The following is a 71,488-nucleotide window of genomic DNA, read 5'->3' as shown; positions in this document are numbered from 1 at the left end:
AAGAAACTAATACAACCTGTGATTGGAAAACATAAAGCTAAATCCAATGGGAATCAGCAAGGGAGTGGCGTATACTCTGCATCAGCACTCACTGAGCAGGTCACATATGGTTCCAAAAAAATATTTGTATCTTACAACAGCTGACTCGAAGTGCTGAACTATGATGGGTGATGGGTCTGTTACTTTGACATTTTTCTTATGACGCTCTTCCACATCATGGAGAGGTAGTATCAGAAGTGGTTTTCAGAGATCTGGAGATACAGTAGCTTCAACACTAGCACTGACTGAATGTGTAATTAAACTCCATTCTGATTTAGACTGCCATTATTAAAAGACAATGGGAGACAGACGCTTCTCCTGTCTTTTTAACAGAGCAAAGATGATGTCGCTGTCCCTTGAACCCACGCTCAAGAGCTCATTACTCAGGAGCTGATCAAGCAAGCAGTCAGAGTTATTCAACTGCTGTTCAGGTGCAGGAAAAGACACTCTCCATTCTTTAACCAGTGAATGGTTAATTAATTGCAGAATAATCTGTATGGTAATTGTTTAGCTATAGTGAAAGCTCTGCTCAGTGTAAACTCAAAATTAATGTCAGGGTGAAGCTTTTATAACTGTATCTACTGAAGTGTAGCTACAGTGCATACTGAAGATATTAGATAACAATAGTAATTTTTCCTTGTGGGAAAACTAGTTCACAGAACACCAGCTTTGAGGCATATTAGAAAAAAATATGTGGAATAAAAACAATAAATTTGAAGACAACACTTGACAGATATATTGGACTCTGATTTGCATTTTGTTAAATATGCCTTTTTGATTGCATGATAGAAAAGATACCATTCATTGGCAATTTGTTTCCACTAGTCGTTTTTCTTTTTTATATCCCAGTAACTTATTAAACACACGTTGTAGAGAATTAGGAAGTCTGAGGCTGCGATTATGAGCTTCAACTCCATTTTGTTTAGTGTGCATTCACTGTGCTTCAGTTTTGTCTTGCCCGGCTGTTGCTCGCACTGCATAAGTGGATATTTGCATAAAGTTGAACCTTTTGAGCGTGTTGAGCTCAGTGGGGGGTTGGGGATGGGGGCGTGCAGGGCTGCAAAACCACGTCTTGTTCACAATGAATATAGTGTATTTTGTATATTAAATTATTAGATTATTAGTCACAGTGTTGGAATGAAAACTGCCCTAATATTTGTGTAGCCTGCTCCGTGCATACAGATACAAATGCTTCAGAGTATCAGCTAGCTGCAAAACAATTACAGTGGCCACAACAAAATCATGCTGACTTAGGCAGACTCAGACAGTTACCCAAAGTGATCAATCACTTTCTCAACACACATGCACTCTCTCTCTCTCTTTCACTCTCCCTCTCTCTCTCTCACTCCCTCACTCTCTCTCTCCCTGGCTCATCGTTTGACGTCTGGCAGATTATCTGAGTGAGCATGTTTCTCTCCATCTGGTGTGTGTGAGCCAGGTCACTGTCTGGCTGAGCTACGAGCTCCTTGGGGAACAACGAAGGAACAGGCTTCTCAGTAGTCAGAGCACAGAGCCTCCACTCTGGGGACGTAAACAAGTTCTTGGGTCTGGGCCTGAATGTGCCGTGGGGCATCTCGGTATGCAGGAACACAAACAAACATATGGAACCCCCCAGAGACTGGCCTTACACTGACTGGTTGATGTCACCTTAATCGAAAAACAGGTGTCCATCTTTGATACTGCAGTAGGACATGGAAGGTTGTTAGATGCTTGGTATTATCAGTGCAAGGAGGATCCAGAGAAAAAACTGAGTAAAAACTAAAAATTATTTCGGATTTATAGATTTTTCATCCTTTTTTCAATTTCTTAATTTTGTCCATCTTAACTTGAAAACATTTTTTTTCTGGCTAAAAAGGAAATGTGACACAGTGAGAGAAAGATGTGACAGTGAATTATTTTTTCTGGCAGACTTTTGTTTTCCTCCTGTGGCTTCAAGATGACTGACATGATCACAAAGGATGTCAGCATTTGTTGAAAGGGTTTGCGCCTATCCTGTTACACTGTGACAGATACATCCTCTAGCCCCTCTCATTCATTCTGTTAGAGAGACTGAAATGTTTTCTGATCAGTGACAGGTTTATCAATGTGCAAACAGAACAACTGAGACACCGAGAACAATGGGCGTCACTCTCCAACCATTCACCAGAAATTCCTCCTTAAAACCCACTTACGCACCTTTTACGAAGATTCTGACAATCACCAATGTTTTCTTATTTGGGATTTGTTCTTAGGTAAGAACAGAATCTACATATACTCTTCAGCACATTTGAGTGCTGACATGTTTGAGCAAAATAAGTGGTAATTGCGTTTTCCTTGGTTCTACAGTTATATAATGGGCCTATTATATTATTGAAATTGGCATTCATCAATCTAAGAACACAGGTGCGCACAATTCTGCTGTTTAAAAACACATTCATGAATCTATCGTAGAGTTTTTTTAAGAACTTTCTTAAGAACGACTTTAAGAAAATACTTAAGAAGATATTGGTGAATTAGGCCCAATCAGCTTGGCCACAGTTTACCAACAGCATAACACAGACACTTTGACAAAACCAAATTAGGCTTTCAGTTTACTGGATAGATAATGTAGCTCAGTCGCCATACCTGCCCTGAATCTCAAAGATAAACCACAGAAACGTTCTGCACAGTATTAACAGAAACGTCTCTGCAACAAAACAGAGATTGTGAAGATCACTGCATATTTGTTGCATGATAGGAAAGAAACAAGTGCCACAGCTATATTTTAAATCAATATTTTATGTACTAGTCAACTGAATCGCACTTATGCCGTGACAAGATCATCAGGACAGTGTCTCCAATCTTTTCTCTCCGCTGTGCTCGAACTTAATCACCATTTGAAGATGACAGTCTCCTTAGAGGCCTGTTTAATGCTGTTGACGATAAAATTCAGGCATCTTCGTGCAGAAAAGCTGTCCACTTCAGTTACACACTCGCACGTATCTGAAGAGGAGCCTGGTCCCCTCATGCTGTAATGCTATTCAAGGAGATTCTCCTTTGTGACTCCTATGATGGGTTGCATAAGCAGTGTATAAAATATAACCAGGACACCAAAGCACTAAACAATTCATTACTCATCATGAATCCGAGGAAAAATACAGTATACTCACTCTGAGATGAAGTTATGTTCTATCATGTATCCCATTTTTATAGGAGTACATGGAAGTACAATATGTCATTTAGTCCAGATGACGGCACCAGTGAAAGATTCGATTGGTTGCGGATGCTTCAATTTTAGGAAAGAGTAGTAAATTGTTTTCATTTTACTTTATGTCTGTATAAGAAAATCATTTTCTACCTGCAGCCAGAGAGATCCATCCACTCACATTTACTGTTTTGTCATCTCCAGTTGAGTTGACATATTTAAATGCTTCTGAGATCATATGTCTCTTACACACACAAACACACACACACACACACACACACACACACACACACACACACACACACGAAATACTGATGATCACTGTGTGATTTATTTGTCTTTGTGTGTGTGGGCAATTACTGGCATGCTGCGAAAATGAATAGATTACAAATAATCATTTGTCAAATCAATGACATCAATAGATTGGGTGGGGCCCGATTATTATCATCACAACAACAGATGTGATAGCCTTTAGCTGGCCACAGAGGACAACACTGTCTTCCATCACCGCTGGAGCGAAGCAAAATAGAGGATCCAATCAGTTTTAGGACAAGATGTGACAAAGCAGCATCCTGGTAATTATAAACATGAAACTCACAGAAACGACTTCAGGGTCCTGAGCAGGATGATTCAGTAACATAAGGATCATTAGAGTTCAGCAGAAGCTGCTCTAGTCAGCTCTTCGATCAAAAGTACAGATAACTCCAACTTCATCCTATCCCAACCCAAGAACAATAATATGGCCTTTGCTTGACCTCAGAGACAGACTGTATCTTTACAAACAGCCCAGCTGGCTATGATACAATTTAATCACAGCAATGATGAACTACTATGGTAAGTAAGTGGCATGGCATCTAAAGTCACATCATAAACTGGGTTAAATGGTGTGTAAAACCTTTTATGACACAGTTAAACTCAATAAAACACTTGAGCTGGAACATCTGTTGTTTAGGTTCAGGTAACCCTGGAATGAAGACTGTCTGCCTTTACAGCAGGAGGGAAAGTAAATGCAGCCCCTGCTACAAAATCTGTTACACCCTCTTAAGACATCAAGTAACACCAATGTTTAAAAAAGTATAACCACTAAACATTGGTGTCCGTTCATGAAATGAATGTCTCGAAATAAAAAGGTAACACTAATAGAGCAGATGAGAGGGAGACAGGAGCGGGATCAAGCCAAAATCAAATAAATACAAGCAAAAGGGAGCTGAGCACTGAATGTTCAAGAAATATCTTATTTGCATCCTAAAATGTCAAAGAACTGCAGCATGACTTGATCCTGAAACTGTCTCTGTGTCACTGTGACCTGAGGGGAACTTCAGCCAGGAGATGTTCTTCTCCCTCATTCTGTCTTTCACTCTACCCATCTCCAAATACAAACGCAGTGTGTGAATGTTTCTCTTACAAATGAAAGCCGATCCGAAATGTGCATCAAATCTAAATTTTAGTAACTTAACTCAGAAACAGAGGGACGTAGAGTGCATGCAGCAGTTGCATAAGCCTCAATTCCAAAAATAAGGAGTGCATAGGTAGCAGCGCTTCTGTTCTCATAAAATGTGACTGTGGAATAATAAAAATGCAGGAGTGTTTGGAAGAGAAGAAACGGAATAAAAGCTGTGAGCAGAGGACGAAAGCAATGTGTATCTGTAGTATCTACACACATCACTCTTAACCACTCACAGAGCGTACGATCACAATCCAAACACTCAGGGTAAAATAGATGCACGATTTGTCCTTCATTACCTACAGTATAATATTCACACGGGCTCGCTCTGCTGCTGTGCACAGTCTGTCTTACTCCCCTTGAACATATAACAGTGGGCTGAAAGAGAGACAACAGCAGCTCCACCGCGTGGTGGCTGCCTGACCGCACCTCGTGCGTTCAACGTGTCCCTTATTGCAGAATGACAAGCGCATCACCGAAAACTTTTCAATAATCGGTGCCATAGCGAAAACTATACTCTGTATAACAAGTATAGGCTAAATGATTGTAATGGTGTATTGCAGCTCATTAGTCGGAATTATATTGATTGATTTCACAGTGAAAATTGTGGCACCGATTATTGAAAAAAACGGCAACTCTGTGGTTGTCAGTCACGGATTTGCAATTGAAGAGTAGACAATCGGCAGACAGCGGATTCAAAACATCCCGAAAACCAAGAAAACTTCACCTACCTCCTCCACTGTGAGAGGCATGCAGATGCGGTACTCCTTCATCAACATAGTCCTCGCACAAAGATGATGGCAACACAGAGGAAGATGTAGTAGGCTTTCGGACTTCAGTCTTGGGTGCGAGCCTGCAAATCAGTCATTTAAATTAAATCATCTGTTAAGTGAAACGGGATCCTCACTTCTGCATCAGCAACACCTCCTGCAGCGGCTCCGCTATGCCTACGACAGTCTCAACACACACCAAGTCCGAAGTAGGCTACAAGAGAGTCTCCCCGGGGCAAAAATAATCCTTCAGTTTTCTAAACTACTCCAACAGCCGGAGTTTTGCCTCTGGATAACGTCTGCAGTGTAGAAAGTGTAAAGAAATGACACCAAACTCCAAAATAAGTCGCTTTCAACAACAAGCCGCTCGCGTCCCGGACACGGACTGAACCTTTAGTCGTTCCCCTGGCTCCTCAGACATAAACACTCTTCGTTCAAACCGTTTTCACTTGAAAGCAGTATATCAGCGTTTCTCCTGCGCCTTTGAGTTTTCTTGACAGCTCTGACCAGGGATGCGCAGCCGTGTGAAGCCACTGCCTCTAATGCGTGAAAGAAAGGCAGCATTGCACAGGAAATAAGAGGATTTCACCGTCGTCTTAGAAGCATCACTATAAAACATCACGCAAGTAGTGATCTTCTGTATAACAAGTATAGGCTAAATAATGGTAATGGTGTATTACAGCTCATTAGTCGGAATCATATTGATTCATTTGATTCAGTATTAGCGTTTGCACCAAACACTCATCTTATTTTTTTAAAACATAACCGGAAGTCCTGCGTGTGTTTTTTTTTTTTGTTCTGGTTATTTAAGACAAGCTTGCTCCACACAGGCAGCGTTAGACAAACTGCTTTAGGGTCTCAAGGATTTCAAAACAGAAGCTGGACCACAACCAACGTGAAAACAGAAACGTTAAGCGACTTTTAACATGTGGGATAATGTAGCACCTATGTCACAAAACATTGGTAGGAGAAAGCTGATGAAATGTGACAACGCTGTGCAGCATTGCGTAACTGTGTTTCATAATTACGCACCTGAAGCTTTTTGTTTTTGTTCCCCTCTGTTTATTATTAACATATTATCATTTAAACAGAACCTTTTATTTGACTTATGAGAAACTACGGATGTTTCTACAAAATAGGCTATATGTATTATAGATAATACAGAAGATCTTTATACAGTTTAACATATAGGCTAGGTCTATACGACATCGTGAAGTCTTTTGCCACGTTGTGCTCGTAGCGCCGCGGTTGTGACCTAGGACTGATCACAGCTGTAGATCTGACCTTGGTGCTGAATTGGAGCTGACCGTGGTTCTGAAATTCAGCCAAGATTTAAAGTTTCTCCTGCTTGAATAAAAATTCGTTCACTGCTAGAAATATAATTTTAAAACAAAACCGAAGTTAATGAATTGTTTACATATTCTTTATAGATTAGCGATATGCCACTGACAAGAGCTCTCAGGTTGCCAGGTTGGGAAAGTACTGAGTCATTAGTATACTTTGGTAAAGTCATCAATAACGGCTTTCATTTTCTAATAAGTCTGTTGTTTGATTTGAGTTATCAGAAAGTTGTTGTCATTACTGTAAGTCATTAATAAAGGGTGATGAACATTGAGTCTGCAGTTATATGTCAACAAGGCATTAATAAAATGTCATTAGTTTCTCACTTTCTAATGAGGCAGCAGCAAATGTTAGAAAGCCATATGTAATTGCAAATGTCAATAACTTATTAAAAAATGTTTTTGATAATAATCTGATTCTGCAGTTATATATTTTAAGGCGTTGTATTTAACATTCTGATCCATATGCTCTGCAGCTCTTTTCCAGAAGGTCAGAGGTCAAACTCTTCAGTTTTGTTAGGAGGAGGATAAACACAAGAAGCAACCTGGCAACCCAAAAGTTGTTCTTAACAAATAATTTAGAAACAGTGACAAAGCAGTTAGCTGCAGCTTATAAAAATATTATAAAGGCTTCCCATGCATGTTTAGCTCTTTAGTCAGCTAATTCACTGCTATTTGCCTAATGAGCTACAATTTTTACTCCTCTGGGTTAATTATCATTAACGTAGCGTAGCTGTCAATGCTAGTAGTTAGCGAGCTAACATGCCAATATATTCTTGATTCTGTCGGAGCTGTGTGGGGCACATACCAGGAGGTGTATAGTTTTTCCTTTTAATCTTCACTTTATCTTCACTTTTTATTGTTTCTTTTAGTCTTAGCAGGCTCAACTGTTTAGTGCGTTACCTAGCAACCTGTCACCATGCAGACACTGTTTAAACTGCGGCCTGTCTGCTTTAGTCAAATTTGTTACTAATAAGTTAATTTGATAGCCTACAATTTCATTAACTAAACTACTTTAATGTTTTAGATAGTATTATTGAGCAGGCATTTGTCTTTGTTATTGTTTCAGAGGAAAATGATTCCTCTGAATCATTATGCTCCTACGGACCTGCAGTTTGTGACTGAGTAAGACGTACAGATTTATGGCGGTAGATGCAACAGTCATATTTCTTATTAAACTTTTATTATTGTGTTTTGTTCGTCTCAGGGCATTTGTAAACAGAGCATAAAATATCATATGCAGTACTGGTTTCAGATGGTAGATGTCACCAGAGATCTTTATTTCATTGAGAAGAGGCAGGGCAGACAAGTGTTTGTATCACATAAATTATGTGTTTAATTTATTTTAAGGAGATTACACATATCAAGGGTGAATCTCAAATTTTTTAGCCCTCTTCAGACTGAGAAATTAGCACTTTTCATTTTCACACAAGATAAGGCTTTCTGATTCTTAGACAATTGACTGCACAATACAATAAATAGTAACATTAGTTAGTTTATAAGGTCTACATTACATTCTGCTTTGCATTAATATTATGTTATGTTGTTTTTTTGCAGTTAAAAACAATATTTTTCTCTGTGAAAATAAAGATTAATTTTCCCGTCTTGGTATGACATGGGTATATTTAATGCTAGTATATCTAATGGCCTCTGAGTATATTTTGACACCTATTATTTTTAGTGTAATTTGGACTGTATCAGCCGAAAATGATTTAAAATCTATAGGAAGTCTCTGCACAATACTAAGATCTTGAAAAGAGATGTGCAATGTTACTATACATGTACAGTAAAGACAGTGAAACAATCAAATAATGAAATCAATTAATCAGATTAATAGCTGTTTAACCAAAATAGACAATTTTATCCTAATAACAGAAGACTTTTGAAAGTTTTTTTTCTTCCTAAAATAATGAACAAAATGACAGGGAGTTTGATTTTCACACCAGTAGCTTGAATATTGCCTGTTCCTGCTATCAGCTCATGAAAACTAAATTGAAAATAATTCAAGTTACCTCTCATAATTTTTTTGCATAAATTAGACCAGTGGACTGACCTTTCCCTCTGTGTTGTGAAGGAAGGAAAAAGAAGATATGGTGTCTCAACTGAAGAGGGTGCAATTCACCTGCATGTGTTGTGTATCTGAAATACATTTCTTGCACTATTAGTGTATAATGTGCACAGTATATAAACATTCAAGAATACTCACAAACACAAATGTGATGGTCTGTATGTGCCAACATTAATGAAAGCACAAATGCAAACATGACAGCAAACAACCTCACTCACATACAGTTGCGATACCTTTCGCTTAGCCATAAGAGGAGAGGAGAAAGGCACAACTGAGCTCTTAGCTGCTGTCAGGAACTTTCATAATCTTTTCACAGTAAGTTTGATGTCAACAAAGATGATTTGATGGTGTAAGTTCTCTGGACTGAGCAGCTGAATGCAATTAATGACTTGTATGCACTTGTATGTAAAAGTTGGGGCACCCCTGGGCAAACAAAATATTTTGTTGATATTTTAAATGAAAGTTAGTGAATCGTTAACAATATAATTTAGCCTTTTTTCAAATATGAATGCACTGTCAATTTTTATCTCATGAACATGTATACAGTTTGTGCTCAGTACTGAGTAACCCCACCTTTAGCAGAATTGGCAAGTTCTGAGATATTTTTAGGTTGTCTTGAATGTACAGCGTGTTTAAGATATGTTCAAGTCGAGGGCCATTCCCGAACCTTCAGCTTGTGCTTCTTGAAGTAGTTCATGGTGGATTTTGATGTATGCTTTGGATGATTGTGTATGTGTGTGTGTGTGTGTGTGTGTGTGTGTGTGTGTGTGTGTGTGTGTGTGTGTGTGTGTGTGTGTGTGTGTGTGTTTTTCACTGTTGGGTTTGGTTGATGTGTGCAAACAGTGGGGTTTTACGAATGGGTTTGTGTGGTTTCAGTGGTGCCTGTGCCTTATTTCACTGGTGTTCACACGGTTTCATTGGTCTGTGTGTATGTATGCATGGTTTCAGTTGCATGTGTGGTGAGAGTGTGATGCTACACGCACACGCACACATGCACAGAAACCAGCCAGTGATTTTCAGGTCTGACTTGCTGCAAGTTGACTACAGAAATCATATGTAATTGATATTGAATTTAAAGGAAAATATGACATTATGCTAAGATATTTGTCCTGTCAAACTGATGACGCCTGCTACAGTTAGGCAGACACACATATCTGCTCGCACAGACACTCAAACACACATGGCAAAATCTGTTTATTATAGCCAGTACCAGTGTCGGCAGAGAGGAGAAACTGTTGCTAAGAAACCTGGCTTGTTCGCCTCTTGCCGTTCAACATCATTAGCTGGCCTTTACTGTCACTTTCCTAACCCCTCAGTTCAGTCAGTCCACTGTTACTGTGGAGGAGCTTGTTTCTCAGCTTGTTCAATAGTGGGGGTTGTGCTGGAGCCAAAATTAATAAACAGTTTACCGGAGCCATCGGCCAGGCAAAGGAAACACTGGTGTTAGATGAGTGTCACAGGCCAGTTTAATGATTGCATTACATCCCGGTGAGTAGGTAGGGAGAGGAGAGGATCTCTTTTAGGCTTCCTTTGTGTGAATTTCTTACCGCTCTAGTAGAGCATGATTTAATCCATGTAAAGTCCATCGTCGAAAATTGGATTGTTCAGTGTGGACACCAAGGGTTTAGGTTTAGTTAACTCAAAAGTGTGACACCCTTGATCCTCCTGTTACTTGGTGTAAAGTTTGTCTGTGGGTTGTCTTGCTTTTCATCTTATTTTTCTCTCACTGAGAAAAATACTGTGAAAAGAGTTGCTATTACACATTTAAAGGTTCTGAGACACATTTTTTTTGATCAACTTGTTTGCTTATATTATCGGGCTTTAATTATTGACCCCATATGGACACACAATCGCTTTCAGATTTTTTATGATCAATCTTGTTTGATAGAGTCTGGAAAAAAACATGTCTGCAGCAGAAATTGAATGCTTAATCTTTGCTTATTACCTATTGTACATTACTTGACCAATGAAACCTCCACAATTTCTAAAATCTGTTGCTGGAAAAAAATGTTTTTAAGCACTCACAACCAAACATGTTCTTCATGATTATGGCACTCTGACATTTTTTTGTTGTTGTTTGAAATCCACAATGAAATTCTGAATCAGCATAGCTGGAGTACTATCTTTGTGTGTGTGTGTGTGTGTGTGTGTGTGTGTGTGTGTGTGTGTGTGTGTGTGTGTGTGTGTGTGTGGTGCGTGCGTGCGTGCATGTGCGTGTAGTCCTATACGATTATAGTTTGGATGTCTCTTGTGTTGACAACACACGATCAATAGTGTTTGTTGCCATGTCATTTATGAAGCAGGCATTCGGCACCATGAATGCCTGACTCTGGCCTGTGCAGAGCAGTGAATGGAGGCCAGTTCATTAGTGAGAGGAGAGGAGTGATGAACTGGCTGGAGAGTGTGAGCTGATTATGTCATACAGTATCATTTGGACATCATGGAGGGTGCTGTTCTCAGCTGTGTGTGTTTTCAACACAGGGATTCACACATAGAGAGGAGTGCTGCTCATCAGCATATGATATGTTCATGGACACACATATACACACATATCCCACGCTGTATGTAGTCTGAGACACTCTCTCACACACACACACACACACAAACAAACAAACTACCACTAACTTGTGTACATGTATTCCTCTCTCTAAGGCTGTCAAATGCACACAGTGAGGTGGCAATTGAGATTTGAGAGATGACATTAACGGTGACACTGACAGCAATCTGAAGACGGAACACCTTTGAGGGATTTTATGAGGTGAGGTGACAAAGTTTGTCTGCAGATAAATTGCTGTGTCTGTCTCTGTTGCTGTGTTGGGACTGTCAAAACAGCACCTTCCGCAATAGCACCTGTTCCTTGCTCCCTGAGGCCTGATGTTGTCAGAAATCTGAAGGGACTTTGATTGGTATTTGAAAGTATTCACATTCTAATTAATATAGAGATTAAGGGATGTCTAATCAAAAGCACAAGAAGCAGATTCTTATGATGACTGCAGCTGGATAATTGTCTGTTTTTCCCTAGTGCAGCTGATTATAAAATCAAGGGATTTATAAATTAATATAACATCAACTGCACTTGGAAAATTGAAAAGTTTTCTGAAGGGTGGCTGTGTTGATTTACCATGAATACTTTACATAAGGAGCAGAAGAACACAACAAGAAGAAAAAACAAGACGCATGAGAAGGCAGGATCAAGTAGCAATACCCTTTATCACTTTCAAATGTGGATCATTTGCAAATTGAAGGAGAGATTTTAACACATTGCTCACAAATGTCCCTCTTCTGTCGCCACATCTGCACTCATCCTTTATCAATCATGCAGATGCAACCTTTTAGAGCGGTGATTGACGCTTCCATGTCAAGACTGTTTCCATGGAGACACTGAGATCCAATACATTTCTAGGCTTTCCCTATCACTGGTCTAAAACACAAACACTAGGGAGTGGTGGTTCTTCGGGACCAGCAAATGTACCAATCCCATAAACGAGGTACCGTAATGTGTCTTTTTATCCAGGTAATTTCAGACTTCCCATTTCCCAATCTAGTGGGTCAGACAGCCATCTAGGTGTCATGCACATTTCATTTAGAGCAGAAGATTGTCTGATGCATAATGTATAATGAAATCTCAACTTATTGCCAGTGGAGAGATATCACTGTGAGAGATTTGGCATCTTTTTTCATCTCTGGGCTCAGCTTGCATTTCTCCTCGAAGATTAAATGACAACCGCTCAATATCACAGCTATTAGGGTGTGATGTATGAAGGGAGAAGACTGCTGTGAAACGTGTACATATGTGCATATGCGGCTGTCTCCTGTGCACGTGTGTGTTCTTGTGAGTATGTGCACATGTTATATGTGTTTGTGACTGTGTGTGCTAGAATTTTTTTACAGACGTGATGGTTTTTTGCTTCGTCACAGTGACCGCAGCGCATTTTAGGCCTGCTGATCATCCCCTGCTCACAGCCAAGCTGCTGCCTCCATGTCACTATGGAGACACTGCTGTTGCTATACATCAGCCAATCACTGCAGAGTAGGAGATGTTAAAAAGTTGTCGGTTTAAAGATCCTCTGTGTTATTTGGTGTGTGCTCAGGAAGTCAGACTGTTTCTGTCACTTTGTGTCTTTGCCTTTTCCTCTCCATTGATGGGGTTTCCATCCACTTTTTTTTTCTTGTAATATTAAAATGTATAGAAATAAAAGAAGCAGAATGGAAATGGCAAAATTCAATACAATGTTATCATTATCATGAAATAGTTTTCACCGTCCCTTGATGTGGAAAAGTTGGTTTGGAACCGTTCAAAAAAAGTGCAACATGTCACAATCTGTTGAATAAACAAAGACTTACTCGACACATTTAGTTAAGGAAGAAGTTCAAATTCACCTGAAGGTTTGATGAAAGCTTATGTTGTCTTTCTAGTTTTGTGTCATCCCTGTTTACACATCCTTTGGTACATTTCATGCATTCTGAACTCAGTCTGAAGGACAGGTCGAGACAAGTGGTCGAATAGCCATAAGGACAACAAAGACATCCTGACATGAGATAAAGAAGGTGAGGTGTGCTAACATCTCAGAGCTGAGTTGAATTTTTGTGGACCTTCAAAGTGCCTTTTACTTAAATATGCATTTCACTGCATTGGCAGTATGACGTTGTAGTTTAACTTTGACCTTCTGTAGAACGGTCAAAAATACAAATGTAAGACCCACAAACATATTTTCTTAAACGCAGCACATCAGTCAGCTAGTGTGTGAACTAGTAGCAGGCTACTCCAAATATATTGCAGATAATACACTGACTATGCATGACTACCTCACACAACCCTACATCAAACAACCACAACTATCACTTTAAGTGACCATTATTGTAGTTGCTTTTTAAATGGCAGTGAGAATAAAAATGACAAGACAACAGGAAGCAGCTGAATGAAAAAGAAAAGAGAAAGAACTGAGGGAGAGAATAGGGATGAGAAGCCAGTAGTGGGAAGAGTTCAAACAAGTCAGGTTAGAGAGAGAAAGAAATGGGAAAGGTGAGTTAATGATCCTTTAGATGGAGGCTAATGAGATCATATGAGGTGCTCTAAGGTGCTGTCTAGACTGTGATCACACACACACACACACACACACACACACACACACACACACACACACACACCTACACACACACCTCCCCACCCCCCTCCCTCTCACCTGTGGAGTGGGAACAAAGACACACCATGAATTGATGAGCTCCTTCCTCCAGTATTACTGTTGTTAACAGCTTGCCTGTAGCTGCTCAGGCTCAGGCTCAGACAGCTCCTGCTTCTTGTTAAGAGAACTTATGAACGCTTAGGCTACATCCACACTACTATGTTTTAGTTTTAAAACGCATCTCTTTTGCTACGTTTACGCCTCCGGAGTTTTCGAGCACCTAAAACAGAGACTTTTGGAAACAGTGCTGGCCCCGTTTTAGTTGTATTTGCGTGACATTTGGAAACGATGACGTACACACACACCGTCGCTCCATGATTGGGTCATATCATCCTTGACAACCAGTGGTGAAAGCAACATGGATAATGAAACACAAACATTACTGACCTTGTTGTCTCTGTTGGCAGCTGTTGTGCAGTTAAATTATACCTTTTAATGCTACAACTGCCTTTGTAGTTTATCGTTTGCAGTATTTTCTGCAACTGATCAACTGCACAGTAGACAATCTGCTTCCTGTTTATACTGGCTCGCACATGACCAGTGTACATGAATGGTCATGTATATGTATGAGTTTTCAGGTGTGTTAGCATGGATAGATATCGTTTTTGATACGGAGCTAAAATGCTCGTCTGGACAGAGATTGAATTCCTGTTTGTCAGGACGTAGTGTTGAAGTTTAAAACTCAGGTACAGCAAGAACCCTTTTGTTATTGTTGATGTAACTGTTGTCACTAGGACAAAATAAATATGAATTCAGCTTCATATTGTGTGCTTTGCTGCCCCTCTTTCATCTTCCTTTTCAATCTTTGCTCTGTGACTGTGTGAATGCACCTCAATTGCTTTGCATTTTACCTGAACCTCAATTACCTCGTCTTGAGTAAATTTTCACTTTGTGATTGATTTGCAATTAAACCCAGAGATGATGAAATATTAAGTCTTACAAGTAACAGATTTTCAAATGAGGAAATACGTGTATGTGTGTATATATATGTGTGTGTGTGTGTGTGTGTGTGTGTGTGTGTATGTGTGTATTGATGATACGCACTATTGATCTTTCCTCTGCTCTCCAAATTGCCTCCAAAATTACATTTGCTCATATGGAATTGAGGTGGCAGAGAGGCAGTGATGGTGGTGGTGGGTTGCACTGCAGCCATCTCCTCATTGTAAACGGTTTGTTGTCTTTGATAGCCAGGCTCACTCACCTGCATCAGCCCTAAATGCAGTGGATTAATAATGTAGGTGCCTCGCTCCCGTGAGGAACACCACTGATTGGATGGAAATCATCCAGTCACTTCATGTGCTCCGCCTCTGCTGTGCCACTCCAATTAAACATATTGTATACACACACACACAGACACACACACAGACATGCAGGTGATCATACATGCCTGTCACATTTGGAAACATGTACTTAGAGATTTGTGACACACACACTCATACACACACAGCAGCCCAGACACAGGCAAATGTGACTGTCACTGCCTGTTACATGTGTCTGTTTCTTCATCCTTTGTGTAATTCCATGCAGTACAAATAATGGGCTGAAAAATTACACATCTCTATGCATCACCCAACAACTGATTAGAAATTTCCACCGCCACAAGTATAGTGGAACAGAAAAGGTCTAATTTGTTACAGAACGCCAGCTTGCCCCGTCTCCGAGTAGGACACAAAACGATCCTTTAATTTGATTATGTAGAAGGTAATGAGAGTGGGTGATAGATGACAGTGCAAAGACATTCAGCAGATGTGTGTGTTTGTACTGTAGCTGCATACGTCTGCCTGTATCTGCGTCAGTCTCAGTTTGGCTGTTTTGGTGCACTTTGTGTCATTTCATGTAAACGGTGGAAGCAAGTGAGGGTGAGGTGACGTTAGTGTGATGCTCAACACTGTCGTCAGGTATGAAGTGGACCCCTCTGGCCTGCGTGGAGTTGCAGTTGCTGTTTCTGAATAATCTTAACTATGTGTGAGCAGTGTCAAAAATTCAGTTGCTAACAATATCTCACAAAACCAATCCTAATAATTATGAATGTGTAACACAAAGCTTGAAATTGTTGAGCTCTAGTTTCTAAATGGAAGTGGTCCATTGAGCATCCACAATTGTAAAGCTCTACAATTTTAAAGTGTGATGGATTCAAACATCATCAAAGTCATTCCTTGCAATTGTAGTATACCTGCAGCGGTGGAACAAATACTCAAAAACTTTACAGTTCTTAAAAATACAAAAATGTAAAAATACTCCATCACAAATAAAAGTCCTGCGTTCAAAAGTGTACTTAAGTAAACATGCTACTTAATGTATCAAAGATTGTAGTCCTTGGCCCTTCTGACTAGTAAATTATCATGTATATTAGACTGTTAATACTAAGATGTCAGATGAATAGTTAATGGTAAAAAGCACAATATTTCTCTCTGAAATAGCAGTGTAGAAGTATAAATTGGCATAAAATGGAAGTAAGTAAGTAAAGTACAAGGACCTCAAATTCATATGTAAACACAGTACTTGTTTAGATGTACTTTCCATCACCATATACTTCTGTCTAGCTGATGTTCTTAGCTAAATGTATAATTCAGCTTGGTACATGTAGTATAAATGCCATAATTCAGTAAATAGAAAGGCCATTTGTAGAGTCAAATGGAATTAAATTCATGTAAAATAAGCAGCTGGACACACACACACACACATACACACACACACAGAACTGATAGCTATGACGCACAAATTTGATGCAAATAAATACAAAGTAAAAATAGAACCGGTGCCAAACCAGCATTGATCATAGGTGGATGGACAGCCTAGCAGAATGGAGCAACATGATGGAACAGTGAGACAGTATTAGTCCCATTCACATTTTTTTATTCGACATCATACAGGTAACAACTTTTGTCATCCCTGAAATAGTTACGCCTGTTTTGGAGGAAATGCCCTTTGGCCATGGTTTCCATACCCCGTTGGTGGTAAGACAGGAAGCTTTGGGACACGTGATGGAGGTTGGGGGGGGGGGCATGTCAAGCTGAATCAGTACAGAGCAATAAGTGACTGGCAGTGTCAGTTCCAGCAACACACAAGCTCTGATCAGCTGAGGGCACAGAGAAGACGCTGTGTCGTGTTTAACCCTGTTTTACCCTTTTGTGTAAAACCGGAGGTGAGCACCTATGTGAGAGGGAGAAATATCTCTCCTACTCTCTCCTTCTGTTCATTGGCTCAAATGCAAATGGATGATGCTCAATATTCTGAAAGTTCAGCAGGCATTACATTCTTCTGCACACAGACCAGCAACTTGAGACATCCTCTTGAGGGAAACCAGGAGTCGCTCAGCTACCATGAAAGGCCTTTGTGCCCTTTTCTCCCTGAAACAAAACAGCGTGATCTTTCCCTCCCTCTTTCTCTCTCTCTCTCTCTCTCTGATTCTGTCTCTCACTCACTCGTTCTTGCAGTCTCCATGGTGACTATGAAGCTCATACCAAGGAGCAAGTATATACTGTATAATGAGAAAAATTAAAATTAAGATTGAGAAAACTTTGGCTGTACTTATGTGCTCTCCTCCCACGTTGCCCATGAGTGAGTCACAGGCCTGCATGATGGAGATGAGAGCTTTTACCAAGCAAGTGAGAAAATGGTTGTTCTGCCAGAGTCATTCAAAGATACAATTAGCCCATAAGCTGTGCGGCACTGCACATTTTTTCTAATCTAAACGGAGTAAGTGGTGAGAATGCAGTGTGTTTCTTTTGCTTTTTTGGAACATCTTGGTTATGTCTCATATATTTTTTTACCCCCATGAGAACAAATGCCAGAATGGCCCATAAGCTCAGCCTCCCTTAACTATCAAAACAAAATGCAGATGAAGCAGTTTACAGGGACATTTTCTGTGAAATGTTCTTACCGTGCATCGCATGAGGACTCAGATAGACGCCTGTTCACACACTGCCACACTGGCCTTTGCTTCAAGTTCCTACCTTTGCTGTTTGAGCACAGCGAGGGAAAGAGATGCACATGTTCGCTTATTCTCATTATAGTTTTGTCATGGAAATGTTAAACTCTTATCATCTGCCTCTTAGCATCATGTGCCATAACACAAGTTAGATAACAGAAGTGACGTAAGTGGTAAATTTCAAATACAAAAGATGCACAGAGTGAGACAGGACAGTTTTGTTTTATGTCTGATGATGCAGTCCTATAATATAACAGCAGTTTGCTCAGCCACAACATGTATTATCAGAAGGTTTATAAGCAAACTTATATCAAGCTCCTGTTATTGTCTACAAACAGCAACATTATCAAAGCTCCTTGTGAAAGAAAGAAAGAAAGAAAGAAAGAAAGAAAGAAAGAACGAAAGAGAGAAAGAAAGAAAGAAAGTGAAAATGACAACAGGTACAACAAAATGAAAGACAGACAAGCCTAGGCAAGTTGCTGTTTGCCAAAAGCTCCCAACAAACACTTTTCCAAAATATGTTGTTGTCTGTGTGATTACCCGGTGCTGGCTTTGTCAGTGTAAGCACTATTCATTTTTTTCTCTTCCTGTCTCTGCTCTTCCTGCTCTTCTCTTACATAACAGAAAAAAACATAATGGCGGTGCTCAAATTTATTTTTCCACAAGGGCTGGACAGAATAACGCCTCCATGCTCATCATTCGTAACAATTATTTCCTGTGTGCGCGCATGTGTGTCTGTGTGTGTGTTAGTGCCTGACCTTTTTTTCCACCTCTCTTCCCTATTGATTGTGAAAACAGACTTGGATTAATAATTCACAAAAACAGTGGGAGTTTTGACTACGCTTGTTGCCCATGGCAGCAAGACCCTAGTTTGTGTTTGCATGTTGTGTGTGTGTGTGTGTGTGTGTGTGTGTGTGTGTGTGTGTGTGTGTGTGTGTGTGTGTGTGTATGTGTCTTCATTTGCTAGTGTTCGTTTGAACCTGCATGTGCTCTTGTGGTTGAAATGTGTATTTTACACCAACTCAAACCCTATGAACTCTAAGGCTGCTGATATCACAACTTCCATTCTCTCCACTGCTTTGTCCAGTCCTCCCTTTCAATACTGTGAGTGGAATGTATAATATATGAGTGAGCATTGTTATTGTCACCTGTTTGAAGTGTCACTGAATACACATGGATACATCTCATCATACACCAGAACCACTGTCTGGAATCATTAAGCCATTAAAGGAATAGTTTGAGATTTCTGGAAAGACGCTTATTCTCTTCCTTGCTGAGAGTTGGATGAGAAGTTTGATACAATGGCTAGGACCAGTTGCCAGACAACCAGCAGACATTAAAGCTACATCCACACTAATACAGTTTAGTTTTAAACCCCATCTCTTTTGCTATGTTTACATGGGAGTGTTTAAAGCACCTAAAACAGAGACATTTGGAAATGATGACATAGATGACACGGCCCCTCCCTGATTGGGTCTTATCGGCCCCGACTACCAGCGGTGAAAGCAGCATGGATAACGAAATATAAACGTTGCTGACCTTGTTGTCTTTACTAGCAGCTGTTGTGGAGTTAAAATTCCGCTTTTTAACGCTGGAACTGCCTTTGCTGTTCCACATTCATAGTATTTTCTGCAACTAATTAACTGCATAGTAGACAGTCTGCTTCCTGTTTATACCTGCTCGCAGCGTACATGACACCGGCAGTGTATGTGGTCGTGAATGTATGCGTTTTTCAGGTGTGATTGTATGGATGGATCACAGCGTTAAGAGGCATGTGGTCGTGTATAATCAAATTACTCTTGGTTACTTCAAAAAGATGCAAATAAAAAGTCATCGGAGGCAATAACTCAGGTGACTTTACAAAGTAGCAGTGTGACGGAAGTTACGTCAAGTCACGTAGACCTGTATGATAAAAAACATTAACCCAAGATGATAATTCCCAGTAATGGCAGTCTTTGTGCTCAGTGAAATGAAAATTGTTAATTTAATTGCTTAATCCACTTTAAACCAGGCAGGAATGCGCTACTGCTAGATTCCTGAAATCACATATCACAATAGCTGCCAAAATAATCACAATATCGCATATCGTGCAACCCTAAATAAAAGCTACATGAACGTGGACCTGAAAGCAACATTAATGAAGACTCTCTCTCTCTTCGTCATTTGTTGAATTCACTCTTCTTCCTCTCTTATTTCCAGTAGTGAACGCATGTGATTTAGTCAAGCACTCTCTACTCAGACAACATTTAGTTTCCACATCCATGCTCCGTCAGCTCCTCTTCCTCCATTCTGCCTCCAGGCCAGAGTACAGTGTGCGGCGTATAGTGTGTAGAGTGGAAACAGTGGTAGCATGTTGCACTCTTGTGCTGGGCTGGATTGCCTTATTACAGGTCTATCTCCTCTCAACAGTCACCACTGATCCAAGTCATTAGACAGCAGAGTGCCTGCTTGAGAGAGCACTGGAGCAGAAAGATAGAGAGGGAGGGAGGAAGGGCGGGAACAGGGGAGAAGGGGTGAAAAAGCAGATAAAAAGAAGGTGGCGATGAACCAATGGCTCACTGTCACTGCCTTCAGAGGAAAGCAGCAGAGAGGGGAAAGGAAACAGAGGAAAAGAAGAGGAGGAAAAAGTAGATTGAAGTCGACATGGTGGAGGGAAAAAGAAAGAAAACAGTGATTAATGAAAGAAACAGAGGAGAATGGGGGAGCGTAATCTGTTGCCAGGCAAGAAAGAAACGCAGAGATAAAAATGAAGAAAGTAGAGACAAAAGTCAGAAAACAAAGATGTGAGATAGAAAAAGAAATTGAAGAAAGAAAAAAACTTGTTCAAGAGAAGGTAAATGGGAGAGAGAGAGTGTGAGTGTGAGAGAGAGGGAGAGAGAGAAAGAAGTGGGAACAAGAAGTAAAGGGAGTGGAGTGTGGGCTGTAGAGAGAGAGAGAGAGACTTGAAAAAAAGTGACATGGTGACAAGGAAGGGTAGAAAATGGCAGCGCGTCAGAGAGGAAGAGAGGTAGTTTTGATTGGAGGAAAGAAAAACATGGTCATACCTAAGCAGAGTGGAGAAAGACAGCCGAGGGTGAAAGCAGCGCTTCGGGCTAACTTGAGTGTCGGTGTCACTGTCTCCCTGAGGTGAAGAGCGTATTGTTCAGTAGAGTACATGAGCTTTTCTTTTTCTGTTTTGATTGAATTCACTGAGACCTTTTTTTTGACCACAAAGGAAAGAAAGAACAGGACAAAGAATGAATGCAATATTATCAGTAGAATAAAAGCAGCATCAATATCAGCAACAGCAACGTAGAGAAGGAAAAATAAGATACAAAAGGAGAGTACACCCTTGCAGTGTTGTGCATTCAAGTCGTGTCTAAAGAATGCCAACAATCACTATCGTCATACCATGTTCATGTCATATGTTCAGGATTTGCAAGCCTTTATATCACTGGACAAATCAAGACAGTTGCATGGCAGCAGAGCTGGTCGTGTGCAGGTTAAAAAATACTGTGCATTAACAATATAACACATCCCTGTTTGCTTACTTTTAAACCAAGTTGAATATGTCAGAGTTTCCAGAAAAATCTTCCAGATTTTTCCAGTCGCAGTTACAACTTGGATGTTCACGTGAATGCTACTTGTTAGTACATGGCGGTGATGGTGGCAGTTAAAGCCTGTAACATGCTGAATTCAGCAAACTAATGATTATTAATATTAACAGTTATGGTAAAAGCTCCACATATGGTTATCGCTTAATATTAACAACCTGTTTTATCTTAATGATAAAAACAATAGTGCATATTTGACATTAGCTGTGTCCCAAGTCAGGGGCCGCATCCTTCCGAGGATGCTGTCTATGACTCTGTGGCCGCAGGCAGCAAACTTTTTCACAAAAACTCGAGGTTTTAAGGCTCTTAGTTTTAACCGTTGTCCCGTTCAACTGAGCTGAAACCTAATATTTTAACTTAAAAGTGTAATCCTCAGGCTCTCTGTCTGCGTTGTTTTCTGCTATATTATTTTCATTATCGCAAGGAATTTGGGACAGGCCCAAGAAAAGAAGGCAGCATTTGTTGGCTGCATTTGTGGGAGCCTTTGAAATGGGACAGAACTGCTATGGGATAGAACTAAGCCCTTCTAAATGACTTGATTTAATCACTTTATTGTATTTCTCCTCTCTTCTCCTGATAGTGTGTCATCTAAATGTAAGGGTGATGCTGTATGGTTTATTATACCTATTTGTCCATGATGTGGTAATTAAATAAAACCATCAAAAGCCACACAATCAGAATCACACAAGTAAGCACCTGACTACTCACGAATTCGAGAAGTGTGGGAACTGGGAGATAAAGAGGTAAAATAGTGCACTTTTTGCAAAGTGTGATATGTTTCTATTTGTCTCTCGGCTGTTTTCCTCACTCCTGCTCCACATCGTGCCCATCATTTCAATTTCATTTCATGTTCCTTTTTCTTTTTTTTTCTCGGCCCACCAGGCTTGCAAGAAATCTAACCCTGTGATTTCAAACATTTTTGCCAGCTCAGACATTCTCTGAGGGACACCGCTGAATGGAAAATGCTGTTACTGTACTGCTGTGTGTAGAGAATAGGAGCAGCCTTGACAGCGCTCAGTCAGAGGTCAGGAAAGGGACTGACAGCTTTACATTGATAGCAGTGACTCAGAGGACCGGATGACTCCTCCAAACATCAGCTTCCCTCATCAACAAAGGGACACAAAGGTGAGCCAATGGCTTTTTCTGAGACTAGGCCATACTGTGGCCACGTGTCTAGACGTTTTTCTATAAGATTCTCATTCACAGTAAAATATTATTTTCCTCTTTTACCAGTTGTATTCTGCACTCGTTTTATAAATGGTACTGCAGGGAATAAATAGAAGATAAACCAAAGTAAGATTACATAACTCACAACTTCATGCATAGAGTAGTTTATGAAAATAAGGTTCACACATCCTTACATTATAACTGCTATTATTAGATGTCAAATGCTATTTGAAATTTTCACCTCTTTCATCATGTGCGAATCTCACATTGTTTCACCCTACAGATATCATTCTGTGTTATATACAGCAACCTATTTTCATCAAATCTAAAACATCATCTAAAATAATCTAATGAAGTATATATATGTATATATTACATATATACATACATTTACATATATTATTTCCAAGTGGTATGGTAATTGTAAAAATCTTAATGATATTCCTACTTACCTGTTGCATTCAAATAAATTCACAATTTCACAATACTCTCAATTTATAATGATATATTGTAATCCATTGGGTCTGTCTCAAGCCTCTGTAAATAAGAAATTAGATGAGTGTGAGGGGGGTAACACAAGCAGGCGGTGGTTTCCTCCACAATCCAATTACATACAGTATGAAAGCAATCTAACAAGCATTTCCTTGACCTTTTCCACACGCAAAACAATTACAAATCTAACAGTATAGAGGGTCATCTTTGTTGCTATATTTTATTTATTTATTTATCTATTTATTTGTCTCTTATGCAAGTTTAAATAATTTACAGAGCCACATTTGCCTGTGCACAATGTTATGTTCGTGCACCTGCAAGTTTCCAGCATTACTAAAAGGTATTCCCTGCCAAAGTCCATTTATACTTCCCAACTATTTTTATTCAAGCCTTAAACCATGCAGAAATGAACGTAGGGGCAGAAAATAGGTGTGATCCACTGGCAGAACATTTTTGTGTGTTATTTTAATTGACATAATATTAAACAGTTTGTTTTTGAATGTATGCAAACAGGTGAGTAATCTATATACCTACGTGGGCGGCAGAGAGTACATATGGCTGTGTTTTAGTGTACGCTCTACCCATGCTGTTCTCAGCGCTCGAAGGTAAAGGTCTCATGAATGATTTAAGGAGCTTTGTGCACCTATTACAGCCACTCTTGAAAAGCCCTGACCTGCAGTGTGTGTAAGGTCTCTGGGGTAATTCCAATAGATTTGTCTCTCAATTCAACCGCATTTTCTGGTTGAGAAGTTCCAGGACTGAAGCGATTCTGTGAATGTGTGAGCAATGACACAAGGATAGCTGACGGCTTGGTAAAGAAAAGACTTGAAATGCCATTTTTATTTCCTGAATAAATGCATCCATTGATTTCTCCATCTGCAGGTAAACGCATAAAAACACCATATGGAGGAAAGACACTACTTTTTTTATACTATGTGTTTCAGTAGGATTTCCACAGGAATGCAAGCAGAGGGAAACTAACACGATTATGCATCAATAAAGATTAGCAGAACACTGATGGTAAAACCTGTGTGGAAGAACTGATACCAAAAACAACATGTCAGAAATTGAATATTGCTTTACACTGTGCAAGAGAAGTCATACCAACATTCACACCAGCATTATTGACTTTTTTAATTCTTTTGAAAAAAGACAATCATGGACATATATTTAATCAGAGCATTTACAAATCTAGAGTAAAATACAAATCAGGTGTGTTGTTTACAAGAGATACTAAACTCTGGGTGAGTATTTTTTCACATGGGGGACATTCATGTGGGCATTCTGTGTATGAAACTCCTCCAGGTTTGTTGTATAAATTGTATTAAACACCATTTTTCAGCTGTTCATTTTTCTGTCCAGCTGAACAAGATCTCAGGATTCACATGATCACTGCAAATTATATAAAATAGTCAATAAAATGAAAAGGGAAGGTTAATTTACTAAAATATAAACCTGTACAATGATCAAGCAACTATTCTGATTGGAGTAAGAAAAGTGGAAATGTTCCTCTCAGTGGGACCTCAGAGCCAAATGTAATCATTTCTTCTTCTTGTGTTCCCCGGTGAAACGGCGTCATTTAAGGAACTTTAATTTCAGTGCACCTGCACCAGCTGAATGACTTTGGGACCAGTGTGACTCACTGAAAAATAACATGGTAGATTAACAATATACAACCTTTGTGTAAGATCTACGCAGGAAATAAAAATTACTGCTGTCAGGTGAAAATTGATTTTTGTGTTGATATTGATTCTACTAGAATTGAAAAGGTCATCTATGATTTGAACATGACAATAATTAAAAAGCCACTAAAAGCAAAGTCTGTCCCAATGAGGTTTTCATCTGACAGCAACAATATAGTTGTCTACAGAACAGAAAAATAAGGAAGTAAGTTTAAGGATTTATTAAGGAAGAATTTTACAGTCATAGGCAATAATTAAATGAAAAAGTCCTCTGTGTCATACTTATCCTAAATATTTTATCTTTAGGCATTTATGGCCCCAAAAGAAAAATAATATAATTCAATAGGCTGCAGCATTGCAAATGAAAAATATAAGGGCCACAAACATCTCTATTTTTTCTAAATTTGCAGTCAATTCTTCATGGATGTTTATTATACATTTTAAGTGAAGGTATGTTTCATAACCCACAGTTATAGAGAGACAAAGTCATGAGGTGAGATGACATTCACTCTATAGCCTCCATTTCATTAACTTCAATAACGCAATTTAATGTTTTCTTAATTGCTTTTGTGAAAATCGAACCATGTTTTTTGATATTTCGCTCCATATTCAAAGTCAAATCGCCATCCACTACAGCACTTGCTATTAGAAGTAGAAACCTTTATGATTTTAACAAGTTTAACAAAGTGTAGCAGCGTGGGAACATCATCGAAAACTCACCCATGGTCTCTTCTCAAATCATTTTTTCCATGCAGTAGTTGTATGTTCCCTCCTCCTCTGTCCTGCTATCATTACGAACAAGTTTGAAGTAAATCGCTCCCTCTTCTGTCCAGCTGGGATGTTTAGCTCACAAATGTCTGGGGCATATGGGAAATGGTGTTTGCTAAAGGCCACTAAAACATTTTTTAACATTGCCTACAATGATATTAAATTGTTTTCCAAAAAATGTACCATACTTATCTAAACACATCAAGTGAGCCACACAACATACTGTTGAGAAAGGCTCAGCTCCAAGGCTGGACTTCTGGCTGTTAGCAATGATAAAAATGTGAATGGGATTTTGGGGTCTGTTCGATTGAGAACAAAACAGAGCCCAAAGTTCTGGTTTCACTTTGGCTCTCTATATGACAATTATTTAGTCAATTAAGTTTCTGTTTCTTTACCTGTCACGCTTGTCAACCCAGATTTACCACATCTACCATTTGAAAAGTTTTTTTGCAGCAATGGTCCAGTCCTTGATTTCAGTGGTAGTCAAAGACAGGCCTCTCATTTCTATACAGTGACAATCTGTTTTTTTTAGCTGAACTATCACTTTCTGATTTTATCAGCTGTCGTTATAGCTAGCTAAATAAGCTAACATTAGCCTCACAAGTTGGTGTGTTCGGCAGACTAATTCATATTTTCATGATTTTTTTTAAAAGAAGTAAAAGGGTCTTAAATATGTAGTTGATGGTTAGGCATACACACGGCTGGCTACATGATACTGTGCTAAAAGAGAGAGGCTGAAGCTAAAAGATCTCAGGCAAAAAGATGGCATCCTTCCAACTTGACATTGCCACTGACTTTGGAAGTAATGCTGGGTGAGGTTGCTGTCACTGCAGTGTATAGTTTGCCGGACATGATAGCATTTGCATCTTATGTTTAATCCAATTCTTACACATTTGTACTTGTATGTTTGTTTTTGGAGAGTTTCTTTTTTTTTTTTATAGAGGAACCACTATTCATATTCTTTCTATGAATTATCGGTCTAACTACAGCCCCATGCACGCTGCTCCAACATGTAGAGTAATCTTCAGCGTCACAGGAGACCTGCTGTACATATTTACTGCTGCTGAGGTTTGACTGGACAATCCCTGTTCAGGGTTGCAGTTTAGCGAACATCAGTTATTTTCTAAACTTTGTATATTTCTGTTGCTTTTATTTTTTATGCCCACTAAAAGCAAAGTACATTTGCTAACAATCAAAGCACAACCTCCAAGCTTTAACAAATGCTATGGACAATATTAGAGCTCCTGGACTTAAGTCACCAGGGGTCTTGAACATTGACCTGAAATCAATGACTGATGTCAACAAGGGAGAATCAGGCAGGTGGTCTCTCTGTAGACAGTGGCACATATTGATTGAAGAAAGTCCATGGAGAAAAGAAAAGACTGCAGTGACAGTAGCCGATTACACCAATACATTCCAGTTTAAACAATGTGTTACAATGGCTCACATTTTTTTTTTTTTTTTTCTTCAAATGTTATCCGGTCATTTATTTCTATGTAATTTAAATGTTAAGTCTTAAAGTTTGATCATGACTTGTTTGTTGTCATAGCGGAATTTTTGTCTAGTGTAGCATCTGAAAATCATTTTACTTTTATTACACTGACTGCAGTTGGACAGTTCATGTATTGTAGGATTAGCCACTAAAAACCATATATAAAAATTATATTTTCCGATGTGATTGTCCAACAGTGTAGCCGTCCTTGAACTATAAAGTGTCAAAACTCTTAAATGTGGATCTTATATACGTTGACCTACTATGTCCTGTATGGTCAATCCTTAAAGGGCTATTCAGGTTTGTTTGCATGAGTTTACCTGATTTACTACCTGCATCTCCTACAATTGTTTGTACTCGATCCATTCTTCACTTCCAGTCATCTACTGGTTGCAGTTTATTTTAGTAAAAAAAATATTAACCTTGGTAGGCTAATGCAGTTACAAGCAGAACCCACATGGAACTGATAATGTGAGTTTGGTAAATGTTGTTTTTTTTAAGGTTCTCTTCAGCAAACATTATTTAAGTGTAACGTTTTCATTCCTGTTTCCAGCTGATTTACCACATGAGGACAACATGAATTTCTTTGTTTTTGCTGTGGTTATCTTTCATATGCAACTCTTCTCAAGTTGGTTTTAATATTTTACTAATATGAACTGAAACCAGTGGACATCTGTAGGTGGGAAATCCGGCTAAAAAATTTTATATCTCTTTAAAAATAGCTTGCAGAAATGATAAATATGTGGGATAGGATTGGTAGTTAAAGGGCTACTTGTTCAACCAGGTTGTCTGTTGCACCACCTCTGGCTAATCTAAGGGCTCAGGCTCAGCATCCATGCAGGTCTCCCAGGGATTACGTGGCATGTGGGGCATGGAGATGAGGAGCAGGGCGATTCCACTGAGGATGAGCAGGGTGAAGGAGGCGCAGGCGCAGGTAAAGGACCAGGAGTAGTAGTATTCAATCCAGATGGTCTCATCACTGTCAATCATACGTTTGACAGACTGGCGCATTACCTCAACAGAAATGATGATGCAAAGACCTGTGAGTCAAAACAGAAAGAGTGGATTGTAATGGGCTGTAGGAAGCAGATGCCTCACTTGCGTTCATGGCAATTGTGTTGTCTAAATTGTTTAATCAAATGCTGTTACAGTTCCACATTTGCACTACATGATTGTCACTTTTATTTTACCTTTGAATCTGTAACGTTAAATGTGATTTTAGATGGGAGATCACGCCCATCACAGTCAATTTCATACTTTTAGATATTGAAATGTTGTCCCAGAGCTGCAACAACTCTATCAGCACTTGCCCCCTTCAAAATAATTGTCAGTGAAAAATTAGATTTGTCAACTCTGTTAAATCAGCAGTATCAGTAATATTCATCTCCAAAAGAAAAGGTGTGCATGATAATGACACTGGCACACTTCATTTCAAGTTGAGCTGTAACCAAGAGACAAGAGGCACTATAGACGAAGCATGATCTGTGATTCACTTCATCTGCTATTTCTGACCTGCAAAGGCAAAGAACATCCCAGCAGGCCGGAGCAGGTAGTCCCGCCCCTTCCCAAAAGAGAAGGTGACGCAGAGGGTGCCCAGGATCATGAAGAACAGACTGAAAATGGCGATGGCTGCTGCTGAGATATTGTACTCTGAGGAAAGAGGAGAAAAATAGAAAAAGAGGAAGGATGCAACAGAGACAGCAAGATCATGAAGACAGATTAAAAAAAACAGTGAGGGAGGAATATTGAGGGAGTGGGTAGGAACAGAAGGGGAGATTGCAGTATCGTTTACATAATAATTGTTTCAATATTGCACTCTGGCGAGTTATGACACAGATAATTAGCCTTTAAATTAGCCTCACTTGAAAAACAACAGTCATTTATCCAAACTGGCAATAATGCCGTTTGCATGACAGATAAGATGCTGCAGGCTTATAACAAGATGATTAGAACATCTCTCCCTCCTTCTTCCTGCCTGCCTCCCCTCCTGTCTGTTTGTCAGATAAAGATAATCTAGTCTTTCCTTCTCTGTAACACTCCAACTGTGATAGAAATGATCCTTGGAGCAGCCTGTGCCGTTTCAACATCACAACTGTGGAATAACTCTAATGTGTACAATAACCTTCAACTCAGCCTCTCCAGTGTAGGTCGGGCTTATTCTGTCTTAGTCTGTTTGAGGACTGGTGGTCTGGGGGTATGCATGTGTGCAAAAGTGTGTGTGTGTGTGTGTGTGTTTATGCATTTCCTGTGTGCATGTTTTTTCTCTCTGTTCTGTTACATCAACAGATTTGCAGCTTTATTTATCATTTATTTCTTAAAATTGTATTCTGTGTAGCGGGGCCGGTCAAGACTGTCATTGCTCTTCTCTCTAAAGCTGCATCCCCCTGCAACAGTTTTTTTTTTCTTTCACCTATACATATATATGTATATATATATGTAAATATATATAGTGTATAATGTACCATCCTGTCGACCTTGCACCACGTATGAAACCCTTTTAGATTTACAGTTTTCAATGTGTGTCTTCACTGATTTCACCGAGATATAGTCGTGTCCTGTACACTGTACTGTACATCTACTGCAATTTATCTCAAACTTCGAGAGTGTGTTCCTTGCATGTTCCTCAGTGTCTGTCAGAGAGCTGAAAGGGTCAGCTCACCAACGTAGGAACAAAGGCGCCGTTTCCTGGAAATACGTTTACTTTGAACATAACAATCTCCCTAAAGCAGGGAAGATGAGAGGATAGAAATCAGAGGATATTGCAACAGATTGTTTTCTTATCTGAGAGATGGTCTGCACTGTAACTGAAAAACAGCATTCCAGGCAGCATTAGCATTTCCTACAAAATGTAGCTGCTATTGCAAATTAGTTGTGTGGGAAAGGAACTGTAGAAAACACAGGTTACAGTGTTTGTATATTGCTGGGGTCTTACACATGACGTGTGTGTATTTCCTCACATGTTGTGCGCCGTATTATGTGGGTATGTGATATGTCAGAGCTTATATCCTTATAGAAGATGCCAATTTACTGCACACCTCTTTTCCTTTTACTTCCATTTCTGTTAATCTTTTTCACACCGACAGAAAGTTGGGTCCGAAAAAAAAAAAAGAAACAGGATCTGTAACATGTAGTCTGGGAGGCAGTGAGCGGGCACCCACCTTTCTGGGTCTTGACTTCAAAAACTTCAGCTTCTTCCCCCGATGTAAAGTGTTTGAAGTAGGAGCAGTTTTTCGCTGCAGAGTAAGACAGGAGGGTGAGAAAAAGGGGGAGACAGAGAGAAAGAGATGAAACAGGAGAGTGAGAGACAGCAGATACAGTAGCTCAGGTTGCGTCTGTAATACCAATGTAAATGTTAAATCTCTTGGTGGATCCCATTAGAAATCTAACAAATACACATACATTAATGAGGCAAACAGCTATTGGAATTCGGGGTTGGTCTGTTGCTACTCCGTGTATTCCGTTACTTCATTTTCAGCTAGAAAAGTTATTCAATCATTACATGTTCTTTAAAGGCCTTATGTCTTATGTGTCTAGAAACCTTACATCTCTGGCAAAAATGATTTACCCATTTATATCCTCACAATTTTGTAAATAAATATTGTCTTCCTTGAAATCAAACTGCAGTTCTACGGACTGATGCCTCACTGTATTATCTCACAACCCAGGAGATTAAGGCTCATGAATGCTTAACCAGAGTGGATACGTGCAAAAACCCAGCAGCTTGAACTTGTGCCACTTTGGTTGAAAGACATTTTTCTTCCCCATTATGTCATAAAATGAAGTATAAAGTGTGTGTTGTGTGTTATCCAAGCATAAAACCACATATCTGTCTTGTTTCTAAATTGGTAAAGAATCAGCATGCACAACTGTTACGGTTCGTCTTTGGCTGTTTGATCAGATGCACGTTCAACGCCGCCCTCCATATCACAGCAGTGCTTTGTGACTTGCCGTCATCCTAGAATAAAATATCTCTGTCCCTCATGTTGGCATGTGTTTGCATCTCAGAAATGAGTTCACACCAATTTGTAAACAGCAATGATACATTTCTACACTTTGCTGGCCCAAACTCTAGTCCTTTGACCACAATCTTCAATATAGCCTCATATAGAAAACAGATTCCTGGGTGCAGTCATTTCCCACACATCCATTTATCTATTTGTCTCAGGGCAGCTGGGCTGGGAGGGAGGGGTGAAGAGGACATAAAGGCCAAGTAAGTGTCCCCTCTTTCTTCCACTCACCATCCTTTCTTGCTGAGATTAAACCCATAAAGCAGGCAGGTGCTCTCTCCGTTGACACAGAGATGGACAATGTTTGTGTGTCGTGTCTGCTTGTCTGCATGTGTGTGTGTGTGTGCGTGTGTGCGTGCGCGTGTGCATATACTATGTGTGCGTATGTGTGTACCAGGCAACAGACGAGCTGTTTGTTACCCAGGATGAGAAAGAATCACTAAAGAGGTAACCTAGCAACAGGCTGCTGCAGGTCTTGGCTAGTCCTATCTATTTACTCATGTAAAGGCATATCAAGGGGAGTGTGTGCGTGTGCATTTGGTGGATGTGTGTGTAATAGCATGCAACCTTAGGTGTGTGTGTGTGTGTTTGAGGGGACGGACATGCTGGCAGTGGGGGGAACTGGGGGTTGGCTCACAGAGCAGCTTGGAACTGCAAATACATTTTTTTCATTAGCCTCTCTCATCTCTCTCTCTCTCTCTCTTAAGCTCTGTCAGGTTGGACGGCCATTTTCAAGTCACTCCAGAGATGTTTGATTGGGTTTGAGTCGGAGCTCTGGCTGGGCTACTCAAGCATATTCACAGAGTTGTCCCTAAGCCACTCCTGTGTTGACTGTTTGCTTAGGGTCATTGTCCTGTATGAAGGCGAAACTTCAGCCCGGTCTGAGGTCCTGAGCTATCTGGCCCATTATCATTTAGGATATCTCTGCTCCTCTCAGCTTTCCCTCAACCCTGACCAGTCTCCCTGTCCCTGCGCTGAAAAACACCTCCACACAATGATGCTGCCACCACCATGCTTCACTGTTGGGATGGTACTGGGTAGGTGATGAGCAGTGCCTGGTTTCCTCAGTCTGTGAGTCCTTTAGATGCTTTTTTTCTTCTTCTTCAAACTCCAAGCAGCCTTCATGTGTCTTTCACTGAGGAGAGGCTTCAGTCTGGACACTTTGCGATAAAATCCAAATCAGTGGATTGTCTCGCATCACAGGATCTCTGCAGCTCAGCCAGAGTGACCATCGGGGTCTTGGTCACCTCTTTTACCAAGGCCCTTCTCCCTGGTTGCTCAGTTTTGCCGGACTGCCAGCTTTAGGTAGAGTCCTGGTTGTTCCAAACTTCTTCCCTCTAAGAAAGATGCTGGCCACCGGGCTCTTGCTTTTTTTCCTGATATGCATTGCCCTTGTATAGACAGGTGTGTGCATTTCCATATATTTGGACAGTTGGATAGTCAAGGTGTAGAAACTAGTCTAGATCAGAGATGATCAAGAGAAATGGAGGCAAATGAGCCATAAGTTCAAGTGTCATAGCAAAGGGTCTGAATACTTGTGTCACTGTCATATTTCAGTTTTTCCTTTTTGATAAATTCTGTTTTCATTTTGTCATTATGGGGTACTGAGTGTAGAATGAGGAGGGGGGAGTGACTTTAAATGATTTTAGGCTGCAACATAACAAAATGTGACAAAAGTGAAGGGGTGTGAGTGCACTGTATGTGTTTGGGTGAAGCTATAAGATTTACTCTTGCCCTACTCTCTATGAAGACTATTATCTGCTCACCACACTAAGACAAAATAGAAAGACCTTTGATTTATACTAACGAAGCTTCAAAAGACTGAGCCACTATTTTTCTGTGATTCGTGATTGAAGAAGGATAATGTCGAGAGCAGTGAAAGAAAATGATTTTTTAAAGGTAATAATTAGCCTAATTGACTGTTCACTAAGCCCACCCTCCTTAGTTACTGTTGCTATGTCTGTCAATTTTTCCTTTCTGGCATGGCACAGCTAAAGCAGTTGCCAGATTTGCCACTCAGAATTTGCAGTACATTTTGAGACAACAGATCTTCCATTTCACACAGACGTAAACAAAAGCATAATTTCTAGCTGTGGCAACTTAAATATCACCTCTCACTTTTACGAGAGGAAGGGATTTGTGTATGAGGCCAAAAATAATGCTATTTAACATCACTTTGGCTGGAGTTTCCGGTGTGTGAACTTCCCCAAAGCAAACGAAAAGAAAGACATGGCTAACATTACACTTAATTCCCATATACTAGCACCTTAGCTCCCATGCAGTGGATGCTCCAGTCCTGAACAGGTATTTTTCCAATGTAACTGAGACTTGGTCAAGTCCATGTGACTGTGTTGCACTGAATGAAGCATGTCCTCCTGGTTTTAATTAGTTTCAGCAGCCAGGAGGTGGTGGAGGTGGTCTGGCAGTTTCACAGGGAGAATTTTAAATGTTCCTACAACTCAGTTGGAAACTTTTCATTTGAATCACTTGGTTTTATCATAAATGGCAAGCCCCCACTACTTTGTGTGTTATACTACAGACCCCCAAAATCTCACTAATAAAGCAGTCCCTCCTTCCACAGTGCTACTTAGGTTTCTTAGCCTGCCCTCAATGCAAAGTTTGCTGATAGCTTTCATAAGGCCTTCCCGCCGCATCTACACAAATCAATAAGCATGATTCAAATATGTCTTCAGAAAAATTCAACTTCAACAATACATGTGAAGGACTTGCCTCCATAGAAGCTGTAAAAATCCAGAAAGTCAAATCAACTCACAGCATGCCTTGGCTGAAAAACAACACCAGGGAAATAAATAGAAAATGCAGACAAGCAGAATGGAAATGGAGAAAGGACCCTCTGGTAGTTTCTCATCAGATTATGAAGTAACTAATGTATACCTATCAGAAATCAATAAAAGAAGCCAGGTCATGACAACAAACCCCGGAAAGTCTTTTCAAAACCATTGACTTTTAACCATTGAATAGAACTTTAAGCCCCTTTCATTAAGTACCAGAAATGACACAATGAAAACAAATTAAAGCCTTCATCGAGTCCTTCAGATTTTATTCCTGACAGACTTTTCAAAGAGGTTTTTAACACTGCGGTTCCAATTCTAACAATTGCTTACTGTGTTCCCTCTTGCCTTAAAGTGATAGTTCGGGTTATTTGACGTGGGGTGGTGTGAGGTAGTTGATTGTGAAAAACTTTTGTTGCCAATAATGTGTCATAAAAACAGATTATACTGTTACTCTGTAAACACTCACATTTTGTCATGAAAGAACCCAAAGAAGTTTAAAAAAGTAATCTGGCGTGTTTCTTAAGTCTAGATGGTGAACATTCAGTGTGGAGGAACACATCTGGGAGCGTATCATTGACCTTGCAGTCCGGCTAATGGGGAGATTTAGTTCCGGGGGGGGAGAGTGATTAGAGCGAGGTATCGCCTGTCATTTTAGTTTCACCTCTTTCCATTACGCTGCGCAGCCTCCTCCTCTCTTTGCAGCTTCTACTATACACTTCTTCTTCCTCGTCTCCTCTCTCCCCTTTCCACCTGTCATTATACCTGTCACTTCAACTTTCTTATTCATTGTTCTTTCAGTTTGGTATTCTTATGGTTTTACTTTTCCTTTTTTCAGTTCTCTGCTCCTGCCGCCCACTTTCACATTTATCCTTGGAAGTTTTGAGGATACATGAACATCAAAAATTAACTGACTTTTAACTAAATTATTATGATATTTCCATCTTTTTACATATAATGACAGCTGTGCAGATGACTTGCACGTTTGCCCTGAAAATAGCTTTTATTTCTTTCACAGGACTTTCACAGAAGATGGGTTTTTTAGGTGATGAAAGGGGGGTTGTTCTTTTTCTAGCCAGGCGGAATGACCGACTAATTCTGGGTCAATGTGAATAGGATGGGTGGTGGTATTTGAATGGCTATTCCACTAGGAACTAGTGATAATTGGGACACAACAGCACAGGAGAGTCCTCATGGCCCTCATGATCCTGTATGTTCGTGTTCGTGTGCGTGTGCATGTGCGTGTGCGTGTGTGTGTGTGTGTGTGTGTGTGTGTGTGTGTGTGTGTGTGTGGCCTGGCCTTTATCATGAAATTCAAACCACTAAAGTTAGACTGTCATCATCACAATGGCCACAAACCGCATCTTAGCATCACATTATGTAAGTGATAGCATCTCTGAATATGTATTTCCTTTTTTGTGTTTCAAATTTACATAATGGGGAGTGATTCAGTCAAATTTTGAACCTCTCGCTTGTTTTCTGAATGCCAAATCAGCACCACACCTCCACAGTTTTGGCTCTGCACTAGAAACAGGAACCTGGCAGACTAGAGAGGAAAATGACAAAAAAAAAATTAAAAAATTAAAAATGGTGGTTCAAGGTGACATCTGTGTTTTTGAGGGTATGAATTGGGGGCACCAGCACAAGAAAAAAGCAGAGGAGGAAGATTTTTTTATTTTTTGAAGGTGTAAGTGCTCTGTAGAACTGAAAATGTGATGCTTGACCTCTTGGAAACTCTTAAACATCACTAATAATAAAATCCCTTCCTCCGTGCTGCCTTTGCGCACATATTGTTTGTGTAGGAACGCACACATGCACACAAAAGCAACATTTATATGCTCTTTATTTCCCAGCCGAGCAGCATGATGTGATCCATAAAGTGTTTGTTTGGTTTTTACAGCACTCAAGCTGTCATGCGTCATTTGTGGGAAGCTAATTTCAAAAGTCATTTGGGTTCACCGCTTTACTGCCATTGTTATGCAACCCGTCCGCAAAAGCAGTGTAATTTTGCCTATATGAAAAAGTGTTTGTGTACGCGCCTCTTGGCGACTAACGCTCCCTCTCTTTGGGAAAATGCAAATGCATGTTATTAAGTCCAATCACCGCTACTTGCTTGGGTATAATGCTAATCAAGAATGTAATCTGTTATAGTGCACTCTCGATCAACTCTGAATTTTTTTTTTTAACACCACTGTGCATTGCTTATGTGTTCAACACTCAACCTACAACACACATTAGATTGAGAAACAGGTAAAGTAACGCTGGTGTGGCAATTTTAGCCAGCTGGCCACTCCATTATAGGCTCTAAACTCAGTGGCCAATTACTTATGTAGACCCATGTAGTAGAGCTCTGTTTGCTTCCAGAAGCTCACAGACTTAAGCATCCTACAACATGCCAGTAAGAGTAGATGTGTACTTTTCACAGCTGTCTTGTTGCTAATTGAACCAAAATTATTACAGAATTTGTTCAGAACTGTCCAACTGCATTATGGGTTGAATTTTGCAGACCTTGTCATGAAGTGTTCATGTTGTTGCCTGAGGTTGGCTGGCTTATGAAGTGCAATCACTGGCACACGAGAACTTATCACATATGAAACACAATTATTTGGGTGAAATTTCACCCAAAGCATGCAGCCTAGCCAAGCCTTCAGCACTCAGCCAAGCTGCCACTCCTGATAGCCTTCTATCAAGGAAGAGGTAAACCACTGAGGTCAGAGAGCGGCTGTTTTTCTCTCTGTTGTCAAACTACACCAACTTCGCAAATCGACCAGTCGGGTGTCAGCAGAGAAAGCACCCATTAGCCTTTAGATGTCTTTTCTTGGCCACTGGAGGACAATCAGCAAACTGATAAGTTTGCATTTAGCCTTTTCCCCCCCACAGACATCGGCTTCACCTGGTGAGGACAGTCTGTGAAACTCACTTTCATAAAACAGAATAGAAACTGACCAACCGGCATCTTACCAAATCCCATCTCCACGTCACGTGTAGCGAAAGGCACGGACAGAGGAGTTGCGAACCACTCTGTGGCCGGGGACACGCCACCTCACTCGTAGATCCATCTCTGATGACACCGGGGCAACAAATGGGCTTGTATAACCAAAACTATTAAGCCTGGCGTGGGAGCACACAGCCACATGCCAAATCCCTAGACCTATTAGAGAATGACTCATTTTCTCTCATAATCCAAATGTAGAAACATCATGTGGTTGTGGGAATGTAGCCACAGGGGTCTCTAACTAAACAGCTGATATTTCTTTCAGGCAGCAGCAGCAGACTTAAGGAGGGTGGAGCCCTGTGCACTGTGCCGAAGTCCCCTTTGCTTTACCGAAAGGAAAGCTGCCAACACATGTAGTTTGTCAGATGGTCTCTTTATAGTCAGTCTGTCTGTAAAGCAGCTGGGAATCTGCACAGATATTCCGAAACCGTTTTACTGTTGCTGTCAGATTGTGAAGGTTGTATCTGGATCATTCATCATATTGGAGTTGGGAGTCTGTCAGCGACAATGTGCCCCTCTTTCACTCCACAGGTGATTGGCTTGTCAAAAAAATCTCCAACTACTGGTGTAAACAGAGTTTTCTGTCTCCATTTTACACCAAGAATGTGTTCTGGGGGTCATCAATATCCATGTACTTGTCGTATTATATGACAGGCAGCTGTCATACCTCTTGTCCGTCTCCTTCTCTGTCTACTGGCCCTCTTTTTCTGGTTCCTGAACATGCAATACCTAAAACGTAGTACAGTAACATCTCTCATGACTGAAAGCCCCCCTCCCTCTTGGGACACTGTAAGCCCCCCCCCCTTCCTTTTCCTGGACAACAGAGGCATCCCTCCCTCTATCCACCCATGCAGACTTCTTTCTTCCCCCAATCCTCTTCATCCCTCCCGAGTCTCCCAGGTGTACCCTAACTCATGAGCTGGAGTGGGAAGCCACACTTCATTAAGACCTGCACTGATCCTGAGGTGCTGGAGCCGGGGGATAAGTCATTGATAGAGTCAGAGTGAAATCTTTCTGTTAGGCTGCAAGGCACGCACACACAGCCAGAGGCCAGCGAGAGCAGCGAGACACCCAGGGCTGGCTCTCTTCAAGGAGTGCCAGTAATTAAAGCTACAAGACTATTTTGGAGAAGTGGACTTTTAAATACATGACGGAATGATTTTGAGTTACTTTTTTTTTAATCGCTTCACTGTATGCAATGTTATGCAAGGAAGGGAAAAAACATCCAAAACTGACTTGTGTCTTGAAGATTATCTTTGGACTTATTGACACTGATGCCGCACGCAGCCTGTCCCTCTTTTTAGTTTTTTTTTTTTTTTTTTTCCTTTTTAAAAGCTTTTGATGAAGTGAGAAGTTTGGCCACAAACGTTTAAACACTGTGCAAGTCAAGCTTTATCAGTGGCATCAGAAAATGCTGCTTGAATTCAGTGAATTCCTGCTCTCTTGTCAGTCTCGTGTCTGGGCTGATCAAAGCCAACCTCAGATCTGCTTTAAAACTGTCACTCAGACTGAACAATAGACAAAGAAGTTAAATAGCATCTTATGATCTTACATTTTAGAATAGGGAGAGTCAAACAGCATGCTGACAAATTATGTAACACTTCCGGTTGAGATCTGAGAGGCCACCCGAAAAAAGTGGCAGAAAAACGAAAGAAATAGGAGCTTTGCTTGGTTCTCATCTTACATTGAGAAACCATCAGCCCAGACAGAACAGATTCATGTTTTTGTCACATTAAATGTGGAGTATAGCTGCGATACTCTTCCATTACGCACTTGACTTCAGCTGTTTGAGTGTGCTTAATTGTCAGTCTGTTCAGAGACTTCCTCTCTGGAAGATAATGATGGTTCAGTGAGAGGCTGGCTACAGAAGTCTCACACATTCAGTCCAAACACAAGTTTGTGTTTCTGTGTATATATATATATATATATATATATATGTGTGTGTGTGTGTGTGTGTGTGTGTGTGTGTGTGTGTGTGTGTGCGTGCGCACAAGTATATTTAAATGCCAGCATATACAGTATACTGGCTTATGTTTGTGAGGGGGGAGAAAATAGCGGGATAGGACGGACACACAGACGGAGGCAGGGAGAGCATGAGTGGAAGAAAAGGCTGACACCAACCGAGACTGTTGATGTCCCAAGACTTGTGGGAAAAAAATAAATGCAGTTTTTCTTTGACTGTTTGTGGTGCATATACAAGGAAACGTGAAGAGATGAAACCCACATATGTCATAGTCAAGGCTTAATTCTAGCTGTGATTCAAGTGAGTAGATGGGTGATAGCAGAGACTTTGACCTTCATGTTTACACAGACGCATAAATATTTCTGAGCAGCTTCCAGTCCACTTTCCACCATAAGAAAAGAAGAAAAACTCCTCGCTGTGATTTTACATCCAGGATTATTTCAAGCCAGGGGAGCTGTCAGTCAGCAACTACACAACACATTCACAATGATGACAAATAAAACACATTTTCCTAAGCTCCATACCTCCAGGTAAGCTGATGGGGCCACAGCCTTTGCCCTGGGGGTCCGCCTCCACAATGAAGATGCTCTTCTTGCAGAGCCTCCAGAGGCCAAAGTGGGCTGCCTCGCAGGTGGCGTTGAGCTTCTCCACCCGTGGGCTGAGCACGGCCCAGTGGTCAGTCACCACCGCCGCCAGCATCGACGACATGCCAACCAAAATCACCACAGACGTGATCTTGACCTTGGTCGCCTGCTCCTCAAACATGTTGCTGTCCAGTGTGTGTGTGTGTGTGTGTGTGTGTGTGTGTGTGTGTGTGTGTGTGTGCGCGTGTGTGCGTGTGTGTGTGTGCGTGCGTGCGTGTGTGTGTGTGTCTGTGTGTATGTGAATGTGTGCACAGTTGTGGAGGTGTGTGTGCGCGTGCCTGTGTTTTTGCGCGCGTGTGTGTCTGTGTCTGTGACACGAGTAAGTGAAATGCTAGTGTGTGTATAGATAGAGTGTGTGTGATCGTAAAGCCTGCGAAAGACAGTCAAGGCTGCCTTTGTTTTTCTTCAGGTCCTTGAGGCCAGATGTTGACTCCAGAGGTTCCCCTGTCTTGTCTACAGCTTCACTACACTTCTGATGTCCTCTCCTCTCTCCTGTTCTCCTGTCCACGGCTCTTTCTTTCTCTTTCTCTGCCTTGTGCCTGGTGGTTGGTAAAAAGGGGCCAGATAGCAGTGCCCTAGTTTCTACCTCTCTCCTCTCTTCCTCTCCCTCCCTAGTCGCCGCTGGTGAGCTTAGGCCATTCAGCTTCGAGATGAAGATGTACCGGGAAGTGCTCACACCTATTACACCTATTATTTGACCATTCTGATGTCGGGTCACGATCAGACACTTTCATTTTAACAAAGTGTATTTGATTGTGAGCGATCCGGTTCTGTGCTTCCAACCACAACATCAAAGACAATGTGATGAAAACTCTTTGACAGTCCTGTTCAATATTTCAGTGCCATTCCAAATACTCCAACTACTTATCAATCCATCGTTTGTCTAGAACGTTCCCCGTCACATCTCTCTCGTATTCTTATTCAGTCTGATCCGTTTCCAGTTCAGTTGTCTCAGGCGCTGTGTGCCTGGGGACTCCTGGGGGGGAGATTTCCTTTATTAGTTGTCATCTGAATGAGCTGATCTACATATTTAGCCAATCAGCAGTCAAGGTTTGAGACAAGGGTCCAGCCTGATATCAGCAGCTGATCTAGATTTGGAAAGACAGAAAAAGGGCTTTGACTTAGGACATCTAAAATTTGAGATTTAGCCAGTTTATACAGTTTTAAATATGATTATTTAGGCAGCAAACAACAGATTTTTTGAATTTTATGTTTTCTTCTGTTTAATAAATCAGCTCTGTCATTGTTCTTGGATATATATGATCTTCCAGAGGCAATTAGAGTAAACTTTTTGCCAAAATCCTACAAGTGGCTCTCATAAAAGACTTTTCATTTCAACTCTAAGATAATGATCTGATGCTGCACTCAGATGCTATTGATGGCTTTACTAAAAATTGGGGGAGGGAAAAACTAAAAACCTGATACATCTCTGAGGCATAATCAGCCTTTCCCCTATGAAATACTTGAGTAAATGGACATGCTTTTTATAAACCACTGTGCCCCACTTTAGACAGGACTCTGGCCCATTTTCAGCCCTGACAACGCTCACGCAGCTGTGGCTTTTTAACACATCTGAAGCAGAGAGTGAAGGGAAAGGGTTTCAAGACAATGCAATGATGCTGAGACTTGTTTTTGTGTGTGTTTGTGAAAGAGTGTAGAACAGAGAGAGAGAGAGAGAGAGGGAGAGAGAGATAGAGAGAGGGAGGGAAAATGAATGTAATGTGAGAGAACCGAAGTGCTTTCTCCAAACACCATCAGTAGCTAACTGACCCGGGAAATTGATCATCAAAGATAAATCATCTCATTCACGGGCTTAAACAACAGAAACCCCACAAAGGGGGGGGGCGGGGTTGTGAGGAGATGAGAGACAGTTGTGTTCATTATCACGTTGCACCTGGATGCATTTGCAGCAAAACAGCTTTTTTTTCTCCCAGAGGACGAGTCCCTTGCTGAGGCTGTGGTAGCAACCGCTTGTCTCTAAGTGTGTAATAATACTTTTGGCGCAGCCTGTCTTACTGGGTGACCCTCTGACCTGCTTCATTTGCTCATGGCCCCCCTGGAGACTGTGGAGAGACCAAACGGCTCACAGCTGCAAAGTCTCCAAGCAACAGCCAGCAGTGTGGATGACAGTGGGCGACACGTCATCAGCGATACGAGCGGGGGGGATCACCCACCCCCCCCACCCCCTGTGTCAACAGAACAGGGAGGCGAAACACTGGAAACAGATGACAACACCTGGCAAGAAAGCATGAGTGCCACTCACTGGATCGTTATCAACATTACCAGAAATATCACTGGCAAGCTTTCAATACCATAACTGTCTCTGCAATGACGGAAACATACAAAATCACTTCTGCCGAAATCAGGATTGACAAGTCTGAACTCAGCAATGATTAACTTCAATTACAGCTGGCAGCTTCCCTGTTAGAATTTTTATTCCAGGATGAAAAACAACCTTAATTGGTGGCTAATTTTACCCATAGCAGAATAGATTGCATAGCCTTCAGAGAGACCCGCCTCTATTCATCTGCTAATGACAGGCAACATCACTCAAGCTAAATTAGATTACCCATGCCCTGAGGCCATTTCTATGAGGGTCACGTTAATATTCTTCTCTAAAACAACGGGATCATCTACCACACATGTTTGCCTTGGTGGCGCCACCCTCAACCCCATTTGACCCGTTCTAGCGCAAGCTTTGGCCATCGATCTACATGAGGCAGAGGTTCGGTGATGTGGGACAGTGAAATGCGAGTTAATGAGGACGGATTGAAGAAAAATGAAATTAGGTGGAAATTACAAGGGGCTGATATAGCTGCTGTACTGCAACATCAGATATTGCTTTCAAAAGATAATTTCCCCAGCTAGATAAACAGAACAGCTCTGATTCCTCTTACACCAAATGAAATCTCACCAGCATAATTACACATATGAGACAGGGTAATGTGTTTTCATTTATTTAATTATTTGTATTATATGGGGCACACCATACTTCACTGAATATAACTATCTGACTGCTGGGTCCATTTGAATTAGAGAATGCACTGTATTTTGAACTATGAAAACAGAAGCTGCTGTTATAGTTGCACATGACAAAATACAGAAACATTTGAAAAGCAGAACCAATGGTAAAATAATTCAATCCAAGAAGTGTAAAAGCTTGCATTTTGCTTTGAAAAGTAAAAACACTTGATGCTGTAAAAAGACATTAACTTCTAACCTTATTTCTCTGCCCACAATCCCTTCTTTCCTTCAGTCGGTATATTATATGATTCACACACATTGAGAGAAGAAAGGTTCACTTCGCCCACTGATTGAATCAGGTGGGAGACTGCTGAGATAAAAAAAAAAAAATGGCTTCATTTTGTCAGGTGGCATCTCACTGAGATAACACTTTGATCTAAGAGAGCTGCCATTAGTACTTACACTTATGATTTATTTCTTTGCAAAACGACGTGGAGACTCCGAGGCTGAAGTAGCTCGTAGCTCATTCGGAGATGACAGTGATTCTGTCTTATGCAGCGGATATGAAGAGGCATTCAGGACCCAGGAGAAGGTCGGCCACAGAAATCTGAATGAAACACTGCAATGGAAAACAGGTCCCACTGAGGTGAAAGTTTATAGCTGTAATTATTTGTGCATAAATCCTATATACATTTCCTGTACATCTGTATCTTCATTTTTTATACATAGATGGAGGGTTGTCACATCACTTTCTCCAGACTAGTGGATTTTTAACCATGTCAGCAGCATTGCTCTTGGGTTGACAATGTCAGCCTGTCGGTCGATCAATCGATCAGCCATCTTTTTTAGACTGAAATATCTAACTATCTAATGGACTGTCGTGAGATTTTGTTCAGAGCATTTTCCCAGAGGATTAATTGTAATAACTTTGGATATCCTTTAACATTTACACAAGCGCCACCATTAGGTTAAAGTTGTATTTTGTCTAATACTTTGGTTTATGGCCAAATACCTGCAAAACGAACAACATTCCCACGTGCCTCAGCTGTACTTTGTGCTAACTGCTCATGAGCAAATGTCAGCACGCTAAACTAAAACGGTGACATTTTAGTTTAGCGTGCTAACACTTGCTAATTAGCAAATGATAAACAGCACATCTGCTAAATGTCAGCATGTTAAAATTGTCACTGCAAACATGTTAGCATTTTGACATTAGCAGTTACCTCGCAGCACCACAGAGCTGCTAGCATGGCTGTATAGACTGTTAGTCTTAAAAGAAATCACCACTAAAGCACAAAAAAACATAACCCTGATTTAATTTAATTGTCTATGTACAGTTTGTTTTGGGTTTTTCAATTCAGATTAAATAAATTGAGATTAAAAAAAAATGCTTGTTTGAGTGGAACAATAAATGCAGTATATCAGAAATAAAAGAGAGGCACTCTACTATCCAATATCAAAGAATTGAAAATACATTTAATAGTGATTTAATTCAGTAGGTTTGTGCTTGAAATGTACTGTATCTAGGGCAAGGAATTATTCTTTTATACAACACAACAAGTGCCTCAGCTTCTTTCCCTGTATTTTTTTTATTATGCAACTTCCCCAAATTAGCACCTTCACTTCTGAACATCCATGCTCAAGTGTTTAATTAATTTCTTTAAAAAAAATTGACAATGTGCTTATTTCACAACAATAGTAAGCCATTAATCAATATAAGCACATTCAGTAAAGCACAGCTGCCACATACACATGGAATAGAAAATATAGTATCTTCTCCTAAATGTACTTACTATACTTCACCTTACAAAACAGAATATTCAATAGCTAGATTTACTTTTTTTTGACTGATAACAGCAAAATCAGTGTTTACCTGAATATAAAATGGTAAATTGAATTGTATGGCCAATGCCAGATTGCATCAAGGCATTATTATTGAGACATAGTTCAGTAAAATAATGCTTTGAAGACTCCGTTCATATGTTTGCACATTGAGTATTCGATTTTTTTTTTGTTTGTTTTTTTTTTGTATTTTTTTATTGTACTTTTATATACAACTTTACAGCTTTACATAACATACAAACACATTTGGATTTTTTCCCCACACTGTATTATAAAAATGTAAGATCTACACTCAGAATGGATCATACTGATGGCTTTCTCTTACATGAGCCCAGTCTGGTATATGAAGTTGTATCTCTAATGGAATATCAAACACACTAAATACACTCAAATACTAATGTGTGGTTGAGTGAGCTCGCTTGCCAGACTAGAACCAACCAATAGCCCTAAGACTGAAAAAACCCACCCCAGCTGGTTCTTGGAGCAAGCTCAAGCAGACACTCACAGCAATTTCTAAATACAATAATGCCATTTTCTTTTCTCAAATCATTTTCACCAGGTTTGTCTTTATCACTGGTCCATTTCCCAGCACTACCACAAAGCAAGGAGAGGACCTCAAAAGTTTTTGACTTGCCACAACAGCACAGCATTTCCTGAGAGAACTAAAAGAAAGAGCAGAGATGGACATGCAGGACGACAGTAGGCACACACGCCTGGTTATTAGAGCCAAATCCTTCAGGGACGCAGTCGCAGACAGCTCCCTCTGCCTCTGTCTGGGGCCTCTGTTTCACATGGGAGCGGGGAAAGGCAGCCAGATGGACTCACAGGCGGTGTGATAGACAGACATGCATTCTCCGCCTGACTCTGATCCTTATCCATTTAACACTCTGGATGCTTGGGATCCATTCAGAGCAAACGGAAGTCCTGACCTGTGCCGTTTTCACAGTTCTGGGCACCCCCCTTCTCGTCAGCTGCTCCTCTCTTGTGACAGGCACAAACACAATGTCACATCCATCAGGGGGTTTTGATGGAAGGATGGCGGACTGATATGGAAGTGAGTAAAAAGGGGCCATTGAACAGAGGTGTTCCACTGACAAAAGAACATTTTGTTCCACTGACAAATGTCAGAGAAGAAAAGGATTAAGGAAGCGGCAGCGGGGGAGAGAAAACCTTTCATATTGTTTGGAGGACTGGATGGTCGACTTGTACAATGTGCTAAAACACTAAACATTCGGAACACTACAACTCAACATGAGAAACATTTTGCAAAGACACTGACTCCCGTGAAAAAAGATGCGTTAAAAACATATATAATTTGTGTTTGTTTAAAAGGCTATATATTATTCTAAAGGACAGTGCTGAGAGACGCCCTGTTGTCTGTTTCAAACCCATGAATATAAGGCAAGACCAAACTGGTTATGAGGACACAATACAAACTCTGGAGAGAGGTCCACATTTTAACTTCACACACATATGGAACACCTTCAAGTTGAAGAATACATTTCATTTAGCACCTTGTTAAATAATTTACAGGTAGAATACTGTTATGTTGTTTGGCACACCACTACGCTTAACTCTCAAGTTTGCCCACAATGTGTAGTGACCATTACACAAACAAAGGGTTGTGATCCACTCACTGTTCATTGAAACATTTTGACACAGTTGAAAGATAACACTAACTTTGCATCGGCTACAGCACAGACAATGGTAACGCTATTCTGCTTTGATGGTCTCTAAAAGCAGGTAAATAATCAGCTTCTCTTAAATGGCTCATCCTCTATCCAGCTGACCGTCCTCTCGTCTCCCTCTGGTCCTTTCGAAAAGGACAGTGTCTTTGAAATCTGTGCCTCTAAGATGGCAGGCTATCACAAGCTATCAGGCCCCAGCAGGTCAGCCCAATGACTTTTCCAGAATTTCCTGTTCATCCTCCCCCAGGTGAACCTCGAGCCCAGCAATATGCCACTCACACCGGTGTGGTCCTGCGATTCACCCCGTCCTTTAAATCATTGGGGAAACAGTTATGGACCTGGAGGAACTCAGCAGCCGCCTCATGTTCAGGGCTGTACGTGTTTTCCGTCACACTATCCCTCGCCAGGGCGTACATGGACAGCTCGTCCAGGGGCCCACTGGTGGATGGCGCCCCCTTCAGACCAACCACCGGCGAGTTCTCCCGGGACGCCTCTGTAGAATGAGAGCTGGCGTGCGATGTCCGCCGGCGGTAACGGAAGCTCGGTATCCTTGAGTACGGGGAGGAGGACGAGAGTGAGCGAATGAACTCGCGCCGCGCCTTCCAGCGGATCTCCTTGTTTCTCTCAATGTAGATGTTGATGGCGAGGACGGCCACCGTTTCGGCCACAATGAAGGAGAGGGCACCAAAGTAGAAGGACCAGCCGTAGGAGTAAGTGTACTTCTTGTCATCGTCACGTTTATCACTGGGGTCTCCTGCATTGCTGGAGATGTAGACAATGATGCCAATTATGTTGCTCAGACCTGATGATAAAAAACAGACAGACAAGAAATAAGTATTAAGTGTAAATAAACAAGTATAAGGAAAAGTGAAGAGGAAGAGCCAATGATCAATCATCCATGACGTGATCAGTAATGATGATGAAACCCCCTGAACTTCCACTATCATCAGCCAGTGATTACAGGACTCTCATCACTCCTGGGGCCCTTAATGACATGTGGGTCCTCTTCACTTGTGTGTGAGGTGTGTGATGAATGGAGATCCTGACCTTCTTCGGTGGATATTGAAGCTCGTCTTTATGATTGCACCATTGATGAAGTACAATGTGTGACCGCAGGTGCCACATCAAGCTGCCTTTTTCGGCATTATCAAACCCCCGGCCCCTCACATGATTGGTCCTTGCTGGGTGCACGGATGACAGTGTGTGCAATCCTCCAGCTCACCTGCAGCGACGAAGAGAATGCCTGCGCTGAGTAGGACGTTGTTTGTCTTGTTGTAGACTCGACCCACGCCGACACACAAGCCGCCCAGCATCAGCAGGATGGTACTGAGGATGGGGAACACGCTGGAGGCACGAACGATACCTGCAGAGACAAAGAGATCGATAAGTGAAGTAAGCCACTGTAAATGGTTTCAACCAATATTTGATTGGGCAAAAAGAGGCTGGTTAGTAAAACAACATGAATACAGATGAATAAATCAATCCACCAATCAATAGATTCAATCATAAGGCATTTTATAGACACCTGAATGCAACAATAAATAGATTCATAACAGACAAATAGTGTATGGAATTTGTGAATAATTTTAATGACACTGCTTTTGTTAAAAAAAAACAAAAAAAAAAACTAGACTCTTTTAAATAATTACAATTTTCATTACCCTGCTGAACCCTCATCTATCCAGTTCCAACTCTTCTCCACCTCTTCTCCATCCATTATTGAGAACTCCATTATCATTTGTACTTTGGGGCCTTGTTGTGACAAAGCTTTGCTAATCAGCTGTGGGATGTAACAAGAGCTCTCACTGACTATCACCTCCCCAGAAATGAATCACCGTGCCATTTTGCAGGTTTCCAAGGATGGACGAGCTTATTCAACTGTAAAGTCTTTTATTAAGCCCTCTTTTTATTTAGTCTTGCTAATGGACTGAGTTTGGACCTTGGCCAAAGTCTGATAAGTCTTCTTTGTTCTTCTCTGCATATTAGGCAGATCCTGAATTGGCTGTGCTTTAAATGAAGGTCCTTTGCTGATTGAATATCCCAAATTTAATCTTTAACTAATCACAATTTATGTGTAAGCCTGGTCATTCTCTCTGACCAGTTTTCACAGAAGAATACCTTGAATTTTAAAAAGGAGCAGATTGGTTTAGACCGGATTTAACAAGAATTTTGTCTCACCATGTAGCCACAAATTTTTACTGCAAGCAGAGTCTTCACCACAAAAGAGAGTAAGTTCTTCTTCTACAGCCACAATATGATAGAAATATATAACAGAAAAAAATAGAGGAACTGAGCTGCGGATTCTGCAATAGCATCATTCATAGTAATTAAAAAATGAAATTACAGACAAACAAAAAAACTGTGCGAGTGTGTGCACTGCAAATTGTACAGTATTTTTCACGCCTTTTTAATACTTCCACATTTTAACAAGAAAATAATAATGAGCCTCTTCTATGTCTGAGCTGCATGTTTGATACCACAGTGTCAAGTTATCTTTTGTAGGGTTGGAGCTAATTGATGAGAAAATGAGGAACATTGCAAATTGCAAAATTGATACAGTTGGCTTTATCTTGTGGTTGAGTTTGGCAAGGCTACCTTGAATTTCCTCATTAAAAACGGAGGTAATTAATTATGACTAGGACATCTGTGAGGAATAACAATGTCGGAAATCAAAACAGACACAAGTAAATTAATTAATTAATTAAAAGTATCATGAGTTGTAACTTGTAACGCAACTGTGGATATATTTAAATCCTGTCCCGCTGTCACATTTCTCATTTCATGCCTTTGTTGTTTATTTATCAATCTCTGTTTGGAGCATGCTCTCAGACCTACATAGTAAGACAATGAAAGTCGGCGAACTGCCTGCTTGGCCTTAAAAATATCAGAGCGACAGTTCTCACAATGCCAGAAAAAGAGGACAAGCGAGGAGCACTTACGCAGCAGGTATTCAGAGCTGTCTGTGTCGTAGTCGTTGTCGTCAGGGAAATGGTTGATTCTGTAACAGCTGCCTTGATTGATACCTGCAGGGCAAAAAGACAGAAAGACTGAGTCTCCACATCAAATATGAACTAGAGTCCACTGTACACATCAAGGCGCTTTAACAGTGTTACGCTGTATATATGCATTAGGGGATGAAGATTGTTCAACCAAGGAACAGAAAGCACATATGCATTAATCACCTTTTGAAGCAAGCCAAAGTTAAACTGGATTTATTCAGTGCTTGGGGGTGGGGGGCATTTTTGTTGTGAATTGATCAAAGTGAAGTTGGTTTCAGCTGGCTGAAGGATGTGTGGGTGCTGGAGTCAGAGCCACATTTGCTCCCTATAGCCGGTGAACTGTTTTTGTTAAACTGTGTCCACCGGAGTACGACGCTCCTGTGCTCTTGTCTCAGATAAAGGAGGATGGAGTGGGGAGTCACCTCGCACACGAACATTGGTCATTTTTCACGTCTTGGCATTGCTGCCTCCTTGTTACGAAAAGGCAACAGGAGCAGCAGGACATGAAAGGAAAACACAGCCTTTCTGATTTAACTGAACTTTGTCTTCCATTGGGGTTAATTCGGTCAACTGTTAGCAATGAATAGCACAGTCAGGCAAGTGTTATTTATACTTTTTAATAGTCGAATTTTAAATAATTGAAAATACACTGTGGATTGTTGTTATAGCCCCATTAAAGCTTTTCCTCTTTTCTATTAAGCACCATTTTTTTCCCTTTTTCTTTCAGTGTTAAATTGAATCTCAAGCTCATTGTTTGCATTAGATAGATTAAATTGGATTCCTTCATATGGCACACAAAAGTTACATTCTCTCTAGGATGAACTCATTACTCTCTCTATGATTTTCACTTTCAACCATTGACCTTTGACTGAAACTGTTGTTGATAGCTCCCTGGGTCAACCATGAATCCCTGCAAGCTAAAGATCACAGCTCAGTGCACACATATTTGCAGAAGAAAGTCCACGTGAGGAGGGGTAGTTTGTGTTTCGAGGATCAGTGCATACGCTCGCTCGCTAGGCTATACGGTTGTGCGATTAAGATTGCATTGCCCGCAGGGATTTGATGGGTCGTGGCGCATGTCCTAATCAGGCTCAGGTAAATGGTTGAGTGCTGGGAGGAACAAGGAGCCTATTTGAACAACAAAAGACTGTGTGCAGGAAGATTTTTAATGCCGAGGTGAGTTAGAACGAGAGAGTGGAGTGGAGGGTGAGAGTGAGAGAGACAGAGAGAGGTTAAAGCTGAGAGAAGCCTATAGCAGTAATTGAGCAGGGGGTATAAACAACACCTTGTCTAGAGAGAAAGGGAATGGGGGTGGGCTTAATGGATGTACTCGGTGCAGTGGTGTTAATGCTGGGAGCTCTTTGGCTATTCATTCACCATTTGGGCTGTGAACACCCCCAACACTTTAGTCATTCAGCAAACAACACCCATGGTATTAAAAGTGGGCTGGGCTGTGGCTTAATTTTCATATTTTTACATAAGCATAACAATGTTTTTCTCTGCATTACGTGTTCACGTGCGGGTCTTTGCATTTGTCTGAATCCCAGAGAAGGAAAAGCAATTGGCAGTTTGCTAAGCCCCACCAGCCTTAGTTACTGCTGCTATGGCTGTCAAGTGTTTGGTTCTTGCTGAGCACATAATGAAGTGTACAGTGATAACAGCAGCATATTTACCCCTTGAAATCTTGGTAGTGAAATTTCAAAAGCCATTAGTCTTTCATTTCATGCGAAGGTGGACTCAAGCAGGCTTCTAATTTCGATTTTGCTAAAATGACACTTTCTATAACTGTCTTTGGCATATTTTATCAGCTAGCTAGCTCACAATTTAAGCTAATGTTAGCTCCAGGAGTTGGTTTAAAACAGTGTCTCCTCATTGGCTGACTTTTACATATTTCCAGTTGTCTTGTGTTATACTGTGCATGCATGTGCCAGTGTAAACAGGAAGTAGATTGTCTACTCTGTAGTTGTTTAATGCAGAAAATCCTCAACGACGTACGAGGAGCAGAAAAGGCAGTTGTCACATTATAATCCAAAATTTAACTTCAAAATAGCTGCTAGCAAAGACAGCAAGGTTAGCAACGCTTGTGATTTCTTATCTATGTTGCATTCGCCGCTGGTAGTTGAGACTGTTAAGAGCCAATCAGGAGGCGAGGTGGGTGTCTGCGTCGTCGGAAAAGGGGCTCGAAAACTCTGGAGTAGCGTGGACGTCAGGTGTAAACATAGCAAACGTGGTGCTTTTTAAAACTAAAAATATATTAATGTGGATGTAACCTAAGGTGATGAGCCAGTTAGCCAGACATAATGAAAAATCTGATTGCATTACAGCAGATTAGTTGGAACAGATAATCCTTTCCTTAAACTTTTGCCCTTGTGTTTTTGGTTTTGAAAGGGATAGATTAAAGGGACACCACCCTTCAAACTCTTTAAATGCCAAGTATCCCTTGAACCCCACATGCACTGCTTCAGCATGTAGAAAAAGACATGCTGGGCCTAATTATCGTTGTTAAACTATGACTGGACATTCACTGTTTGGTGAAGGAGGTTTGCAATTGGTCATTGGCTAAACCTCAGTTGAGCTTAGCCTGTATCTCTGTAAGCAAGAAAGACTTTCATTTATCCCACCTCAAAAATACAAAGTCCTTCTTTTATCCCTAATAGCCTAAAAGGCAGCAGAGATTAGGGACGGACCGACCACTGTATAAATGTCAACCTTCCCATTAACTGACTACGCCAACAACTGACACCTGTCAACTCTATTTCCCAGGTGCCCCTGGGTGAGCAGGACAACCGTCATTGTCTGTGGCACAGCTTTTAAGGGCAGGCTTGCTTCCATTAACTGGGTCTGCTGCTTAATAAGGGACATCAAATTAATTAGTGTCAAATCAGTCGGTGGAAATGGAGCACAAGTTTCTGTGTCTAGTCACTGATGGAAAAAAGGGCTATGAACTATTTTAAGCAGCGATGTGAGACTTTGTGCCTGGTGAAAAAAACACATATGGCTCACGTGGTTAGATCAAAAAACAGTGAGGTTAACAAAAACACAGACACCTTTGCTGTCCTGCTAATTGCTGTGTAAACGCTGCATGCCTGCTTGTAGCTGATTTCACATGTGCATTTTTGTAAGCGTGTGTGGGTGTGTGTGTGTGTGTGTGTGTGTGTGTGCGTGTGCGCGCGTTTGTGTCTGTGTCGATAGTTGTGTCTTTTCTACTAGTGAAAGTGAAATATCAAACTGCTTTTACACGTTTTTAAAAACTGAACACAAAACACACCTTTCACTGTGAACCCAGAACACTACTATTCGTTTGACTTGTACATAATATTCTCCCTCCTCTGTTCGAGTCTAGACCCAGCCGATCCAGCCTTGTGCGACTCTTCTGTTGTGTGTGTTTGTGTGCATGTGTGTGATAGAGAATGGAAGAAATAGAAGGCAATATTGCAGCTGATTTGGAATCTGATTATAAGCCGAGGCCTCAAGGCTCGTGATTTATGAGTGACAGTTATCAGCTGAATGTCTACAGTTAGTTTGTGTGTGTGTGTGTGTGTGTGTGTGTGTGTGTGTGTGTGTGTGTGTGTGTGTGTGTGCGCGCAGGCTGTCAGATGGACTCTTCGTGAAATGAAATAAAGTCTGAATACTGACAAGCTGGGAGGGAGGGAGGGAGGGAAGGAAGGAGTGGGGAGGAAGGGAAGAAGGTACGAGGAAATTAAACAACAAAGGCACAGAGTAGAGGAATGATGGGGGGGGTAGAGGTTACATTGAAGAGGGACTCAGGGAAGCAGAAGAGAGTAGGAAATCAGCAAGAGAGAAATCAAGAAAGGCAGAGACAGCTGTAAAGGGCAAAATGTGGAACATGCAATAAAGATGGGAGGACAGTTGTTAAAGCCAGGGGCTTGGCCAGTCAGCATACAATCAGCTGATCATGGTTAATGTTTTGAAGGTGTTGGTGATGAATAGAGATGATAGAAAAAGTGTTTATCTGGGGGACGTTACAAGGTGATTGTGTTGTGAGAAATTGTGAATTAATCTTACACAGTCAACACATTACATGGGAAATAATGGGTTCCCTGGGCCTGACTGGAGTTGCAAAAGCCCCATGCTGAGCATCTCCTCCTCCTCTCCATGGCAACCACTGTTAGTCTTTAATAAGCTCATTTACATAAACAATCTCCAAGGATGCTTTTGACATCTTCATTGTATTATGATACCCACCAAATAAAAGGCGGCACTTCCCTGGCAAACCCCACTTTGCCTTTCACAAATCTGTCACCACTTAACATGACCGCAAACACCAACGGACACATGCACACGAAAGCACGCAGACATGTGTACAAACATAAACACATATTGTATTGGGAGCAGCTGTCACAGCAGTGGTGCCACTGGCAACAGGACGATGCACATCGTCATTATTTTGAATTAGCTCAGCCAATAAGGGCGCAGCCTCAGTGGAATACACCAATAGCATTGTTTCATCAGAGTCCAACACTTGCTTTCTCTGGTGTCTCCAGGAGTACAGTATATCATGACAGCGATCTCCATGCGACACATGCCCCCACTACCTCATTTTCACACATCAATAGCTCTGCAACTACACTGATGAATAAACCAATCAAAAGTGACTTTAATATTGCTTTTCACTTGAACTGTGTGTAGCCTCCAGTGGGTGATATACCTCGAGCAACAGAACTACAATCAGCAGGAGTAGCAACACCTTGTTCCACTTTGCTTCCGTTCTTATCCTCGTTGCTTTTAGACTTGCGACGGAAAAGTGTGACCACAGCCGAGGGAGAACGCTCTGTGGTTTACAGCAGGTGGGATGATTAGGTTTTATAAAGCTGTAAACAGATAAAGCGCTGTTACTGGGGCTTCATATCAAATGCAGACATGCACGCACAACTCACACAGACTTAGCAACACATACATTTATTACTTTGGAAGCAAGGAATGCCAGGGCAGAATATGAAAAAGAAAAGAAAAAATCAGTGTAATCAAACAATCCCTTCCATTTTTTTTTTTCAGGCCAAGTGAGGATGAAAGAAAAGCAATTTGGCGCAGGCATCAGTGATTCAGTGTTGATATGACTGACAGTTGGTTAATTAAATTGTCACCAGGCAGCACATTCTTGAAACACAGCTCTGCTTGGGGTAGACTGTGCATGTATAGCCACGTTGTCTGGAGAAATTGCACATGTAGTGTGTTGTGAAGGCTGTCGTGCGTTGTCACTTACTTGTAAAAATGTGAATATGTAATGGATCCCAACAAGCTGAAGGTCTTTATGTTTGAGCATGGATTAAAGTGAAAGGTCTTTAGCACTGCGGTCCATAGGTGCTCAGTTACATATTTTACATTGTATTTTTCCTGTGTGCTCAAAACGTTCATCATCATGTATAAAGTCGTACAATGATGACGAGGTCAACAGTCACTCAAGAATATCGAAAATAGATTTTTATGAATTCTTCCATATATCCAACCTTTCTTTTACTTTCACATCTTGTTTGTGTGTAATATAAAATCAATGTGTCATGACAAATCCCTGTCACTGAAATTAAAATGAAGTGATTCAGACTGTTATTCTGGTTAAGAACATTTGATTTTCCATTCTATCAGGTGTTAAACCAGGTGTACATCCAATTGCAGAACCAGTGTAAACTCCAGATATTGAATAAATCTTTACATTAGGTTTGCAGAAAATGGCAAATGTTGTTTATGTTGTGTTGGTCGTGATCTCAAAGGAGCCAGAGCTCGTCTGGTTCAGGGGTGAACCAGCAACAGAAAATGGTGATGAATGTCATGTGAAAACCACCAGAGCACTACTGCTTCTGGACAATGAAGGGAAGAATTACACATTTTGACATTTTGGGGGATTATGTGCAGATGCTACTTAATGACAGAGAGGGGATTGCTTTTTTCACCCATCTCCGGTCTTTGTGCTGAGGCGACGTCCACGTGAATACATTTTCATTTTCAAATGATGTTGCATTTTAAAATAGTTGTTTTCATCCGGGAAAGGATCACGTGATAGAAGCGTGACAAATCAGAGGAGGATATGTTGTGACTGATAAGACCCAATCAAGAAGTGAATGTGGGTGTTTTTGTCAGCGTCTCCAAAAGTCTCAGTTTCTGGCCATCCAGACTAAAACTCAACCTCCGACTTTTCAAACTGAAATGGGGCCAGCAGCGTTTCCCAAAGTCTCCATTTTAGGGGCTCGGTGATGCGTTATAAACCAAACTCCTAAAGGTATTAGGATGTAGCTGAAGTTAGTTAATGGCAGTAGTTTCATGCTTAGCATATAAGCATGTGAGTGATATGAATCTTTTCATCTAACTCTCAGCAAGAAAGTCAGTGAGTGTATTTCCCAAAATGCTACTAACAATAGCAAACTGCATACAAAATCACTTGCATATGACACAACAAAACTTTATTAGAGAAGAGAAGAGAGGAGAAGAGAAGTTAAATGTGCCCCAAAACTGAAAGGAGGTGGGGGTTTGTGGGACAGAGGGTTCATTAAAACCGCAGAAGAGAAAGCCACGATGAGGGAGATAAAAGAAAGATGAGGATGGAGGAGTTAAACCTATAAAGAGATGAAAAGAGAGAGTGCACATCAAGCTGAGGAGAGGAGGACGGACTGACTGAGCTGGAAGTTGGGGCCTGCTTGTTAATTAGTGCCCCCGCATATATGGCTTCTCAGTTGTGGCGTTTTAATTACAGACTTGTGGAGCACGTTAGGAACAGCAAAGTGACCCCCCCCCCCCTTAACTAAGGCCACCTCACACATCCACTGTCCCCCAAGAAAAACAGCTCTGCCTCGCCAATCTCACGCCAACCCACCGCCAGCCGGGATGTTTACTGTAAACAAGTACCTGCTAATTGGATTATTCATTAGGTTATTCTTCGTGCTTAGAGTTGGTTTTATTTACTTGTGAGCAACGACCTCTGATCCACCGCCGATTCTCATGTAAATTAGGCGCACCCCGTGCACTGGAGGGGCGCTACCCTGGCCTCACGATCTTCATGCGGGAAAACAAACAAAAAAACAACCAAAACAGCTGTTGAGAAATGAAAAGGACTCTATATATGAGGGAAGTGCTGACCTCACTGTAAAGTAGCCCCATTCAATATATTCCTGCCTGCTCCTTAAATGTCACGCACGCCTGCTGAGGGAGAGGTAACGCTTGTTGAGCACGGCGGCTAGAAACACTAACACACATTCAATTATATGGTTCTGGGAGGAGAAAAGGGGCGAGAGAGTTCAGGACGGCCGCCGTGTGTGTTACAACGATGTGTTGTCGTTGACAGAAAGACATGTTGTCCCTGCGATCTGTTCAGCCAGACGTGGCGATGTTTTCCCCGATAGCTGTGGTGCACACGGAGCTGTGTCCGTCAATAACCCAGCGTTTCGGTCATTATGACCATAGGTGTAGGTGTGTGTGTGTGTGTGTGTGTGTGTGTGCAAGAGGTGGGGGGTGGGAGTCATCCTTTTTTGTCTTCTCCTCTACACTTATGAGTCTCCATGACAACAGAGCCACTGTCCAGCAGCTTGTAGTTTTAAGCAGAAGCTCAGAAGTGAAACTATAAGCACTGGAGGGAACGATATTTTAAGCCGGCCTTTCTTTGTGCAAATGATGCCTTCAAAAAGAAGTCTAATTGCACAGAGCCGGTCTTTGCCCCCAGCCTCATCATAATCGATTCAGTCTCTGCTGTCATTAATCCACTTTGATTATTTACTTCTCATTATTACCTTTCATTTTTTTGTGATGGGAAATCACGCTCGACATAATAATTGACATTTGGCATTTGTGAGGTATTGTGATTTCTTAGGGTCTCAGAGGATATAATCCCAGACAGGTGCCTGGCCAAGCATTGCTAGTGTCATAACACACCGGGATGCTCTTCACATGTGTGTAAAGCGTACATCTTCAGCACAGGGTGAGCCCAGGAACAGCTTAATCACTGATGACAGCTGACTATATGTGCCCTCTGATGGCATTACTGTAAGTCTGAAAAATGTGAATGAAGACAAGCTCACCAAATCACAGAATAAACTGCAGAGGCTGAGGAACACCTGACTCAACACCAACACTGCTTTTTACAAAGGCACTAAAACTTTCTGGATTCTGTCAAAATACATGTATTTTTTTTGTAGAATATTTCGCTGTTTTTGGGGCGAAGACAAAAAACTGATTCAGATGCCTTTTAATGAATAAATAAATAAACGACTTAATACAAAATCTAACTGTATTAAGACAACACAGTCAAAGGAAAATGCATAAAAGAGGATTTAAGAAAAAAAATCAGTTTCTAAGTGAGTGCTGATGAGGTTAAAAAAAAGTTTTTGGTCTTGGCCTCTGAATTTTATTACTGTATCTAAAATAGGCTAATGCTCCAGAAATGACAATAAGGCTGTGTGTCACGTTTCTCAGCAGCTCCGTTTCACCTGCCGCTGGATCACAATGTGCTGTGTTTAGGGTGGACGCCTCCTCCTTTATACTACATCTTCTCTGTAAACGTCATGTTCACTTGTAAGTCGCTTTGAATAAAAGCGTCTCTCAAATGAGCAAAATGTAAATGTAATGCCTGATGCACAGAACTGACTGAAAATGGCTGAATTTCACATATGTGATGCCGGCAATGAATTTAAAGATACATTTGGTCAACTTTGATGCGTTTTTAAAACATCTCTGAACACATTTTTGAAGTAAGATACTTCAGTTTCCCCCCCTTTTTTATTCACTTTCGTGTAGCAGGACATGTCTATGTGTTTGTGAACCTTTTTCTGTGAATTTGTGCGTCATGACAGACGTTTGTGCCATGAAGAAAACCATCCAGTCACATCGACTCAGGCACTGATGGGTGAGGCGAGGAGTCAAGGGGTGGCCGGAAGGAAGATTGGTCAATGAATGAGTGTGTGTCTGCCTCTGAAATAAGACGTCACAGCCAACGCAAACTCTTTTTCAAACACCAAATGCGTAAAATGATTTTTTTTTTTTAAAAAAGCCTTTCCAAACGGAGGAACAGGTGAAATGTGGGATTTTTACCTCATGTTCTATTACAAAAAAATAGTTTTTTTTTCTGTTTTGCTTGGACATGACGTGAACTCAGAGTCATCTATTTTTAAATCACCGGGTATGTTTCCATAGCAATTTCAGGGATGTTGCCAAGCAACAGCATCGGATACAATGAAGACATGAATGAAAGTAGACTAATAGTGCGCACATTTCCTGGCAGCGCCCGGCTTAAAAGTGAATGGGCTCAGACGCGCCGGCTTGGCATCGCATCCTTAAGCAGACTATACCACCGCCGGGTTTTGTTGTGTGCCCCTGTGCTTGAACAAAGCGATGTAACAGTTGGCAGACAGCTTGAGTTGAGCGCTTAGCTGGACACCGTTGTTTCCCGTTGATCTGACAATTCAGCGGATCAGCGCTGTTAAAATCCGAACCTGTGTGTATATATACGCCTTCCCCATCCGAACTATAACTTCTTCCAGGTTAATGTTCTTTTTCTTGTTGTGCACCCATCTCCCGATAGATACATTTGCTGTGCGTAAAGGGAGTGCGTGTTTTGTGCGCTCAAATGATTGTGCGCACCTAGGAACAAAAGACTCCTCGTCGGGTACTACAACTATTTGTTGTACCAAAGCATCGGGGAACCGTGCAGTCTATGTTTAATTACCATGCAGAGCCGTGTATATGTTAACGGCTTTCATGCGTATAGGAAGCCAAAGTGAGACTAGACTCACCTTCAATACAGCAGATTCTCCACAGCCCGGAGTGGGTGAGATCGCCCTTCTTGGTTTTGGGCTGCGGCTGGGTCTCGTCCGTGGTGGCATTGGTGCCGTTGCAGATGTACGCCCGCGAATAGAGCCAATAGTCCGTGCCGATGGCGATGGTCATCAAGCTGAAGGCAGCGAAAGCCCCCACGGTGGCCAGCAGCGTTTGAACCCCGCGGTCACACCAAGCCATGGCGCTTCATACTAGTCCACACTCTCACCGGTCCAACATGCACGCACCGCGGCGCGTCAGGGCGCAGATCCTTTGGTCATAGTACTTGTTTGGGTACGTCCACTCTCTCTGCGCCTCTGTTAAAAGTAGAGTGTGTAACCCAGAGGAAGATGAAGAATTAGGAGTATTGTCTGAAACGCTCAACTGATGCTCAAAACCAACTGGTTGCTGCTGTGAACACGAGAGGACACCAGTCGTAGCCACTCCAGGGGCTCCACATAGGTTTGAAGCTCGCAGGACAGCACGACAGCAACATCGTGTACCAGTTCAGAACACTTCAAACCTCCTCACCACTTCATGTTTCTGTTTTCCCACTTTTCCCCTTGTCTCAAAACACTTTTCTCTGTTCCTACACTCACTGCGTCTCTGTTAAAAGCCATTGCCAAAGAGGGCGACGTCAATGGCTCTTAAGTGAGACCCCACCCTCACCAACTCTAACCAATGGAGAGGATGTGCTGTTGAATAAAGAAAGGGAAAAACTCTGGGACATTACAATTTGCAACTAGATCACTCTTGCGTTTGAAATATGTGGGGAATCTTTGGGAGAATATTGATTAGCCAAACAATCAGTGTCTCAGCTGACACATTTGGACACTGTACGCTGACATCAGAATCCATGAATATGACCAAACCCAGAGTCAGCTGTCAGAGGGGTGAGGACTGGATGAGAGGGGGAGAGATATAATGACAGGCTTTGACACTCCTTTTCTGTGGTGCACTAAAGCCAAACATTATCATAGCATTTCAAAAGACCTTTCACAGGAGATCAGAGAGAGAGAGAGAGAGAGAGAAGTAGATAAATAGATAAATAGATAGATAGATAGATAGATAGATAGATAGATAGATAGATAGATAGATAGAGAGAAATGTGTAATACAGGCACTTGTTGCTCAGCAGTGCAAAGTTAATATTTGTGCAAATAGGATGAAATGCAATGTTTGTTTCACTACATTAAATAAGGAGACTTGCAAAATAATGTGGCATTTACATGCTGAGATAAGAAAGAAGTCAGCTGGTTAGTGACAAATAAATAAAACATGTGAATAACTTGGAAAAGCTCCTTCTCTCAGACACACTCACACAAACTCTTCCCTCCCCTCCTTGTGACTTTGATCATGCAGCTGACAAATTGGTTTATTAAAAATGCAAAAAGCTTCATTCATGCCAGTATGAACACCAGAGTAAAGACATGCTTAATGCAAACCTGAGCCAGATGGAAGATTTTCAAACCAGCGGGGAAGCATTTAAGGAGTGTGCTTCTTGGATGGCTTCCACTGGAAAGGTGCCTCAGGCTTGATAAAACTCTTTACCGTTAGCCGGATCAGCAGACTGGCTGATTTCACCCTACAGTTCAGGTTAGAATAAAAGCTGATTAGTGTTAGTGTGAAAGCATCAGATTAGAATTAAGGGTAAAACTAACAATTCACAGATAAAAGCTTTTTAACAGAATGAACCACTTGAGGTAACAGAGGTACAATATCTAAATGACCTCACTTAAACTCAGTTCAACTCTCTACAGCAGTCACTATACAGAAACTACAAAACTAGAAAGAATAGTGCAAATGCATGGGGCGATGTATGCCCCAACGCTTTTCTAATACAGTGTCACATATTATATGGGTTACATTAGAAATCAGTCTGAGCAGGAATAAAGAGCGGTGTGAGGTTACTAGATCTGTTTCTGCTCTTTAAGCTAATATTTCTCAATGGAGCTCTTGCTTTAATTGCTATGGGTAGGTTAGTGTCTTTATAGAGCCAAGTTCCCACATGCTGCTGAATGAATGAAAGTTACTTGAAATTTTGAAAGATCCCCTCCAGACATGTTTAATGGTTCTCTTTGGACTTGCGTGGCTGACCATGTGACCATTATGTAGCCTTTAAGTAAAACACATTTATGAGAGAAGGGACTTTAAATGCTATCAAAATATGCTAAAATTGACTGTTTGAGAAGTTTTCAAATGTAAAGTTTGGAGCATAAACCGGCAAAATAAATAAGTAGAATAAAAAAATCAACCCAACAGTTTTTAGTCTTTGAAGCCTTTTTATGCAACTGAAATTGATTGATTATGTAAAACAGGTGTTTTATTACTTGTTTCTTTGTTTCAGTCTGTTTTTCTATGTATTGCTATTTTCTGTAATTGCGGTCCAGATGATCATTTAATGTTTTCTTTATTAATTTATAAGTGATTGGATGTTTTGATACAATACATCAATTAAAACGTTGTGACTTTTTTTTACTTCCGCTTCCTGATGGTGGCGCCAACTCGCCGCAACACAGAGGAAAAGGAAATTCTGGTAAAAGTACTATGTCTATGAGAGTAAAATCCACAAGAAACAGACCGTGACGTATCAATGAAGGCACCCTGGTGTGTGTAGTACGCATGCGCACAGCTCCATAGTGCCTCTTCTCCATTGATTTAGCTGGCTCTGAACGCGCATGTGCCCAAGTAACAGTGACGACAGTGTCCGCACCTTGTGTGTTTTCTGAGCAACATCTGAACAAAGGCCTGCCCCTTTTCATGAGGATTTCTCTACCGCCATCGTTACTTTACGTGTAATCACGATTACTAAATCGGATTACGATACTTTTATTATATTTCAAGACGTCGGCAACAGTAGAGGTAGCGTCCGAGATGGATGTGGATCAGCTTGAAACCAGCGGCGAGACCAAATCGGCCATGCATACTTGGCGTTATCGCCACCATTTCACGTACAAGGCAGATCAAGGAAAAAATATCATCGTCCAGTGTAATCTGTGTCTGCCGAGGGTTAATCTGCTTTCCACGTCGAAAACCTCAACATCAAACCTAAAGAAGCATTTAGACGTGAGTTACAGAAAGTAATATCACTGTAACGATCTCCCACACCCCTCAGGTTAATGTTTGAAAGAGTCAATGAATGAATAGCAACCCTCGTGATTAATAACGTTACATTGTAGCTGCATGCTGATTACCAACTCATGGCGCTGGAGGCTCTTTATGTTCAACTTTATGTTTAAAAAAAACTGTCATTTTATTCGAGATAAGTGATATTTTGATTTTTTTTCTTTTCTTTGCAGATGAAGTTTGTAAACTGACACAAACTCAGAACATACAAATGGCACACCTCCAGCAACTAACATGAAGCACCCTGCGTTTTGTCTTTCAGAGAACACACTTGGGCTGTGAAGCAAGTCCTGATGCCAAGAGGGGAAGGAAGAAAGAAGAACGCAACGGCGAGGAAAGTAGGCACTGCCAACTCAAAAAACTTAAAGCAGAAATCATCTCCAAGTGCATGACCCAAGCCAAGATCGATGATCTAATCTTCAACTTCATTGTGGAAGACTGCCAGTCATTTTATGTGCTGGAACAGCCTGGCTTCAGGAAGCTGATTGCGGGCTTAACTGAAGGGCTGAAATCCATGGACAGGGTGACCTTGTTTACAAAGGTGGACCAGGGCTTCTCCAGGATGCGAGAGGAGCTGATGGCAAAACTCAGCAGCATCCAGTACGTGTGCACCACGGCTGACATCTGGACAGCCAACAACAGGAGCTTCTTTGGGATGACCTGTCATTGGATCGACGGCGACTCTTTGGAGAGGAAATCTGCTGCTCTGGGGTTTACGCGGCTGCAGGGCAGGATCACATATGACACCATTGCTGGGCGAATACATGACATCCATGTGGCCTACAATATCGAAAGCAAAGTTCAGACCACAGTCACTGACAATGGCAGTCCCTTTATCAGTGTGTTCAAAGAGTTTGCAGTGGACGGCCAGGAAAGTGACGATGACATTGGGTTCTACGAGAACGTGAGCTCCCTCCTCGAGGGTGAGCCCGAGCAGGACATGCTTCTGTTTCTGCCCACTGTACAGCGCTGTGCATCACACACCCTGGAGCAGATTGTGACAGAGGACTTTTGGCAGGCTGTGTCACAGGGGCCCATGTGCCAGCTACATTACAGTACAATGGCAAAGGTGTTTGCCATATGGAGCAAATGCCACCATCTTCAGGTCGGTATGGATGCAGCAGAGGAGATAGGAAAGATGGCACTTGTTGTCCCCGCTGTTATACGCTGGAATGTGGAGTACTGTGCTGTGCAGAAGATCGTCTCTCTCACTGAGCGGGAGCTGACGGAGCTGTGCGCCCGCCTGGAGGTCCCGCGCCTGCAGCCAGAGGAGATGGCCTTCCTGAAAGAATACGCGACTGTGTTCCACCCGCTCGCTTTTGCACTTGAACTTTTCCAAGCGGAGCAGAAATGTTACTTGGGTCTGGTCATCCCAACTGTACTCAGTCTGAAAAACAAGTTAAATGAGCAGAAAGACGCAGCAAATTACTTTGCTGATGTAATCAACGCCATTGTAATGGCTATTGACGTGCGGTTCCAGGAGCTGTTTGCCAGCACAGAAGCAAAGTTTGCAACAGCGACTACTCCTCAGTTTCGTTTGTGGTGGATGGCTGCCTCTGAGAGGGAGGAGATGTGCTCTCTGCTGGCCACAGAGGCATCTCAGGTGGATCCCTGTAATGTAGCCGAGGCAAACACCAGCCGGAATCTGTCCACCATTGAATCTGAAGATGATTTCTTCAGCTACGGGCCTGTGAAGCCAGCGACTCAGATCCAGCAAAGGGGAGTGATGGACGAGATCCGCAAGTACATTGAAGGAACGGGGAAGAGCCTCGAGTGCCTGCAGGACTTTCCTCGAGTGAAGCAGCTTTTCCTGAAATACAACACCACCCTGCCATCCACGGCCCCCGTCCAGCGTCTCTTCAGTCAGAAAGGGAACCTGGTCACGTCACAGAGAAACTTTCTGACTGACGACTACTTTGAGCGCATTCAGCTTTTGAGATACAACAGCAATGTGTGCTCTTTGAGCACCGAGTGAATACATAGCTGGTGACTCTCTCTCTCTCTGCCTTTTTAATTGATGCGGAATCAAACCACATTGTGCTTAAATCATTACAGAAAAAAACCCTGAATTAATATATCTCATTTCAGACAACTTAGCCCAGATGTGTTTTCTAATATTCCTCCCTTATCTGTTTTGATAGGCATAGGTTATATCTTCCACTCCAGAATGGCCTAATGAAAATATCTAATTGACAATCATAGAAAGTGACATTCAAGGACTGAATATATTGACAAAAGAATCTTTTTATCTGTGCTATTGTTGTGATTTGAAGTAGCCACAGGGTTAAACTGAAGTGATTTTGTCTTTCAGTTAAGCTAGTTTGTTTTTTCTACAGCTAATCAATGAGAATGCATCTCCTGTCTGTATGTTTTATATCATATATAAAGAGACAAGAGCCTCTTATTGTTTGTGTCTCGCCTTTTTTCCATAAAAACCCATTGGAAACCTGAAGTAATTAAATTAGTGACAGGATGGGATCGGCTATCTGACTGCTTCAACACATGCTGATTACTGTTTCAAAGACTGTTTGTGTGAAGAAAACAGAGCGCACACGAACGCCAAAATTCCAATGACTCCCGAGTGTATTCCTTGTCATGTGCCCAGATGTCAGTTAAGAGTTTTTGTCTTGTCAGACAGCTGCCTGGAGACCAACAGGAGGCTGTCAGAGCATGCTAACACACTCGCACACAAACTGAACCGGAGCTGTCGAAAACATGACACTTGTGAAGATGCAAAACCAAACCCTAGAGAGTATGAGAAGCTATGGGATTTGTTTTTTCTTCTTTTCAACATTATTGCATGTAAGACCCTCTATATATATCTATATATATATATATATATATATATAGATATATATGAGATCTATATATCTATATATCATATATATATATATATATAACTGATTTTCTTTGACTTTGCCTGCAGCAGTCACAAAGGATTAGAAATATAGAAACCTCCCCAGCAGTGGACTGCTGTAAAATTGAGCTGCTCCAAAATCTATTCTTCTTGAGCGACAGACAGGGTATTGGGATTCTATTCAGCAACACACCAGCTGATAAGGAGAAAACACAGCTTGAACAACTGATTGCAGAGAAAAAAACACACTAAAGGTGTGTGGCTGAAGGATTGCTGTAGTAAATAGAACTGTCATGTTGATAACACTCTTAACTAGAATGGCTCTCAGTAGAGCAAATTCCTCTGCCAAGGCCAAACATTTTCTTCCACCAGATACAGATCGTTATCTGGACTTGCACCACACTGTACAAACTCATAGATCTCAATGCCATAAATGTGTTTGATTTTTTTACATTGAGGAATTGATCAAAATGTAAAAAAAAAAAAAAAAGAAGCCCTATCTCACAATATTTATTGATTAAAAAGAGTTCCTGGATCTGCACCTTTTACCAGATCCGCTTCACTGGCCCATGTCTAATTCCTCCACCAAGTTTGGTGCAAATCAGTTCAGTACTTTTTGCGTAATCCTGCTGACAAACAGACAGACAGGTGAAAATAAAACCTCCTTGACCGAGGTAAATAAATTTTTTTTTTTTTTAAATTTTACAGACATATCTCACAGCACTGGATGTCAGTCAATGTTTACAGCCCTATTTTGCCATTCCACAGTTATATATGTACAAAAGTCTGATTGACACAGGATTTTAGGGGCCATATTGAAATTGATATTTAAGTGCTTTGTGAATATATGTACCAATATTAATATTCTTTACACAGTCCATAACGTAAGTAATTATTTTTTATAAAGTTGTTTTTGTGATGAGTGTGATGAAGAAATGTACTGGGTAGAACATTTTACAGTTGAAAAATAAACGTCTCTACTCTCTGGTGGACAAACTATAGGATAGTGACTCTGTTTCATAACATATCTTTGGCATTTCAGTTCTTCAGTGTCTTATTTTATTGGCCAGACTATATGAAAATGTAAAGGTTTGGCTTAAAACTGCAAATTTAATTTTAAACATTTTCAGAAATAAATGTCAATTGAAGCTTTAACCAATTATAACATCCCAGGTTCTATTCCCAAACCTTATTTTGTGTTCAATCCTATTTCCTTACTGCTGCTCAAGAGATGCAAGCCAGGTGGAGTAGAGATTTTTCCAAAGACGAGAGTTGTTGTGTTAAATTTGTCATGCAAGAACCACCTGTCTAATGTTTCTCCCTCTCGATGTACGATGTGAAGAGGTGCAGCTCTGTGTGTCCATGGATAGGATCTGCAGGTGAATGACGTTCATCAATGACATTATGTTTGGAAATGATCCTATATTTATAAATGACAATCCTGCCACCTGTTGGACACAGAGGTGCACTTCATTGAATGCCTCTTGTTTGATCACTTAAACAATAATTGTTTAAGTGATCAAACAGTCCAATACAAGAAACCCAATGCCCCAGTTCAAAGTTTGATCCAAAGTGGAAGTTTTAATGGCTTCAGAAAAACAACTGGTACAAAGTATTACCTTTGAAAACAGCCAGTAATACCCGCCAGCACATATTAACACACATAATTTAGAAGAGGATCATGTTAGGCACAAAGTGGGTGGAAGGTGAACAGTGTGTTACACTAACAATTTCTGTCAGTACCTTTGATTTAATCCATCACCAAGCCCTTGTCTTTACAGTCCTCTCATGCTTCCTCCCTTGGACAAAATAATCTAGATTCTCTTGTTATACAAAAGCAGCATGGCAGAGACAAATGCTCTTGAGTTATTTTAACCATCAACCATCTTGCTTCTACTGAGTCTTTGTCAGTTCAGTGATATAATACAGTAAGGAGGGAAGCATTAGAAAGCCTTCCAGACATGGCTGTGGTATTTTAATATTCTAATGCCTTTCTCTCACTTTGCTTGGTTAAGACACCCTTCTGGTGTCTGGTCCTGGGACAGCCCCAGTCACTGCAGAAGTAGCTTGGCAGGGCCAAAGTGGCCCAGGTTCTCGCAGGACTTGAGCCAGCGCTGGACATTGGCGGGAGCAGAGGACGCTGAGCCACTTTTCAGCACGCAGCAGTAGCAGGCAATGTCAGCCAGGGAGAACTCCGGCCCAGCCAGCCAAGGGTTGCGGCCCAGGGCGGAGTTCAGGGCCCGCAGGACGGTGGCTCGCTCCTTGGCACTGCCCTCTGCCAGCTGGAAGAAAGCTGTGTCCACCCAGCTGTCCACCAAAGTGGCAAGAGCAGGGTCGCTGGGGTAGGGAGCCAGCAGCTTGAAGAGGAAGCGTGCCACGCTGGCCTCACCCTTGATCGGACACATGTTCTGGATGCTGAACTTCATTTCCAGTTTAGGGACTGTGGATAGGGCAGAGGAGAAATGTGGCACATGATAACAAGAACGCAAGTATTCACAGCATCCACATCATGTGAAAATGCTGATCATTGACAATATGAATGCAAAGCTTGTAATGGTTTTTTACAGCATTTTACAGTATTGTACATGATTTTATGTTACTTGAAAAGCTAACTTTAATGTATAGACCTCATGAAATTTACATGATTTATAAAGTAGTAGTACAAAGCCTTTTTTGTCCCAAAAGATGATTTGAACTTTTTAAATTAATTTTGTCACATTAAAATGTTGCAAAACTTTGTTCCTGATGGATAAATTACTGACATCATGGAAAGCTTCTCAGATGGCTTTATGTTTGACTACGGTTGTTATCGTTTTTCTTGTCCTCCGCCCACCCCTTAACACACACTTTCTCTCACTGTGGCCTTACCATCTTTCCATATGAGGGTGAAACCCAGCTGGAACATGTGGCGGGCGTAGCTGTCGGCGTGACGTGGACCGAGACAGGACAGGAGCTGTGGCGGCACATTGGAAACTGAGGAGTGGACGTGGACGGTGGAGAGCACCCGATAGCGCTTAGAGAGCAGGCTGTGGAGCACCAGCAGTGTCAGAGGTGGTTGTGCCGGGTTGGCGTTCACGACAATGTCACGGAGGGCACCTTGGTCCTGATATAAAGAAGACAGAGGTAAACAGGCGCAGAACCCAAAATAAAATCTGTATTAACATTTGTCTTCTATAATTAGACCAAAACAGCTTTGACAAACAGGCTGTCATCAGTCCACACCCTCACATCTGCCTCAAGGAAAATTCCATTATGAGCGGATTGTGCCAGTTAGCAGAGCGTTTACAACTTGAAACAATAGACAGGTACAATGGGTAGGATCAGAGACAGCTAGGACCAAAGAGAAAATGCCGTGGACTGCATGGTTCATGTAGGAAAAATTCTCAGATAATGGAAGTCCAACAGTATTACTCCCAGTTTCTCACCTTGCCAATTAGTGTGTCCAGGTCCGTGGTGCCTTTCAAGGTTGTGGAGCTGAAGCTTTGGGAGGAGAGGCTGCTGCTGACTGTCAGGTCCAGATCGGCGTCTGGGGTGGTCACCGTCTTGGCCAGGCCCTCCACGGCTGCTTTCAGCTCGTACAGTTTCCGCATGATCTCATCCTGCCGGGCCTCCAGAGCTTTGACTGCTGGGTCCACCTCGCCATTCTGGAAACCAGAGAAATAGCTGTTTAGCCAAAAACAAGAATGGACACATTTACAGTTTAAACGATGTGAGCATGACCTTGCAGCAGTTTTACAGTCTGGGTGTAAAGTGGAATCCCAATATTAAACTGTCCTTTCACAAATAACACTGACAGAATACTGAGAACGTTTTTACAATATTCTCAGGCTAGAGGTAAAAGTATACACACACACACACACACACACACACACACACACACACACACACACACACACACACACACACGAGGGATCAACGAGACATCTCACGAAGAAATCTGAAGACTTAAATAGATGGGGTTTCAGTTTTGTACCACAATGTCTGTCTCACATGAAAATCAGTGCGCTGCAGTGTTGGAGGAGGTATCCAGATACTCAAGTAAATCTAGCAATATCACACTACATTGTACTTAAAGGTCCTCAACGTTGTCTAAAAACAATAGTCAGCTTCTAATATGAGCACTGAAGCAGGTTTTGCTTGTTGTTATCATTCCTCTTGTTCATACTTACCATTCACAGATCTCTTCTTAATGCACAGTCAGTGTAAGTGATGGGGGACAAAATCCAGTTCTCGTTCTGAGTAGAAATATGCTTGAGTGGGAGTTTTTTAATGCTTATATGAGGCTTCAACAGTTTGAGTTGTCAATTTAAGTGTTTTAATGCAAAATTCCCATTTTGCGTTACTGTCCCTTCACTTCAGCTCAATACATTTACAATGTCAGGGGTTACAAAAAACTAACTTTGGAAGATATCCACTTGATTTGTCAACCCAGACTGCTGAAGGCTCAGATTTAGAGTCAGATACACTTTGGAGCATGTTTCTACTCAAGACGAGGACTGGAATTCCTCCTCCATCAGGTACACTGAATCTGTATTCAGAGGGGGCTTTTAAAGGCCAGTATAAACAGGAGGACTGATTACAGAATGCAAACTTCCTCCACACCTTACTATTGCTTTGAGACAGAAAATGTGAACTTATGCTTTATGTAACAAACGTGAAAGTGCTCAGGTGAAAAATTGCTCATTATAGTGTGACATTATTACATTCTTATAACAATATATTATATCATTATATTATTATATACTGTATACATTAATGTTGCTCATGTGTTACTGTGTAAGTAGAATTTAACTATTGAAGTATGTCATATTTTATGAGTTCTTTAAGTTGTGTGTGTACAGTAGCTGCTTTCTATAGCCGTCACATAAATGTAGTGTAGAAAAAAGCTACAATATTCCCTCTGAAATGAAGTGGCATGAATGGAAATCCTTAAACTGTACTTAGTACAGAACTTGACTTACTGCACAGCTGGAGCAAGAGTCTCCTAAGAGTAGTTACACTATCAATGACAGGGCCTTATTATATATTATCAATGACAGTGTCTGCAAATGCAACCAAGAGTGGAGACAAGCTACTCTCACAGTGTCGTGACTTTATACCGAGGAATAATCTTTAAATTAATGTGGAAACGTTGTTGCATCAGCTAGGAGTGACACTACTCATTGTCCTGACAAGCTAAGTTAGCCAGCTAGCTTGGCTAAAGAGAGTTCGTGCTAGTAAACCGTGCGAGAAGCGGGAGGCGAGGAACAGAAAGAACTGCGGGCAATAGCGAGAGCAGAACACAAGCTAATTATTTGAAGAAGAAAATGAAGCTTGTCGAAATGAAATCAGTTCACAGTTACCTGAAGCGCGTGTTCGGAGATGCAGCTGTTCCCTTGCTGCGCGTGGACATTTGGTAACTTGTACATGCAGGTTGGCAAATCAATCTTTATGTCACCCCCACATATGGGCTTTACCTGGTACATGGACATGGTGGAGGACAGTCTGAGCACTGTCAGAGATAAACAGTTAAAAATAAAGTCCCGGACACAGACGTCTTCTGGAGGTGTGGGATGTTGACAGGCAGCAGCAGCAGCAGCTACCAGCCGTACCGGTCAGACAGGAAAGAGGCCGCAGTGACGTCACATCCGGTGAAGTACAAGTTTATTTATTTATTTATTTATTTGAGTGTTTTTTTTTTCTTGTTTGTTTATTAGATTGAAGCGTAATGATATTTTTTAATTACTGACAGAGAGTATATAATCATCGAGACTCACAATTACACTACATGTCACTCTCTGCCTGTATCATCCCAAATACACTAGAGGACGCCACAGTATAATTTCTCACATCCTATCTTTGCAAGTGCAGTGCAGGAGGTCAGAAGTCAACAGAGGGTCTGGTCTTACTCATGGATGTATTACTGAAAAGTCCTACCGAGCACAGGCCAAGGAGCCCAATGATCTGGGCCCACAAAGAGAAATATGGCAACAAAGAGATGCATTTACATGTCTGTGCCAAGGGATTTATTATTTCATAATCCATAATCCATCCATCATACTGGTATGATCTTATGAATTTAACCATAATTAAACTAAGACAGACTGATTAAGTGATGATGATGTAAGCTATAAGGTTTACAGTGGCAACAACACAAACTGAAAATACTGTATTGTGTGCATTTGTCTCCATGAAGGTGATGCATGGAATAACTGTCTGTTTTTAATTTAAAAACACAGAAAATTTGACACTGATAAAATACCCATTAAACCATTTTATTGCTTTCACTCCTAAAAGAAAAAAAAAAAAACAGACATTTCCCCTAACATGTATATTGCTGGAGATCAAATGTACTTTTGAGGGAACATCTTGTCATGACGTTTTCCTATCAGGGCAGTGAACCCGTACCATTAACGACATCACCAAGTGATGTGTTGTCACAAGTGCAGCATGCTGGCAAATTCCAGCCTGTAGAAAGCAGTACTACTGCAGTTTTCTGCTTGACATGATTCAGTGGGGATTTACAGTTTGATGCAGTTCTTTGGTAAAATCAGTTTGTTTGTTTGTTGTAAGACAAGTGGTACTCTTCTTGGCTGTGACAGTGATATAACACAAAGCAGGTACCTCCCATGCAAAGGTAATCAAACAATATCCACAAGAAAGCCAAGGCATACTGCTTCATTAAGGTTAAAACAGTTAAAAAGCCTTTAATATAGTAGCTACTTGATTAAAAACAAGTCGAGCT

General features: G+C 41.2%; 5 protein-coding genes across 6 annotated transcripts in view; 1 reads left to right on the top strand and 4 right to left on the bottom strand.

Moving 5' to 3' along the window:
* The window catches only part of pitpnc1a (phosphatidylinositol transfer protein cytoplasmic 1a), a 46,672-nt gene extending 40,745 nt beyond the window's left edge, over positions 1-5,927 (bottom strand). Inside the window, exon 1 of the mRNA XM_023395225.2 lies at positions 5,378-5,927. Within this exon, the coding sequence (XP_023250993.1) occupies positions 5,378-5,425 (48 nt within the window). The 5' untranslated portion in view covers positions 5,426-5,927. The remainder of the gene's footprint in view (positions 1-5,377) is intronic.
* Positions 5,928-27,618: 21,691 nt separating this feature from the next.
* cacng1b (calcium channel, voltage-dependent, gamma subunit 1b) lies at positions 27,619-39,748 on the bottom strand. The gene is made up of 4 exons (XM_023395231.2): positions 39,414-39,748; positions 30,291-30,365; positions 28,645-28,782; positions 27,619-28,172 (listed from the first exon to the last, which is right to left on the bottom strand). Exons 1-4 carry the CDS (start codon positions 39,652-39,654, stop codon positions 27,940-27,942), a joined length of 687 nt encoding a protein of 228 aa, XP_023250999.1. The 5' UTR covers positions 39,655-39,748; the 3' UTR covers positions 27,619-27,939.
* Positions 39,749-43,820: 4,072 nt separating this feature from the next.
* cacng4b (calcium channel, voltage-dependent, gamma subunit 4b) lies at positions 43,821-59,365 on the bottom strand. The gene is made up of 4 exons (XM_023395157.2): positions 58,761-59,365; positions 48,967-49,050; positions 47,250-47,390; positions 43,821-46,829 (listed from the first exon to the last, which is right to left on the bottom strand). Exons 1-4 carry the CDS (start codon positions 58,981-58,983, stop codon positions 46,303-46,305), a joined length of 975 nt encoding a protein of 324 aa, XP_023250925.1. The 5' UTR covers positions 58,984-59,365; the 3' UTR covers positions 43,821-46,302.
* Positions 59,366-61,525: 2,160 nt separating this feature from the next.
* zbedx (zinc finger BED-type containing X) lies at positions 61,526-64,311 on the top strand. Its single transcript, XM_023395148.2, has 2 exons — positions 61,526-61,847; positions 62,170-64,311. Exons 1-2 carry the CDS (start codon positions 61,656-61,658, stop codon positions 63,880-63,882), a joined length of 1,905 nt encoding a protein of 634 aa, XP_023250916.1. The 5' UTR covers positions 61,526-61,655; the 3' UTR covers positions 63,883-64,311.
* A 2,014-nt stretch (positions 64,312-66,325) lies between these two features.
* aimp2 (aminoacyl tRNA synthetase complex interacting multifunctional protein 2) lies at positions 66,326-70,372 on the bottom strand. Of its 2 annotated transcripts, none has more exons than XM_023395217.2 (4): positions 70,107-70,372; positions 68,190-68,408; positions 67,633-67,867; positions 66,326-67,204 (listed from the first exon to the last, which is right to left on the bottom strand). In XM_023395217.2, exons 1-4 carry the CDS (start codon positions 70,233-70,235, stop codon positions 66,816-66,818), a joined length of 972 nt encoding a protein of 323 aa, XP_023250985.1. In that variant the 5' UTR covers positions 70,236-70,372; the 3' UTR covers positions 66,326-66,815. The 2 variants fall into 2 exon arrangements, with proteins under 2 accessions (XP_023250985.1, XP_023250986.1); XM_023395218.2 differs by having other exon boundaries at positions 70,221-70,372.
* Positions 70,373-71,488: the final 1,116 nt, after the last annotated feature.

Source organism: Seriola lalandi, unplaced genomic scaffold (assembly GCF_002814215.2).
Source record: "Seriola lalandi dorsalis isolate HSWRI2012SDOR001 ecotype SW California unplaced genomic scaffold, Sedor1 jcf7180002054958, whole genome shotgun sequence".
Classification (NCBI taxonomy): domain Eukaryota; kingdom Metazoa; phylum Chordata; class Actinopteri; order Carangiformes; family Carangidae; genus Seriola; species Seriola lalandi.
Note: the sequence above shows the minus strand (reverse complement) of the source record. Positions and strands in the feature narration are given on the sequence as shown.

Bases quoted from the DNA above. Each gene is read 5' to 3' on its own strand.
- cacng1b (XM_023395231.2), bottom strand. From the start codon at position 39,654: ATGTTTGAGGAGCAGGCGACCAAGGTCAAGATCACGTCTGTGGTGATT. The intron at 30,366-39,413 runs GTATGGAGCTTA...CTTACTCTGCAG, and splicing joins CCCCATCAGCTTACCTGGAG to CGAAAAACTGCTCCTACTTC. The intron at 28,783-30,290 runs GTGGGTGCCCGC...CTCTTTCCTCAG, and splicing joins TGAAGTCAAGACCCAGAAAG to AGTACAATATCTCAGCAGCA.
- cacng4b (XM_023395157.2), bottom strand. From the start codon at position 58,983: ATGGCTTGGTGTGACCGCGGGGTTCAAACGCTGCTGGCCACCGTGGGG. The intron at 49,051-58,760 runs GTGAGTCTAGTC...TTTGCCCTGCAG, and splicing joins GAGAATCTGCTGTATTGAAG to GTATCAATCAAGGCAGCTGT. The intron at 47,391-48,966 runs GTAAGTGCTCCT...TTGTCTCTGCAG, and splicing joins CAGCTCTGAATACCTGCTGC to GTATCGTTCGTGCCTCCAGC.
- zbedx (XM_023395148.2), top strand. From the start codon at position 61,656: ATGGATGTGGATCAGCTTGAAACCAGCGGCGAGACCAAATCGGCCATG. The intron at 61,848-62,169 runs GTGAGTTACAGA...TTTGTCTTTCAG, and splicing joins ACCTAAAGAAGCATTTAGAC to AGAACACACTTGGGCTGTGA.
- aimp2 (XM_023395217.2), bottom strand. From the start codon at position 70,235: ATGTCCATGTACCAGGTAAAGCCCATATGTGGGGGTGACATAAAGATT. The intron at 68,409-70,106 runs GTAACTGTGAAC...TCTGGTTTCCAG, and splicing joins TCTCCGAACACGCGCTTCAG to AATGGCGAGGTGGACCCAGC. The intron at 67,868-68,189 runs GTGAGAAACTGG...TCTTTATATCAG, and splicing joins TGGACACACTAATTGGCAAG to GACCAAGGTGCCCTCCGTGA.